General features: G+C 43.4%; 2 protein-coding genes across 5 annotated transcripts; both read right to left on the reverse strand.

The window, feature by feature from the left end:
* Positions 1–25,284: 25,284 nt before the first annotated feature.
* Positions 25,285–30,275, reverse strand: LOC127342752 (myosin-17). Of its 3 annotated transcripts, none has more exons than XM_051368763.2 (19): positions 29,916–30,275; positions 29,668–29,792; positions 29,331–29,572; positions 29,125–29,244; positions 28,788–29,009; positions 28,549–28,688; positions 28,330–28,447; positions 28,176–28,250; positions 27,801–27,857; positions 27,542–27,703; positions 27,312–27,455; positions 27,017–27,142; positions 26,796–26,933; positions 26,631–26,701; positions 26,369–26,468; positions 26,165–26,278; positions 26,008–26,088; positions 25,836–25,930; positions 25,285–25,655 (listed from the first exon to the last, which is right to left on the reverse strand). In XM_051368763.2, the coding sequence occupies exons 2-19, from the start codon at positions 29,777–29,779 to the stop codon at positions 25,544–25,546; spliced, it is 2,229 nt and encodes a 742-aa protein (XP_051224723.1). In that variant the 5' UTR covers positions 29,780–29,792; positions 29,916–30,275; the 3' UTR covers positions 25,285–25,543. The 3 variants fall into 3 exon arrangements, with proteins under 3 accessions (XP_051224723.1, XP_051224722.1, XP_051224721.1); XM_051368762.2 differs by having other exon boundaries at positions 27,017–27,220; positions 29,668–29,789; positions 29,916–30,274; XM_051368761.2 differs by having other exon boundaries at positions 27,017–27,220; positions 29,916–30,274.
* A 3,133-nt stretch (positions 30,276–33,408) lies between these two features.
* LOC127342751 (myosin-17) lies at positions 33,409–46,986 on the reverse strand. 2 transcript variants are annotated; one of them, XM_051368759.2, is made up of 39 exons: positions 46,583–46,986; positions 45,039–45,167; positions 44,646–44,789; positions 44,400–44,545; positions 44,151–44,307; positions 43,989–44,047; positions 43,714–43,873; positions 43,453–43,602; positions 43,234–43,370; positions 42,990–43,136; positions 42,799–42,900; positions 42,656–42,713; positions 42,366–42,467; positions 41,102–41,136; positions 40,827–40,953; positions 40,571–40,741; positions 39,894–40,025; positions 39,718–39,827; positions 39,567–39,627; positions 38,805–38,982; positions 38,441–38,646; positions 38,172–38,291; positions 38,010–38,108; positions 37,690–37,911; positions 36,848–36,987; positions 36,572–36,686; positions 36,427–36,480; positions 36,254–36,334; positions 35,907–36,077; positions 35,505–35,657; positions 35,203–35,409; positions 34,977–35,117; positions 34,826–34,896; positions 34,647–34,746; positions 34,520–34,576; positions 34,376–34,432; positions 34,209–34,289; positions 34,038–34,120; positions 33,409–33,948 (listed from the first exon to the last, which is right to left on the reverse strand). In XM_051368759.2, exons 1-39 carry the CDS (start codon positions 46,583–46,585, stop codon positions 33,825–33,827), a joined length of 4,590 nt encoding a protein of 1,529 aa, XP_051224719.1. In that variant the 5' UTR covers positions 46,586–46,986; the 3' UTR covers positions 33,409–33,824. The 2 variants fall into 2 exon arrangements, with proteins under 2 accessions (XP_051224719.1, XP_071684352.1); XM_071828251.1 differs by having other exon boundaries at positions 38,010–38,291.
* Between the last annotated feature and the right edge of the window lie 25,103 nt (positions 46,987–72,089).

Below are 72,089 nucleotides of genomic sequence, written 5' to 3' on the forward strand. Positions count from 1 at the left end.
TGTGATAGAAAGTGTACCCTATAGTTTCCTTAGGGTATCCTATGAAGACGCATTTCTCCGCTTTGGGTTCTAGCTTGTCCGGTTGTAATTTCTTTACATAGGCTTCGCAACCCCAAACTTTAAGGAACGACAGCTTAGGTTTCTTATTAAACCATAATTCATACGGTGTCGTTTCTACGGATTTTTATGGTGCTCTATTTAAAGTGAATGCGGCTGTCTCTAATGCATAACTCCAAAATGATAACGGCAAATTAGTAAGAGACATCATAGAACGAACCATATCTAAGAGAGTTCGATTACGACGTTCGGACACACCGTTTCGTTGTGGTGTTCCCGGCGGTGTCAATTGTGAAAGTATTCCACATTTCTTTAAATGCATGCCAAACTCATAACTCAGATATTCACCTCCGCGATCAGATCGTAGAAATTTAATCTTCTTGTTACGTTGATTTTCTACTTCACTTTGGAATTCCTTAAACTTCTCGAAAGTTTCGGATTTATGTTTCATGAAATAGATATACCCATATCTACTCAGATCATCTGTGAAGGTTAGAACATAACGATAACCACCGCGCGATGCTACACTCATTGGTCCGCACACATCGGTATGTATAATTTCCAATAAGTCAGCAGCTCGCTCCATCATACCAGAAAATGGAGTCTTAGTCATTTTTCCCATTAGACATGCTTCGCATCTATCAAGTGACTCAAAGTCAAGTGATTCAAGTAATCCATCGGTATGGAGTTTCTTCATGCGTTTCACTCCAATATGACCAAGACGACAGTGCCACATATAAGTAGAATTATCATTCAATTTAATTCGCTTAGCATCAATGTTATGTATATGCGTATCACTACTATCGAGATCTAACAGAAATAAGCCATTCTTTTCAGGTGCTCGACCATAAAAGATATTATTCATAAAAATAGAACAACCATTATTCTCAGACTTGAATGAATAACCGTCTTGCATTAAACAAGATCCAGATATAATGTTCATGCTCAACGCGGGTACAAAATAACAATTATTTAGGCTTAAAACTAATCCCGAAGGTAGATGTAGAGGAAGTGTGCCGACAGCGATCACATCGACTTTGGATCCGTTTCCAACACGCATCGTCACTTCATCTTTCAGTAGTCTTCGTTTATTCTTTAGTTCCTGTTTCGAGTTACAAATATGAGCAACCGAACCAGTATCAAATACCCAGGTACTAGAACAAAAACCAGTGAGATAAACATCTATAACATGTATATCAGATATACCTTCTTTCTTCTTCTTGACAAGGCCGCTCTTCAGATCAGCCAGATACTTGGAGAAATTACGCTTCCAGTGTCCCTTCTCCTTGCAGTAATAGCACTCAGCATCAGGCTTAGGGCCGTTCTTAGGTTTCATAGGAGGCGTGCCGGCTTTCTTGCCACCCTTCTTGAATTTTCCCTTAGACTTGCCCTGTTTCTTGAAACTGGTGGTCTTGTTGACCATCAACACTTGGTGCTCTTTCTTGATCTCAATCTCAGCAGCTTTTAGCATGCCAAAGAGTTCAGGTAACTCTTTGTTCATGTTCTGCATATTGTAGTTCATCACAAAGTTCTTGTAACTTGGTGGCAGTGATTGAAGGACACGATTAATACCCAGTCTGTTAGGAATCACTATTCCCAAGTCACTGAGTTTCTTCGCATGCCCGGTCATAACGAGCATGTGCTCACTAACGGAGCTGCCTTCTTCCATCATGCAGCTGAAGAAGTGTTTCGATGCTTCATAGCATTCAACGGCCGCATGAGTCTCAAATATAGCTTTCAGCTCATTGACCAACTCATGAGGATCGTGGTGCTCAAAACGTTTTTGAAGATCGGCTTCCAGACTGCACAGGATGGCACACTGTACTTGAGAGTACCGAGCTTTCCGAGTCTCGTAAACATTCTTTACTTCATCGGTTTCAGTTTCTGCAGGAGGGTCACCTAGCGGTGCATCAAGCACATATTGCAGATTTCCACCAGCGAGGAAGATCCTCACATGACGGAACCAGTCGGTGAAGTTGCTACCGTTGCTCTTAAGCTTTTCTTTCTCTAGGAACTGGTTAAAATTGATTGGGGACGCCATCTCTAAATCATATATTTGCAATAGTTTAGACTAAGTTTATGACAAATTGAGTTCAAATTTCAACATAATAAAAAATCTAGGTGAACTCCCACTCAAAAAAATATCCCTCGCATTGTCTTAGTGATCACACGAACCAAATCCACCACACCTAAGTCCGATCATCACGAGACAAGGTGTAATTTTAATGGCGAACACTCAAAGTGTTCATCATATCAATCATATGATTCATGCTCTACCTTTCGGTATCATGTGTTCCGAGACCATGTATGTACATGCTAGGCTCGTCAAGGCCACCTTAGTATCCGCATGTGCAAAATTGGCTTGCACCCATTGTATGCACTTGTTGATTCTATCACACCCGATCATCACGAGATGCTTCGAAACGACAAGTCTTGGCAACGGTGCTACTAAGGATGAACACTTTATTATCTTGATATTTTAGTGAGGGATCATCTTATAATGCTACCGTCGCGATCTAAGCAAAATAAGATGCATAAAAGGATTAACATCACATGCAGTTCATATGTGATATGATATGGCCCTTTTGTCTTTGCGCCTTTGATCTTCATCTCCAAAGCACGGACATGATCTCCATCATCTTCGGGCATGATCTCCATCATCGTCGGCATAGCGTCAAGGTCAATGGTGCCTTCTTCATGGTTGTTCACCTCATGTAGCAACTATTACAACTACTTTGAAATACTACTCAACATGAAATTTCAAGACAACCATAAGGCTCCTGCGGTTGCCACAATACAATAATGATCATCTCATACATATTCATCATCACATTATGGCCATATCACATCACCAAACCCTGCAAAAACAAGTTAGACGTCTCTAATTTGGTTTGCATATTTTACGTGGTTTAGGGTTTTTCGAGAGAGATCTAATCTACCTACGAACATGAACCACAACGGTGATACTAATGTTGTCAATAGAAGAGTAAATTGAATCTTCACTATAGTAGGAGAGACAGACACCCGCAAAGCCTCTTATGCAATACAAGTTGCATGTCGAACGAGGAACAAGTCTCATGAACGCGGTCATGTAAAGTTAGTCCGAGCCGCTTCATCCCACTATGCCACAAAGATGCAAAGTACTCAAACTAAAGACAACAAGAGCATCAACGCCCACAAAACCATTGCGTTCTACTCGTGCAACCATCTATGCATAGACACAGCTCTGATACCACTATAGGGATTCGTTGCATAGAAAACAAAAAAATTCCTACCGCGAACACGCAATCCAAGCCAAGATGCAATCTAGAAGACGGTAGCAATGAGGGGATGATCGAGACTCACCCTTGAAGATTTCCAAAACCTACAAGATGAGGCTCTGTTGCTGCGGTAGACGATCACTTGCCGCTTGCAAAAGCGCGTAGAAGATCTTGATCACGGTGCCACGATCGGGCAGCACCTCCGTACTCGGTCACACGTTCGGTGTTGATGAAGTCAACGTCCACCTCCCCGTTCCAGCTGGCAGCGGAAGTAGTAGCTTCTCCTTGAATCCGGCAGCACGACGGCGTGGTGGCGGTGGTGGTGGAGAACTCCGGCGGAGCTTCGCTAAGCGTGCGGGAGTGGTGGAGGAGAGAGGGGATAGCTAGGGTTTGGGAGAGGGGGGCGCCGGCCACTATGGGGTGCGGCCACCTTGTGGTCTTGGGGTGGTCGGCCCCCTCCCCTTGGCCCCTCATTATGTAGGTGGAACCCCCAAGTGTTTGACTACAAGTCTTCGAATAAGACCCGAACCCAAAACCTTCCATGTAGTAGGGAAACCTACCCAAGGTGGGAATCCCACTTGGGGTGGGATTCCCCCCTTCCATGTGGGGGGGTGGCCGGCCCCCTTGGTGGAGTCCAAGGTGGACTCCCCCCTCTAGGGTTGGCCGGCCATGGGGAGGTGGAGTCCCTCCGGGACTCCTCCTTCCTTAGTGATTCCTTCCGGACTTTTCTAGAACCTTCTAGAACCTTCCATAAAATCTTCCGGATCATTTTAAATCTTATAAAATGACTTCCTATATATGAATCTTATTCTCCGGACCATTCCGGAACTCCTCGTGATGTCTGGGATCCCATCCGAGACTTCGAACAAAACTTCGAACTCCATTCCATATTCAAGTTCTACCATTTCAACATCAAACCTTAAGTGTGTCACCCTACGGTTCGCGAACTATGCGGACATGGTTGAGTACTCTCTCCGACCAATAACCAATAGCGGGATCTGGAGATCCATAATGGCTCCCACATATTCAACGATGACTTTAGTGATCGAATGAACCATTCACATACGATACCAATTCCTTTTGTCACGCGATATTTTACTTGTCCGAGGTTTGATCATCGGTATCACTCTATACCTTGTTCAACCTCATCTCCTGACAAGTACTCTTTACTCGTACCGTGGTATGTGGTCTCTTATGAACTTATTCATATGCTTGCAAGACATTAGACGACATTCCACCAAGAGGGCCCAGAGTATATCTATCCGTCATCGGGATGGACAAATCCCACTGTTGATCCATATGCCTCAACTCATACTTTCCGGATACTTAATCCCACCTTTATAACCACCCATTTACGCAGTGGCGTTTGATGTAATCAAAGTACCTTTCCGGTATAAGTGATTTACATGATCTCATGGTCATAAGGACTAGGTAACTATGTATCGAAAGCTTATACCAAATAACTTAATGACGTGATCTTATGCTACGCTTAATTGGGTGTGTCCATTACATTATTCATATAATGATATAACCTTGTTATTAATAACATCCAATGTTCATGATTATGAAACTAATCATCCATTAATCAACAAGCTAGTTAAGAGGCATACTAGGGACTCTTTGTTGTTTACATATCACACATGTATCAATGTTTTGGTTAATACTATTATAGCATGGTATATAAACATTTATCATAAACATAAAGATATATAATAACCACTTTTATTATTGCCTCTTGGGCATATCTCCAACAACATCTAGAGAAGAAGCATCAACATCATAATTTGTTCTAATAATAGAATCAAAAGGTAACTTCATTCTCTTTCTAGGGAAGTGTTCCATACCTTTCTTAAGAGGGAATTGATATTTAATATTTCCTTCTTTCATATCAATAATAGCACCAACAGTTCGAAGAAAGGGTCTTCCAAAAATAATAGGACAAGATGCATTGCATTCAATATCCAAAACAACAAAATCAACGGGGATAAGGTTATTGTTAACCATAATGTGAACATTGTCAATCCTCCCCAAAGGTTTCTTTATAGAATTATCATATTTTCTTTATAGAATTAACATTCAAATAACAATATTTCAATGGTGGCAAGTTAAGCATATCATAGAGTTTCTTAGGCATAACAGAAATACTTGCACCAAGATCACATAAAGCATTACAATCAAAATCATTGACCATCATTTTAATGATGGGCTCCCAACCATCTTCCAACTTCCTAGGAATAGAAGTTGTAAGTTTTAATTTCTCTTCTCTAGCTTTAATGAGAGCATTTGTAATATGTTTTGTAAAGGCCAAGTTTATAGCACTAGCATTAGGACTTCTAGCAAGTTTTTGCAAGAACTTAATAACTTCAGAGATATGAAAATTATCAAAATCAAAATCATTATGATCTAAAGCAATGGGATCATTGTCCCCAATACTCCCAAAAAATTCAGCACTTTTATCACAAACAGTTTCAGCAGTTTCAGGCAATTTTGCATGCTTTGTATTAGAAGTAGAAACATTGCCAACACCAATTATTTTACCATTGATAGTAGGAGGTTTAGCAACATGTGAAGCATCAACATTACTAGTGGTGGTAATAGTCCAAACTTTAGCTACATTATTCTCTTTAGCAAGTTTTTCTTCTCTTTCCCACCTAGCATGCAATTCAGCCATCATTCTAATATTGTCGTTAATTCGAACTTGGATAGCGTTTGCTGTAGTAAGAATTTTGTTATCATTATCCTCAGGTTTAGCAGCCATTTTATTAATTAAAGAAGCTTGTGACTCAGACATGTATGAGATTCGGTTTTCAACATTTGAAAGTTTAGTTTGCAAACCAGAAATTTCCATATTCAAATTTTCAAGTTGATTCCCTATATTTTTCAACAAGGCAGATTGTTCATTCATAGTTTTAGTAAACAATTAATTTTGCTCATACTGTGATTGCATAAAGCTCTTAGTAGCTCTTTGAATTTCTAGCATCTTTTCCTCACTAGGCAAAACAGATCTACCATAAGAATTACCACTATTAGAAGGATATGGCATATAGTTGTTGTTACCAAAATTATTCCTATAAGCATTGTTGTTGAAATTATTACTTTAAATGACGTTCACATCAACATGGTCTTCTTGAGCAACCAATGAAGCTAAAGGAACATTATTAGGATCAACATTAGATCTACCATTGACAAGCATAGACATAATAACATCAATCTTATCACTCAAGGAGGAGGTTTCTTCAACATAATTTACCTTCTTACCTTGAGGAGTCCTTTCAGTGTGCCATTCAGAGTAATTGATCATCATATCATCAAGAAGCTTTGTTGCATCACCCAAAGTGATGGACATAAAAGTACCTCCAGCAGCTGAATCCAATAGGTTCCTCAAATAAAAATTTAATCCTGCATAAAAGGTTTGGATGATCATCCAAGTAGTTAGTCCATGGGTAGGGCAATTCTTTACCAAAGATTTCATTCTTTCCCATGCTTGGGAAACATGTCCATTATCCAATTGCTTAAAATTCATAATGCTACTTCTCAAAGATATAATTTTAGCAGGAGGATAATACCTTCCAATGAAAGCATCTTTACATTTAGTCCATGAATCAATACTATTCTTAGGCAAAGATAGCAACCAATCTTCAGCTCTTCCTCTTAAGGAGAAAGGAAACCATTTCAGTTTTATAATGTCCCCATCTACATCCTTATACTTTTGCATTTCACAAAGTTCAACAAAATTATTAAGATGGGCAACAGCATCATCAGTACTAACACCAGAAAATTGCTCTCTCATAACAAGATTTAGTAAAGCAGGTTTAATTTCATAAAATTCTGCTGTAGTGGCAGGTGGAGCAATTGGAGTGCATATGAAATCATTATTATTTGTGCTAGTGAAATCACACAACTTAGTGTTCTCAGGAGTATTCATTTTAACAGTACTAAAAATAAGTAAAGCAAACTGAATTAAATAAAGTAAATGCAAGTAACTAATTTTTTTGTGTTTTTGATATAAAGAAAGCAAACAAGACAGAAAATAAAATAAAGTAAAGCAAGACAATAAACAAAGTAAAGAGATTGGATGTGAGAGACTCCCCTTGCAGCGTGTCTTGATCTCCCCGGCAACGGCGCCAGAAAAAGTGCTGCTGCTGGCATGCAGTTGATGTGCAACGGTGCCAGAAAGTAGCTCCTTGTGACGGTAAAGCACACGTCCGTTGGGAACCCCAAGAGGAAGGTGTGATGCGTACAACAACAAGTTTTCCCTCAGTAAGAAACCAAGGTTTATCGATCCAGTAGGAGATGAAGGCCACGTGAAGGTTGTTGGTGGAGGAGTGTAGTGCGGCGCAACACCAGGGATTCCGGCGCCAACGTGGAACCTGCACAACACAATCAAAATACTTTGCTCCAACTTAACAGTGAGGTTGTCAATCTCACCGGCTTGCTGTAAACAAAGGGTTAAACGTATGGTGTGGAGAATGATGTTTGTTTGGAAAGAACAGCAGAGAACAATGATTGCAGTAGATTGTATTTCAAATGTAAAAGAATGGACCGGGGTCTACAGTTCACTAGTGGTGTCTCTCCAATAAGATAAATAACATGTTGGGTGAACAAATTACAGTTGGGAAATTGACAAATAGAGAGGGCATAGCAATGCACATACATATCATGATGACTAATATGAGATTTACTTAGGGCATTACGACAAAGAACATAGACCGCTATCCAGCATGCATCTATGCCTAAAAAGTCCACCTTCGGGTTAGCATCCGCACCCCATCCAGTATTAAGTTGCAAACAACAGACAATTGCATTAAGTACTGTGCGTAATGTAAACAATACAAATATCCTTAGACAAAGCATTGATGTTTTATCCCTAGTGGCAACAGCACATCCACAACCTTAGAACTTTCTATCACTGTCCCAGATTCAATGGAGGCATGAACCCACTATCGAGCATAAATACTCCCTCTTGGAGTCACAAGTATCAACTTGTCCAGAGCCTCTACTAGCAATGGAGAGCATGCAAGATCATAAACAACACATATATGATAGATCAATAATCAACTTGACATAGTATTCCATATTCATCGGATCCCAACAAACACAACATGTAGCATTACAATAAGATGATCTTGATCATGATAGGCAGCTCACAAGATCTAAACATGATAGCACAAGAGGAGAAGACAACCATCTAGCTACTGCTATGGACCCATAGTCCAAGGATGAACTACTCACGCATCAGTCCGGAGGCGGGCATGGTGATGTAGAGCCCTCCGGTGATGATTCCCCTCTCCGGCAGGGTGCCGGAGGTGATCTTCAGAATCCCCCGAGATGGGATTGACGGCGGCGGCGTCTCAGTAACTTTTCTCGTATCGTGGCTCTCGGTACTAGGGTTTTTGCGACGGAGAGATTATATAGGCGAAGGGGCAGAGTCGGGGGACGCTCGAGGGGCCCACCCCATAAGGCGGCGCGGGCAGGGGTGGGGCCGCGCCCCCCTATGGTGTGGCCGCCTCGTCGCCCCTCTTCGTCTCCTCTTCGGACTTCTGGAAGGCTCCGTGGAAAATAAGACCGTGGGCTTTTGTTTCGTCCAATTCCGAGAATATTTCCTGTGTAGGATTTCTAAAACCAAAAACAACAGAAAACAGGAACTGGCGCTTCGGCATCTTGTTAATAGGTTAGTGCCAGAAAATGCATCAAAATGATATAAAGTGTATATAAAACATGTGAGTATTATCATAAAACTAGCATGGAACATAAGAAATTATAGATACGTTTGAGACGAATCAATCCTCGCCACCGGCATCTTCTTCTTCAATCTCCTCGCCCTCGAGTCCCTCCTACAAACCGTCATTGTAGTCACCGTAAGCCGCAAGCGGTAGTGAGTCGATGTCGACGGAAGCCTCGTTGAGCATGTCAACATACGACTCAGACGCGACATCAACGGCGGGACTTTCGTCGACCACCTTGCGCCTAGCAGCCGACGCCGATGGTTCCATCATCATCGCTGTCGTCAAATCAGTCAGCAATGCAATATTGGTTGCGGCTGGCTTCTTCGCAGCCTTCTTTGGCGCCACCTTCATCTATGTCGGCGCCTTGTTTCCCGGCCGCTTCACCCGCTTGGCCGGAGCGGGAGGGGCAGCCGGGGCGGGAAGGGTAGGTGCAACGGGAGGCGGGGACGACGTGATGCCCTAGCTGCTTCCACTTTCCGAGAGCAGCAGCAGCGGGAGGCATGTTGACCGCGAGGCCCTCGGTGGCGGCTGCCGCGACAACGCTAGATCCACATGCGATCGGTGGAGCCGGTCCGCGCGGCGTGGTCTGGCCCGGGAGCAGCGGCGGGTTGATGGCGTCCATCTCGGTGCGAGCGCGCGAGTGCGGTGGCCGCAGAGGAGTGGAGGTGGCGGAATCGGGAGCGGTAGGTGGGGCGGAAGCGGGAAAAGGACGAGCTGAAACTTCCTTCGCGCTAACGCGGGGGACAAGATGGGGTTCGTGCTCGCACAACGTCCCCAACCCAGGTACTTGGGGTTTCCGCGACGTGAAACGGGATAGCACAGATTTTTTTTGGTATGGGGGTCCAATGCGGTGTCAGAACCGTCTTTGTTTTCCCTCCGAGCCAGAAAACAATGGTTATTATGCCGATGGGGGTCCGATGGGGGGTCTGCTAGAGATGCTCTAAGGCCCATGTTCGTTTGCGGGTGGTAGTGCACCCAACAGGGGGAGGGGGCATGTCAGGTGAAAATGGATAGATCCTGAAAATATACAAATGTTCATTCTCGACTATTAGATCTTGTACCAACGATTCATATCTGGTGGGAACCTCATCCCAGTCATTTCACAGAAAACCGCCCATAGTCGTCCTATATACATTGGGGATCAATGAGGCGCACTGCCCGATCAAAAGGAGAGGGCTCGCGTGGATGCAATTTAGGGCAACACGTGTCTAGGGAGAGATGGAATGACCTTTGCAGTAACTCCATGTGTGCGCATAAAACAAGGAAGTTATTGCGCCCATTTGTCGGTCGCCTCAATCCCCTCACGATCGTGCGAACAAATCAGTGACGTGGCGCACACCACGCATTCGTCATCGTGATGTAGGGTCCACCAACGTCTTCTCAAGCATCTCTACAGATGCACCCAAACATGCCATCATCGTCAGCAATGATGTCATGATCGTGCTCAAAAACTTGAGGAGTGAGGAAAAGAAGTTAAATACTTGAATTGATGAAAATCCTTGGGTACAAAGATGATGTTTGAGCCTATCCTCGAATGCAAGCACTCGCGTATAGAATTGGGGACTACTCCCATCGAGAGCGTTGATCGCACACCCGATAAGTAATTTGATAAGTTAGAATTAAAATTCTAAAGGAAGACTTCGAGTCTATTGATACCTCCTATCCGGATTACGGATTGTAGTATGGTAAGATTTTTCCCTAGAAGATCTAGGTTTAATCGAACATTGGGAAGCACTCCTAAATGATGTAAATGAAGGAAACGTCTACAAGACTTTGCTAGTATATCTTATCTTCGGTTTATCAGAACTATCTAGTTTATTTTTGAAAGGGTTGTGTTCAATGATGGAAATACGCCAGGGTTAAGGTTCCACCTGCAGCTATGCATACATATATAAATAAAACTGATATGTGTAACATATAAAATATAGATAAAAGATTTGTGGGTATCACATCCGTAAACACCCTTGCCACTAAAGCCAGAGGTGACAATAGCCTAATGGTCCAACCATTATCCTCACAGCCGCAAGCAACAATAGTTATTAAGCAAATACAGACCAAAGTCTTAAGCTAGATGATTGTGCTATGATCCTGAATGAATCACTAAACATGTACCGATACTTTCCCCTTTCTGTCACTAAGGTTTCGCACGTACACACCGTTCTCCACTCATCCCACCTCTTCCATTGATCCTCTCTAATGACATGGGTACGTGCAGATCATCAAAGACGAGGCAAAGAGATAAGGATACAAGATCGCAAAACTCATATTAAATCCTTACACATAAACGTAAGATTAGATGCACATAGTTGCTGCGAGGATTCACCCCAACCCGCAGCTCGTGAGGACTACTCACACATAATATCAAGATCAAGATCAAACATAGAAATCATTATGCAAAATACTTAGATTGAAATCACAGTATTCTTACAATGGTCGCCAATCTCAAGGAGATCTGTATTACAATGGTGATGGCTATGGCTATGGAGGAGTGATGTCTACGGGAGCTTCTATTCTTGTAGACAGTGTTGGGCCTCCAAGAGCAGAGGTTTGTAGAACAGCAGCAAGTTTCCCTTAAGTGGATCACCCAAGGTTTATCGAACTCAGGGAGGAAGAGGTCAAAGATATCCCTCTCATGCAACCCTGCAACCACAAAGCAAGAAGTCTCTTGTGTCCCCAACACACCTAATAGGTGCACTAGTTCGGCGAAGAGATAGTGAAATACAGGTGGTATGAATAAGTATGAGCAGTAGTAACGAGCTTGAGAAAAGTGCTTTCTTTGTCCAGGGATCGGCGTGTGGTTGATGGTGGTAATATTGCGGCAGTACATATGCAATAGAACAGTAAACAAGCAGCGATAGCAGTATTTAGGAACAAGGCCTAGGGATCATACTTTCACTAGTGGACACTCTCAACATTGATCACATAACAGAATAAATAAATAGATGCTAGACTCTACACCCTCTTGTTGGATGATGAACACCACTAACTGTGTAGGATTACACGAACCCTCAATGCCGGAGTTAACAAGCTCCACAATATTCAATGTTCATGTTTAAATAACCTTAGAGTGCATGACAGATCAACATAACCAAACCAAGTACTAACATAGCATGCACACTGTCACCTTCACGCTACGAAAGGAGGCATAGATCACATCAATACTATCATAGCAATAGTTAACTTCATAATCTACAAGAGATCACAATCATAGCCTACGCCAAGTACTAACACGATGCACACACTGTCACCATTACACCGTGCAGGAGGAATAAACTACTTTAATAACATCACTAGAGTAGCACACAGATAAATTGTGATACAAAACACATTGCAATCATAAAGAGATATAAATAAGCACTTCACTATGCCATTCATAACAGTGAATAAGTATTCTGTGAAATATAGCCTAAGAGACCCACACGGTGCACACACTGTCACCTTTACACACGTGGGACAAGGAGTCTCCGGAGATCACATAAGTAAAATCCACTTGACTAGCATAATGACATCTAGATTACAAGCATCATCATATGAATCTCAATCATGTAAGGCAGCTCATGAGATTATTGTATTGAAGTACATAGGGAGAGAGATGAACCACATAGCTACCGGTACAGCCCCGAGCCTCGATGGAGAACTACTCCCTCCTCATGGGAGACAGCAGCGGTGATGAAGATGGCGGTGGTGTCGATGGAGGAGCCTTCCGGGGGCACTTCCCCGTCCCGGCGGCGTGCCGGAACAGAGACTCATGTCCCCCAGATCTTGGCTTCGCGATGGCGGCGGCTCTGGATGGTTTCTCGTACCGTGGCTTTTCCGTATCGTGGTTTTAGGTCAGGGACCTTTTTATAGGCGAAGAGGCGGAGTCGGAGGGTCGAAGAGGCGGTGTCACCATAAGGCGGCGCGGCCAGGGCCTGGGCCGCGCCGGCCTACCTCCTGGGCCCCCTGTGGGTCCACTCTGGCGACTCTTGGGTGTTCTGGATGCTTCCGGGGATTCTAAGAGGCTGGGCGTTGATTTCGTCCGATTCCGAGAATATTTCCTTACTAGGATTTCTGAAACCAAAAACAATGAGAAACAGAGGCGGCCCTTCGGCATCTCGTCAATAGGTTAGTTCCGGAAAACGCATAAAAACGACATAAAGTATGCATATAACATGTAGATATCATCAATAATGTGGCATGGAACATAAGAAATTATCGATACGTCGGAGACGTATCAGCATCCCCAAGCTTAGTTTCTGCTCGTCCCGAGCAGGTAAACGATAACAAAGATAATTTCTGGAGTGACATGCCATCATAAACTTGATCATACTATTGTAAGCATATGTAATGAATGCAGCGATCCAAACAATGGTAAATGACATGAGTAAACAAATGAATCATATAGCAAAGACTTTTCATGAATAGTACTTCAAGACAAGCATTAATAAGTCTTGCATAAGACTTAAACTCATAAAGCAATAATTCAAAGTAAAGGTATTGAAGCAATACAAAGGAAGATTAAGTTTCAGCGGTTGCTTTCAACTTATAACATGTATATCTCATGGATATTGTCAATGTAAAGTAATATAACAAGTGCAATATGCAAGTATGTAGGAATCAATGCACAGTTCACACAAGTGTTTGCTTCTTGAGATGGAGAGAAATAGGTGAACTGACTCAACAATAAAAGTAAAAGAAAGGTCCTTCAAAGAGGAAAGCATCGATTGCTATATTTGTGCTAGAGCTTTGGTTTTGAAAACATAGAGAGCATAAAAGTAAAATTTTGAGAGGTGTTTGTTGTTATCAACGAATGGTAGTGGGCACTCTAACCCCCTTGCCAGACAAACCTTCAAAGAGCGGCTCCCATTTTATTTTTATTTTTGGGTGGCACTCCTTCCAACCTTTCATTCACAAACCATGGCTAACCGAATCCTCGGGTGCCTGCCAACAATCTCATACCATGAAGGAGTGCCTTTTTATTTTTAGTTTTATTATGATGACACTCCTCCCCACCTTTGCTTTCTCAAGCCATGGCTAACCGAATCCTTCGGGTGCCGTCCAACAATCACATACCGTGGAGGAGTGTCTATTTTTATTAATTAATTTGGGAATGGGAATCCCATTGCCAGCTCTTTTTGCAAAATTATTGGATAAGCGGATGAAGCCACTAGTCCATTGGTGAAAGTTGCCCAACAAGATTGAAAGATAAACAACACATACTTCCTCATGAGCTATAAAACATTGACACAAATCAGAGGTGATAAATTTTGAATTGTTTAAAGGTAGCACTCAAGCAATTTACTTTGGAATGGCGGAGAAATACCATGTAGTAGGTAGGTATGGTGGACACAAATGGCATAGTGGTTGGCTCAAGGATTTGGATGCATGAGAAGTATTCCCTCTCGATACAAGGTTTAGGCTAGCAAGGCTATTTGAAACAAACACAAGGATGAAGCGGTGCAGCAAAACTCACATAAAAGACATATTGTAAACATTATAAGACTCTACACCGTCTTCCCTGTTGTTCAAACTCAATACTAGAAATTATCTAGACCTTAGAGAGACCAATTATGTAAACCAAATTTTAGCAAGCTCTATGTATTTCTTCATTAATAGGTGCAAAGTATATGATGCAAGAGCTTAAACATGAGCACAGCAATTGCCAAGTATCACATTATCCAAGACATTTTAGCAATTACTACATGTAGCATTTCCCGATTCCAACAATATAACAATTAACGAAGCAGTTTCAACCTTCGCCATGAAAATTAAAAGCTAAGAACACATGTGTTCATATGAACCAGCGGAGCGTGTCTCTCTCCCACACAAGCATTTATTCAAACAAAAATAAAAACAAGAAACATACAGACGCTCCAAGTAAAGTACATAAGATGTGACCGAATAAAAATATAGTTTCAAGAGAAGGAACCTGATAATTTGTCGATGAAGAAGGGGATGCCTTGGGCATCCCCAAGATTAGATGCTTGATTCTTCTTGAAATATACAGGGATGAACCACCGGGGCATCCCCAAGCTTAGAGCTTTCACTCTCCTTGATCATGTTGTATCATCTCCCTCTCTTGATCCTTGAAAACTTCCTCCACACCGAACTCAAAACAACTCATTAGAGGGTTAGTGCACCATCAAAATATACATGTTCAGAGGTGACATAATCATTCTTAACACTTCTGGACATTGCACAAAGCTACTGAAAGTCAATGGAATCGAAATATCCATCGAACATATCAAAACAGGCAATGCGAAATAAAAGGCAGAATCTGTCAAAACATAACAGTTCGTAAAGACGAATTTTATTGAGGCACCAGACTTGCTCAAATGAAAATGCTCAAATTGAATGAAAGTTGCGTACATATCTGAGGATCACTCATGTAAATTGGCATAATTTTCTGAGTTACCTACAGAGAATTTTGCCCAGATTCGTGACAGCAAAGAAATCTGTTTCTGTGCAGTAATCCAAATCTAGTATGAACCTTACTATCAACGACTTTACTTGGCACAACAAAACACAAAACTAAGATAAGAGAGGTTGCTACAGTAGTAAACAACTTCCAAGACTCAAAATAAAACAAAGTTACTGTAGCAAAATAAACACATGGGTTATCTCCCAAGAAGTTCTTTCTTTATAGCCATTAAGATGGGCTCAGCAGTTTTAATGATGCACTCGCAAGAAATAGTATTTGAAGCAAAAGAGAGCATCAAGAGGCAAATTCAAAACACATTTAAGCCTAACATGCTTCCTATGAAAAGGAATCTTGTAAATAAACAAGTTCATGAAGAGCAAAGTGACAAGCATAGGAAGATAAAACAAGTGTAGCTTCAAAAATTTCAGCACATAGAGAGGTGTTTTAGTAACATGAAAATTTCTACAACCATATTTTCCTCTCTCATAATAACTTTCAGTAGCAACATGAGAAAACTCAACAATATAACTATCACATAAAGCATTCTTATCATGAGTCTCATGCATAAAATTATTACTCTCCACATAAGCATAATCAATTTTATTAGTTGTAGTGGGAGCAAATTCAACAAAGTAGCTATCATTATTATTCTCATCATCAAATATAGGAGACATATTGTAATCATAATCAAATTTATCCTCCATAACAGGTGGTAACAAAAGACTACTATCATTATAATCATCATATATGGGAGGCATATCATAATCAACATAAACTTTCTCCTCAATACCCGGAGGGCTAAAGAGATCATTTTCATCAAAACCGACCTCCCCAAGCTTAGAATTTTCCATAGCATTAGCAACAATAGTGTTCAAAGCATTCATATTAATAACATTCCCATTAGCATGCATATAAAGTTCCATGGGTTTTTTAATTTTCTCTTCAAACACATCATGTCCTAATGCAAGATAAAGTTCATAAAGATCTCTCATATTTTTGTTGTTTTCCATTATGCCAAACTAGTGTAAACAAGAAACAAAAAGATGCAATTGCAGGATCTAAAGGAAATAGCTTCGAGCACAAACACAATGGCGCCAGAAAAGTACTGTTACCTGGAACCGGAGTATGAGTGCCTTTTACCTTTCCTCCCCGGCAACGGCGCCAGAAAAGTACTTGCCGGCGCGTGGTTGACGAGGGAGGAAATGGTGTAGCTTTCCTTCGTTCCCCGGCAACGGCGCCAGAAAAATTGCTTGATGTCTACGGGAGCTTCTATTCTTGTAGACAATGTTGGGCCTCCAAGAGCAGAGGTTTGTAGAACAGCAGCAAGTTTCCCTTAAGTGGATCACCCAAGGTTTATCGAACTCAGGGAGGAAGAGGTCAAAGATATCCCTCTCATGCAACCCTGCAACCACAAAGCAAGAAGTCTCTTGTGTCCCCAACACACCTAATAGGTGCACTAGTTCGGCGAAGAGATAGTGAAATACAGGTGGTATGAATAAGTATGAGCAGTAGTAACAGCGCCAGAAAAGTGCTTTGCTGTCTAGGACTGGCGTGTGGTTGATGGTGGTAATATTGCGGCAGTACAGATGCAATAGAACAGTAAACAAGCAGCGATAGCAGTATTTAGGAACAAGGCCTAGGGATCATACTTTCACTAGTGGACACTCTCAACATTGATCACATAACAGAATAAATAAATAGATGCTAGACTCTACACCCTCTTGTTGGATGATGAACACCACTAACTGTGTAGGATTACACGAACCCTCAATGCCGGAGTTAACAAGCTCCACAATATTCAATGTTCATGTTTAAATAACCTTAGAGTGCATGACAGATCAACATAACCAAACCAAGTACTAACATAGCATGCACACTGTCACCTTCACGCTACGAAAGGAGGCATAGATCACATCAATACTATCATAGCAATAGTTAACTTCATAATCTACAAGAGATCACAATCATAGCCTACGCCAAGTACTAACACGATGCACACACTGTCACCATTACACCGTGCAGGAGGAATAAACTACTTTAATAACATCACTAGAGTAGCACACAGATAAATTGTGATACAAAACACATTGCAATCATAAAGAGATATAAATAAGCACTTCACTATGCCATTCATAACAGTGAATAAGTATTCTGTGAAATATAGCCTAAGAGACCCACACGGTGCACACACTGTCACCTTTACACACGTGGGACAAGGAGTCTCCGGAGATCACATAAGTAAAATCCACTTGACTAGCATAATGACATCTAGATTACAAGCATCATCATATGAATCTCAATCATGTAAGGCAGCTCATGAGATTATTGTATTGAAGTACATAGGGAGAGAGATGAACCACATAGCTACCGGTACAGCCCCGAGCCTCGATGGAGAACTACTCCCTCCTCATGGGAGACAGCAGCGGTGATGAAGATGGCGGTGGTGTCGATGGAGGAGCCTTCCGGGGGCACTTCCCCGTCCCGGTGGCGTGCCGGAACAGAGACTCTTGTCCCCCAGATCTTGGCTTCGCGATGGCGGCGGCTCTGGATGGTTTCTCGTACCATGGCTTTTCCGTATCGTGGTTTTAGGTCAGGGACCTTTTTATAGGCGAAGAGGCGGAGTCGGAGGGTCGAAGAGGCGGTGTCACCATAAGGCGGCGCGGCCAGGGCCTGGGCCGCGCCGGCCTACCTCCTGGGCCCCCTGTGGGTCCACTCTGGCGACTCTCGGGTGTTCTGGATGCTTCCGGGGATTCTAAGATGCTAGGCGTTGATTTCGTCCGATTCCGAGAATATTTCCTTACTAGGATTTCTGAAACCAAAAACAGCAGAAAACAGGAACTGGCCCTTCGGCATCTCGTCAATAGGTTAGTTCCGGAAAACGCATAAAAACGACATAAAGTATGCATATAACATGTAGATATCATCAATAATGTGGCATGGAACATAAGAAATTATCGATACGTCGGAGACGTATCAAGGAGATGGAGAAGGAATGGATGAACTATGGGATGGATCTTCTTCGGTGTGTTACAGATGGATCTGGTGGATGTCGGCTCAGTTTGGCGACGAATAGCTCTCTATTTGGCATCGGCCCCTTCACAATTTTTATAGAGTTTGACCTCGGGAACGTAGCGGCACATAGTACGGGAGGACGGTACGGGCTCAACTTTGTCATGCTTCTGACGCGATTTTCTTCAGTAATTGCAAGTCCATTTACCATTATGACGTGATATCCTCCACGACATCAAAAAATAGAAGAGATTGCACATCTTTGCATTGATTAGACATTAGTAGAAAGTTGAGAGGCAAACTTAGTCAATTTCTTGACTTAGCTAGGGGTTTAAACGCGACAAAATATGGCATATTTCACATCCATCATCTATTCTTTAATACAAGTACTTGAGGATAGCCTCGGGAGAGCTACTCCCATCTGGAACGTTGACCGCACACCCGATAGAAATGGAGTTCCACCTGACAGGTAAACATTTTTCATGATGAAATTAGGATGATATGTTTTATTGCAGGTTAACTTGAGTATAGCCTTGGGTGCTACTTCCACCGGGAGCGCTAATCGCGCATCCCGATTAAAACGAAGATTCAGTAATTCAAACTGATGTGCAATACAAAGTATTAAAAGTCTCGAGTACATGTTCAAGTGGCAAACACTTCAAACATTGCCTCATCCATTACTCCCATCGGGAGTGCACCAGTTTGAATAAGATTAATTCGTCTACTTTGGGTATTCCAAGAGCCAAACTAGGCACTCGATAAATTAATTCCTAGACCGTGTCTGCCACGATAACATGTCTGGAAGCCGTGCTTTTCAGCATGGAAGTAACACCATCATGATCCGTCCTGTGAGGCCTAGCATCTCCCAAGACCACGCTCTGTTAGAATTATCCATGTCTTCGTCGATATGATGAAAAATCATGATGGACGCGTCAGGTACCCTTAATCTTATGTTGGAATTCATAACTCTATAAGACCTCCGTGGCTCGAGCTGGTGTCTGGAGACGCGAGTTTGAAGTAGGTTTACTCGCATTTTCTCAGGAAATTAAGTGATTCCTGATCCGTCGGATGTACCAGGCTTGTTACCCAATATCCCTACGATCATCTGACATTCATTATTGACTGAAGAAATAACTTAATTACAGATTCAAGTCGTGGAGAAAGAAGTTGAAACACTAAGACTCGACCCGAGTCTACAACTCGAGTAGAGTCTCGAGGGCTACTGACATGGGTATACCATATCGGGTACTTAACGGTACCATCCCTGGTGCGAATCATAGAAGGAATAGGTGAAGCCCATGAAGAATAACACACGGTTAGGTCCATATCGGGTGAAGTGTCAGAAGCACTGTAACCAACCCGAAGGTGGACTCTGAGATCTAGACCACTATATAAGGGATAGGGGGAGCCATCGAGGGAGATCTAGACTCATAACCTGTAACACCCTTGTAACCCTAGTTTCGATAATACAATCTCGGCGTTTCGCCTTTGATCCTACTTTCGTCAGCTGCCTAGTTTGGTTGACCGGTCTTTGAACTCACCAGCGCTCTCCTTCCTTGAAACCGAAGTTCATCATTATGGGCATTGTTAAGGTTACCCCTTGTCACTGCAGCATTACTGCGAGGACCTTGCAGTGATGGCGTACAACCGCCAGTTCTTCGAGGGCTCCAGGGAAGGCTAACACGACTAGGAGGCAGGTCCCTCCGGCATGCGCTAAGAGAAGGACTTATATAGTGACAACGAGTTCAACTTTGAGGATATCAACTTTGACTCTAGGGACAACGGATTCTTTGGAGGCGTTGACTGGAAGGCTCTCCAGGTGGAGGACTTGGATTGACTAGGACATTGAGGATTATCTTTAAGTTACCGTACAAGACTTTATGTTCTATGTTGATGTGTTTTTAGAATGCTCTATCTTTATTGTGCAAATTTTCATTATGTAGTTTATCTATGCTCTATGTTTAGTTAATATGTGTAATGTACATTAAGCTTACTATGATTCTCTGGTCACATGCATGTGTATTGTTGTTAATTTATTTCGGTGATTATTGATGTTATTTTTAGGATACATGGCAATGTGACGAACATGCAAAGGTGAGTGCGCCTCTTGCTTGTCATCGATATCATTGCTTAGTGTCTACATGTTTGACGAGTTTGAAGATTACCTGGTACTATTATTTTCCATACTACTTTATATCCATTATTTGAAGTGTATTCCCCTTTGCTCACTATTCACTACTAGGAATTAGCTTATAGCTGCAATTCTTACCGCCGGCGAGTATGATTTAAAGATGCCGGCGGTAAGACCTTCTAGGGTCGCCTCACCTTACCGTCGGCGAGCTTGCACCGAAGGCGCCGGGGATACCTACATTATCGCTTGTGAATCGAGCACGTAGACGCCGGCGATGTGTTGGGCCGCGAGGCCACCGTTGGGCCTCGCTTTACCGCTGGCGAATGCGGCCCGTGGGTGCCGGTGGTAACGTCCTTACCGTTGGCGAATTCAGCACGTAGGCGCCGAGGGTAATGGGAGGCAGGGTGGGCCACCCAGGCAGATTTACCGCCGGTGCCCACCGATAGCTTTCGCCGGGGTAAAGTGTCCACCCGGGCTACCCCCACCCCCCACGCAGGAAATACGTCTAGAAAAATAAACAAAAATGATAAAAACTTCAAATTTCAAAATCCTTTGATATGCATGTACCTGACGCAACCAACTTATAGGGAAAAGTTTAACATTTGAATTTTCATATTTTTTTTGTAAAAAAAGTTGTTGCAAATTAAAAAGGCTTTAACTTTTCCGTACGAACTCGGAAAAAACGTATAATGTATCAAAAATGATTGTGGGAAAAAGTTACACCTGAATTCACCGGGGTTTACACGGTTAGCCAATTTTTATATTTTTAAAATTCCAAATAGAAATATGAAAGCAAGAAGATTTTAGATTTCGTAAAAAAATAAGAAAATTGTTTTTTATTTTAGAATTTTTTTGTTGTCAATTTTTAATTATTTTGAATGTTTCACATAATTTTGGAATTTTTTAAGTTTATTGAATTTCTAAGTTTATTGAATTTTTTAATTTTTTTGAATTAATAATTGAATTATGCATAAAGATTATTTGAAATTCATTGTTGCTTAATATTACTTAATCATTGTTGCTTATTTTTAAAATTAAGTGAAATTTTAAAAATAAAATCATGTGTTATCATAGTATATTATTATCAAGGAGTTGTGAGCGCAGTCTTGGAAGTGTGTAGGGAAAGAATGAAGAAGTTAAGCGTGTAAGGGTGGAGCAGTGTGAGGATGGGTAACTGACCGGAAAGTTTGATCATGAGTATGTACTTTGACATGAGAATAGGGATGTGATTAGATATTAGAGTGGAATCTGTCAAACAATTCAAATATATGAGAATAGAGAAATTCAAAAAAATCAAAAAAAATTCAAAGTTTTATTTTCAAAATACCTCGCGTTACCCCCGGCGGATAGGCTTGGCGTCGGCGGTAACAAAAAAAAGCGCCGGCGGTAACAAATACCGCTGGCGAATTGGAGAAGGCGTCGGCGATAAGTGCCAGTTACCGCCGGTGAATTAGAAGGCGCTGGGGATAAGGCCTTTCCACCGGCGAGGTGGTCGCCGGCGAATACGAAGGCAGCGGCGGTAGGGATTTCTGGTGCGCTGGCGGTAAGCGATTTTCTGTTAGTGATTCTTTTGTTTATGATGTATCGATTGTTCCATTCAATGTTAAGTTACTGTTCGATGAAGTAGCCGGACAGTGCGTTTTCAGGCCCCTAGGGGTACACATGACATTGTCGTGGAGAAAGAAGAGACATTGACCGGTATGGGAGGCGGATGTTGGAAGCAATTCATCACGTGAAACTGTATCATCAGAGGAGAAATTGTATGTTTTTTCTTGGATCGGACAAGTCGCGAAGATTACTATTGTCTATCTCAGTGGTGGGGATGAAGATCCATATGATGCTGCCATCATCTTCCCAAGATGTAACCTGAGCGACTATGAGCATATTCGCCTCTTAGAGATCTTACCGGCCCCCAATTCCTTCGTTGGGTACCATTTGTGACCTGTTTGATAAAAGCAATTATTGCTAAACACAACATGGTATGTTATTTTAAGTTACTTCTTCTATCCTTTCCTATTTTCTTCTCTTCATACATTGCAATTGTATTGGCCTCGTTTGAGTTCATTATTACTCTTATGGCATCGTAAAAATTACCTAAGATGGTGGTGCGAAAGCTTCCCATTCCCGGTGATGGTTTGGCATGACAGTGTGTTGGAGAACTCTCTTCTTTGATGGGTTTGATGAGAACCGTTACGTACACCAACGATGAGTATGGCCGTCTAATCTTTAGCAATGCGACGTGGAGAGCGTTCCATATAGAAGTAGACAATCTACAAGTTGGACAAGTCATGCTCATCGCTGCTAGGACCATCACACACCCGATTTTGAGCATTCTCTTTGTCATTAGCAGTATCTAGTGCGGAAATTGTGGTGCTTCCTTGTTTGTTTATGAACCTAGAGTATATTTGCTTATTATTCTTTTGTTCGAACCAAATTCGCATGTTCTTTAGTAATGCATGGATTTGATTAACCAATATGAAATCTTGTTGACTATGGTAATAATCTATTTCTGTTGTGCTTCTTGTATTTCTCTTTGCTGTAAACTTGAATAAAGCAAGAATTTTGTTTTAATTCGAAAAAACAGTAGTGGTGTGGCTTACTGACGCACACGCCACTAGACCATTTAGTACCTATGGCGTGTCAAATACATGTGGAGTGCCAGGGACACACCACATGTACCAAATACCGTTGACGCGAGATTAGTGTCATGCCAAATCCACGTCACTAAGGTTGGTTTTTCCACGCCACTGCTAGTAAAATTGGATCACCGATCACATGGAAAAAACTAAGAGGATCAGTTGAATAGAAAAAAATAGGGCATGGGCACCGGGCAAAGGGGACGATTGAGCAACTCAAGCGAACTGCCCTACCTGACTTTTGATGTGTTTCTATTATGGAGAAGCAGGCTTCGTAGATGGATCAAAAATGGGGGCTCAACCCGGCTACCAGATATGTCTTTTTGATTCCATCTAGAATGGATTTTAAGGTATATGTGTATGACCCCCCACTCTACGCCTTGCGGCATTACTTTCTCTTCCAAAGCGCGCACATTCGAGTTCAGTATGGATGCACTGAGCGCTTAAGACCACTTGATTAATGATATGGTCAATCATACTCCAGGGTCTAGAAAGGCGGCGGAGGTTGCTGCCCCACGGTCATGACACCACTTTCTAAACAAAAGGGTGATCCATCAATACATCCTTATGAGCTTGATGAAGGACAAGGGTCTCTTGAATTGGTAGGCGTCTCCCTCACTCGCAGCCGATGGAGGAGCCTCAAACTATTTAATTGATTTATTTCTTTCATTAGTGAGGATAGCATCATTTGATAAAAGCGGTGGGCTGTTTGAATCCAGCTTCATTCATCATGGCCATCTTTCATTTTGCAAACCGACGGTATGTTCAAGAGAGTCAGCCAAAGCAAAACCAATTTTTACTAGAGAAACGACCTAAACAAATCCTTCTCAAGGCAAGGCGAAAGCGGTGCTTGAATACCTCTAAGTATTGAGCTCTCAGCTCATTGATTCATGACACTCTCCTTCCACGGGAAAAACCTCTCATTTGAAAGCCCACTATACTGCTTCTCTCTCACTTCCTAAGAAAGATTTTTGTGAGGATTATACCTTTGCAAAGATAACACGCAGAAACTTTTGTCTCTAGCGTAATCATGATTTTAGTAATAATTTTTGTTATTATCAACCGCCACGACCACGATCTAGCTGGATTAATGTTGTGTGCACCTGGATTAGTCAAAAGCAAAACCGGTGATGGCATTCGCCATCCCAATTGCGTTGACGGTTTTCATGCCAGGGAGGCGGGCTGAACGGACTGGCCAGCTGGTCCTACGGTTAGCTAGCTGTGATGGCTACACAATACACTGCACCGATTGCGCGATATTGCAATGCAAAAAACCCTGCCTCTTATCATGGCACCCGTTGCCAAGGTTGGAATGGTTTTTGCATGACCGGAGGCTCGTCCCGGCTGATCGGTTCTGCACACGCCCCCAGCTCCACTCCTGATTCCTGTATCATCATACATACTTGTCGCATGATCAAAACCGATCCATGTTTCAGCCAGGCCTACCTGCACTGTTACGAGACTCATCCCGCGCGCACGTGCATCACGCAGCGCTAAACTGCTACTCCTTCCTATCTACCTCCGGGTGGTTGCGCGCTGGATTAATTAGCAAGAGCTGCTGGATTAATTAGCAAGAGCTGCACTACGACTAGAACTCAGCCCGAGCACGCTCTCTGCGTCACTCTGCTACAGTAGGTGCTAGCTAGACAATCAAACAGTTCTTTCTCAAGATTCCACTTGTGAGCAGGTGTCCTGCTCTTGATCTGCATCACTGTTGCATCGTTGTCAGCCACAGTGCCACCGATGTTGCTCAGCTCAGGTATTACCAGCGGCCCGTCGATCAAGCTCCTCTCGCGATCAGCCATCTATGCGCTGGCGGGTTCCAGATCGCATGGACAGGGTCAGTCAGAAACTCAGAATAACAAAGAAGCAAACGATTGGCTCAGACACAGGCGTCAGCTTCAAGTGACAGATTCTCAAACGGCGACTTGGAAAACGATCGAATATGACAGAAAAGTATACAATTTCAACACCTTCATCATAGCAAATGTGGCGATATACACATATGCGTCAGGGCACGTATGCTTGGCTTGCAAGCATCAACCTCCTCATTCCTCAGCGACCAAAACCCAAAATCTCCTTCCTTTCTCTTTCTTTCATGACTATACATAGTTACACACAGCTCACTTCTTGTTTACAACTTTGCACACGCAAAACCATTGAATCACTCCACGCTCAAAAATCAGCCAAAAGGAAACTAAAAAAAAACAACCATGTATGGATGTATTTTATGTACCCAAAACTCAAAACTGTGGCGCTATATACAACATCACTACAACACCAAAAGGGCGTGTTGATCATCGGCCGTGTTTTCTTCTTTCACTTCAGAGCTCAAACGGGGAGCCATTTTTCTCCTGGATCAGTGGCGGCAGATCCATATCCGCCGTGTCAACGTGCACCATCAGCCTCGAGATGTCGTCCACGGAGAAAGGTATGCTGCGGCAAAAAATACAGCCACTTTCAGTACCAATTTTTTTTCGATAAAGGATGCTTTATTACTTTTGGGAAGCAATTATCTAGCCTCTGCATAACCAGGATGCACACAACCGTTTAAGTGTCTTGATTCAAAACGGAGTCAGTTAATGGAAAATGGGGGGAGGAGGATCATGCGGGAACCTGAAGTCATCGTCTAGCAGGAAAGAGTTGATGTCATCTTGCACCGATGGGCTGCTTGATCCACCGATCATCTTGGCTCGCATGCTCGAAACGACCTGCAGTTTCGACCATTCAGTCCAGTAAGTGATGAAAGATGCAACCTGCTAATCGTAAGTATATTGGAGTGGCCTACCTCTGACGGGATGCCCATGGTTCCGTACTTGTCGTCGCAGTACATCGTGCTGATCCGGTATAGTTGCTGCATGCTAAGTGCCTATTGGCAAGACAGAAACACATAAGAACGATGTTTAATTTAAAAAGGCTATATATAGATGCAGGTTCAGACTTACTGCGCAGAAGTCTTCAGTGATCTCCTTGAGAGACTTGCTGTGCTTCTCTTCGAGTATCAAAAGCGTGACCGCCTGCCGAATATGCTTCAGCTCGTCCCAGGAAGAACCTGCATACTGTTTTCAGATCAAGATTGGTTAGGTTGGTTAATACCTGCTTCCAAAGATATCTCTGTGTTGCAACAATAGTGGAGAAAATGTTGTCACCTCTTCCGTTAGCCAATGGCACCAATGCTCTAGCTCATCGAGTCCGGCTTTAACATACTCCCCATTACTGAACGAGCAGCATTCACGCCGTAGCAGGAGACTGCAATTGAGCCAAAAAAAAAAAAAAACTATCATGTGAGCCTTTTCTTTTTTTCGACAAAGGGCACTTTATTACTCGAAAGTTTGTATCGCGGCTCATCTGTTCATGCTACTAGTTTTGATATATATGAGTGAAGAACAGTAGCAGTTATGCATGTATTACCTGTTAAATAGTTGCACATTGATGAATGAAAACACTTGGGTGTACAACTTGCAGATCAGGAACGGAGGCACCTGCAAATGCAATGGAAAAAGCGTGAAATGAGGCGTGTTTCGAATAACGACAGTAAACAGTACTGTAGTATAGTTTGTGCATTTTGGAACATACGTAATTTGATTTCAAAAAGTTGAGAGAATTCGTCAGTATCTTGATGATGCTCTGCCAGTGTGCCATGGAGGCTTGCTGTGCCATGTCTGATCCTTGAGAGCCTGATCCCCTAGGGCTTACGACGAATGTTCTTGGTGCCTAGAGAAGGATTATATTTCCATTGTAAATTTCGGTTATTCCATTGAACGTTTGCGACAACTTACGAGATGCACAATACTTACCTGAATACACAGGCCAAGCAGAGGGGACAGTTCCTTCTTCAGGTTCTGCCTGATCACTCCATAGACCTTCTCCAACAATGCCGTGAGCTGCTGTTTGAAAGCAAGAGCCGGATACTTGGCTTCAACCTGGGAAATGTCAGTTAGTGCACCGACCAGCCGTCCATCCGAAACTGAACGCTCAGGATGACCAGGAGCTTGGTTTTCCTGGAATTTTCCAGCTTGGTATTGAGTACATAATTCCAACTTCAATGATTTGCGTCACTTAAGGATAAAATGAGAATTTCTACAGCATTACCTTGGGTGAGTTGAGGGACGATGTTCTTCGCCTCTGACGCGCCAAAGCAGCCGAACCATTGTTTTTCAGTGTCCTTTGGAGAAGCATCAGCAATGTGCATGAATTGGATAGCCAATATGCTAATGTTTCATTGCTGTCCCGTGCCTTGCACGAAAGAAACGACATCAAATTATGCGTACATTTATTACAAACCATAGGAAGTGTGAGCTGTGCATACTGTTGTGACATACCTCAATTGCAGCACTGAACTTCTGAATGATGCGGTCAAAAACTGTGGTTCTGTCTTCTTCAAACGATTTCCAGTGGACCAGACAACGGTAGATGAGGTACGCAGCGATAGGCCTTCCGGTCGAGAATCCCAGATCTTCAGATATACACTTGATTAGAAGCTCCTGGATTTTCAGAAACGTTAGAAATGTTGCAAAGGCGCGTCATGTCAATTGTGATAATGCTCCAAGCTTATCCAAAAGTTCAGACCATGAATCCTACCTGCTGCTGCTTCTCAGCTTCAGAATCATTTGAGGTAGGCAGTTCAGCATTGTTATCCTAATTAGAGATCCCACCGAATCAAATTAGCAATGCATTTCACAAAAGGGAAAATTTGCTAAAGGACAAAGTTATTTTCTGGCGTTTGCCAAAACACACTGCTCGATTATGTCTTTGCTAGGTACCATTACAATTCTGTGGCACATTTGCCAGAACACACCTGGCCGAATGGTGTGTTCAGGCAAATGTGCCATAAAATTGTAATGGTACCTGACAAAGACAGAATCGAGCGGTGTGTTTTGGCAAACGCCAGAAAATAACGGTGTCCTGTAGCAAATTTTCAAATGCCGATAAAACAAATTCTAGTATTATACATACAGGAATGTCACAGTCCCTGTCCACTATCATGGGCTTCATGGCACCGTTTGTTGTTTTCCCATTCTCTGGAGTTGCCTGTCAACATGCACACAGAAATGTTTTGGTACACTGATCATAAATAATATTAATAATAATAATTTGTGACTATAGGTACCTGAGGTTCATGTGCTTTATGGTTTTCACTAGCTGGTGAATTGATAGCAGGGGCCGACGCAACAGCCTGTCGGAGCATTCTGTTTTCTGCATCGAGATCGGAAGCTCTCTCCTCCATCCTGGTAAACACGAATGAAAAAATCCGAATTATCTACCATTTCCACACAGCAAGCTAGAGTGGATTGTGCGACAGGGTAAACATGCACACACACAAAAAGACCTTTTGAGGGAATCTTGCAGCGTTTTGTTCTTAATCTCCTGAACTCCAAGCAACCTAGCCAGTTTTTCATTCCTCAGTTCAGCCTTTGACAGCGCCTTCTTGGCGTCAAAGGTCGCCTGCATTTCTGCTCCCAGCAAAGCCTGCAGCACGGAAAGCAAGAAGCAGTTGGTATCTGTATTTATTTGGAGTAAGCCATAGCACATTGTAAAATCTCTGGATGGAGCATTGGCGCGACAGACCTTCAGGCGCCCAACTTCAGCATTCCACGAGTTAACTTTCTCAGTGTCTTCTATCCACACGACTGTCTCCTTGATCACCGGCGGCGCTTCCGCTATCGCCTTGATTGCCGCCTCCCGCTCGGCGATCACCCTCACCTCCGCGTCCTCGACCGCCTGCTGCAGCACATCCACCATCTCGTGGAGTCTGGAGATCTCATCAAGCCTCTGCCTCTCAACATTGTCCTGCACATTTCAACAAATTCAGATGACCAGCCACTCAAATGCATGACAAACCAACACACCAAGAATTGTGGCGATGTGAGCAGTAGAAGATGGGTAGTGGTAGCCAGGAGAGGACCAGTCTGAGCTTGCCAAGATGCCTCCTCGCAATGCTTTGCCTCCAAGCACACTGGCAGATCACCGAGGCTCTCTTCATCGTCAGGTAGCTCCACAGCTCCTTGTGTGCGCGCCATTGCGCCTTTACACGACAAAACGTTCATTGTAAGAGCCACACACGACACATAGTACTACAGTTGACTGCATCATTGTATTGATGTTAATTACCTGGATGCATACGGCTGCCCTGGTCTGCCTCCGGAGGGAGAACTCGCGGCGAGCCGCCATCGCCCGGCATGCCGCCTGCACGGTGACGGCGGCGGTGACCTGCCTCTGCAGCCGCGACTTCTGCTGTGACAGATAGGACCGGTGCATGTGCCTCTGGACCAAGAAGGCGAAGAGGAGGAGGAACGCGGGGCGCCCGGCGGCGTCCCACCTCGCCAGCCAGCCGTACCTCTGAACAAAATCCTCTGCAAAAGACGACCAAAGAAAAGAGCATGTCGACGGATCATGAGCTAGCTCGATCGATGCGGCAATTGAGAACGAGCTAAGATCGATGACGCACTGAAAAAAAGTTGCAGCCAGGCGATCAGACGCCGCGCCGGGCTGTCCTGACCGAGCGCCGGCCGGGTGATCGCGCCTAGCTTCCTCCTCCGATCTCCATCCATGATCTCCATGAAGCTTCTTCTTCTTCAATTTGCAGATAGATCATGCGCGTGAGATCTCGGGGATCAACATACTGATGGAGAACTTACACGATAGAGTGGGTAGGTGAGCGTAAGATCACATGATCGATTAAGCTAGCTAGCTTACCAGCGTGTGAGACCAGATGCTCGATCGATCTCACGAGCAGACATCACATCGTCTTGCAGCAGCTGGCAGCTGCATCATTCCTGTCAAAGCCTCTCCTGGCGAGCTACTTTCCCTTCCCCTGCCCTGACTTGCTCTTTACCATGGAACAAGGACATGCCACCTCAAACCATTACAAGGGAAAAAGGGAGATAGGAAATCCGGGGGTCGTTCCCAGCTGGGAAACTTCAGCGGTGCGCGCCGACAGCGAAATCAATAGGAGGGGACTGAATATTTTCGAGTAGAATATGCAAGCAGGAACTTGTGCATTTCTTGTCTAATAAAACGAAAGAACCAGAAGGAGAACTTGGCAAAGGTCTGTGTAGGCCAGTGCCCTGATAGTGCTACTAATAAATATAAATACAGAGGATCAAATAATGCATCTCAACTACTAAACCGTTTTATTATAGGCACGTCAAGTAGAAGCTGCGCTCACATCTCATCCAACAGCTGGAATGCTTCAGACTATCCCATTTCATTTTTCTTTTCACAAAAAAAGTTTAGTCTGACTAATCCGCAGTTTGAGGTGTCTGTAGGCAGCCAAAACGAACGCTAGGTGGTACATTCTGTAAAGTTAGAATGGAATCGGGGAGTGGGGTCACAGCCAGAGAGGTAATGGAGGTGCAGTACGGCGTGGAAGGGAAGGTGATTAGCTCACCGGTCTTTTACGGTTATAATGTGATCCAAATTCATACCAAAGGGAGGCTAACTTCTGACTAGCGAAGTGAGACCCATCGCCGGAGGCTTGAGCCCGCGGTACGGATCGATGCTACCGCCTATATATATACCTCTTGTAAGTCGCAAGTTAGGGTTTATCAGATTATAAGACAACCACCGGCGTTTGTAAACACTTCCCGATATAGTGAACTATTTGTTGGCTGCCGTCCGTGGTTTTTTCTCTCCGTGTTGGAGGGGGTTTCCACGTTAAATCCTATGTCTCTGCTGTGTTTTCTTTACCATTTTTCATTATTTGCTTGTCGCATTTATAACATTTACTACAAAAATAACTTCCAGTGAGAGGATGCGCATCCAAATGATACCATAGTCTGCTAATTAAGTGCTTTTAATGATCCAAGAGACTAGTTATTTTTATTAGTTAAGAAAAAGCATTGTTCAATTAACTGTTTAAAGAGGTGTGTTTCGGTGCCCCCCCCCCCCCCCCCCCACCCGAAGTCTCTATGAAATCATTAACAGTTTGATAACTTTCTAATATGTTTTTTGAGTACCATTATTACTTCATTAAACTTGGAGCTTCTTTATGTTTCCTTTTGTTATCTTGGACACACCATCATTAAATAATGGGAAATACTTTTATACTTACGCGCATGGATGTGGATGTTTCCGTCACCGTCCGTTGTGCTTTGAGATTCGGATAAAAAGAGGAGAGAGAAGGGAATCTTTTCATCTACCATGGTGAGCACGAATCTCAAGAAATAAATGGACGGTGACGAAAACACCCACACCCATGCGTGTAAGTATTTATGTTCTTATAATGAAATGGAGTTGGTTTCAAGCAATGAGAACATTCCGTGCTCGAGTGTGAAAGTTAAGATTAATGAAATTATTATTTGGGGTATGATTTGTTTATGTTGAGAGATATTTTTGCATATTTGCTTAATTGATTTGTTAGTTTCTTTAATTAGTAATGGTAGAGGAAACATTTACTTTTCTGCAATTGATAAATATTTTGTATTTTTGTTGCATATTCTAGATGCATTGAGACACATATTGCAAGTTTTCTTCTTTTATTGATCAATCAACCTCCCCGTTGCTATACTTTCTCGTACTAAGCATGATATGTTTTCTTGTACATCCAATATAAAGCCAAAGTTTTTCCACCTATATTCAACATATCTATATATTCATCGTATTTCGTTGTTATTTCAACTAATCTTTCATCGTTGCGCCAAACTTCAAAATTTCATTCATGCTTTGTGTTGTTCATAGCTCAAGGGGGACTAGATAGTGCTAGGTCACTCCTCAAATTTGACATGTGCAGACACCTTTTAGGAAAAATGAAAGAAAAAGAGTTGAATAAATATGCGAAAAAGATGCAGGATAAACATGTGAATTTAAGGGTTGTAATGAAGAAAAAAAAATTGATATGGTGAATAAAGTTAAATGTGCCAATGATAAGGGCAATGGAGCCCCAAACTATGTAACCATTGATGTGAGCAATGAATGCTAATATGTTTTTAATATTTTGTTTTAAAACAATACAATTAAGTGCACGGTAATCATTTCTTCCCTGAGCGAAGGGCCTTTCTTAATAGAGTCAAAAAAAGATATGTGAAGTCTCTAACATTTTCATATTCTTTCTAAGACCAATAGGTATAAAAGAGATGTGAAGTCTCTAACATTTTTATATTCTTTCTAAGAGTCAAAAATGATATGTGAAGCCGATGAGGATGAAGCAAGCGAAAAGAGTGATGAGGAGTAGTTAGGTTGCGCTAGCATCGCCTAGTTCCCACTTCCTTTTTTTGTGTTTTCGTGCTAAAGGGGGATAATGGAGTATAGATCCATTAGCTAGGTTGAACGGGTTCCTATATGGGTAGTTTCTCATGTTCACGGGCCTCAAAGTTTATTCATCTCTTATTAGCTTATGTATCTTTTATTTCATTGTCCTAGATCATACCTCCGGCGAGAGGCGCCAATGAGGTGCTAGCCTCTCCTCCGACACAGAAGGACAATAGGGAAAGTAGACCGGTTAGCGATGTCTCTTACGTGTTCACCCCAACCTTTATATAGGATGGGAGTGGGTGAGGCGCCACTCACTTCTGACCCAAGTTCCGAAACCCTATCCCTAAGCCGGTATGGGTCCCACCCACCTCTTGTCCCTAACCGGCTAAGGTCCAACCTTTGCCAGTCGGATCCAATCCCCCTAGCTCCAACCACTTACTAACCGTGTAGGCTTCCGCTAGACATAGTTTTGAGTCACACTCAAAATTGATAAGGCGGCAGTTTTGAGCCACACTCAAAATTGGTAAGGGGCAGTGGCTTCTATCAAAGCATGTTGGCTCCCACATACACTTAGGTCATAAGACATGCCTTTCCATGTGTCCAAATCATTTTGCCTCACAATATTGGTGATAAGCTGGCTACCGTAGGATTCCATAGTGGTTTGAGTGCGCCATCGTGGCATTTCTGTACAAATATGTTAGTGTAGAACGACCATCCTAGGTTTGATCCTACAAATCTGGCGGACATTGTCACCATAGCAACTTCATCAAGGTGTGTGGAGCGGCATCAGAGGTAATTCTTATATCTGAATCTAATTAAGTCAAAGTATCTCAAGAAAAATAAAGTGTGCCGATATCTACAGGATTAACATATGATCTGCTATGTGAACTTGAAGAATATTATGATCTGTACATGCCCAGATAACGATGAAACTCCAATGTATGATTGTGAATCGAAGAGCAGATGATACAAGATTCTAAGCAGAGTACACAAAAAATACAGTGACAATTTTTTCAGCTATGATCTTCTTTTCCATGCCAATTCACAATACAGAGAGGATTGAAATGGACAATACAAATAACCGACTCGTAGCTGTGGAAAACCTTTCCAGAGGCTAAAAGGACCACGAGCTTTTCCAAAAGCAGCTCACGATCCTGACCAGGGGCATCCGACCCCTGGCAATTTCAATATAAAATTGAGCTCCCAAAAAAAGGGAGACCAAATTGAAGAAAGAACCAATCAATCAAACGGATGACCTAACCAGAAATATCAAATTGATCTACAATTACCCTGACCAGACTAGATTTGATTTGTAGGAAAAAAAAATGGCATGCATATATGTACATGATCTTTTCACACGTCGAGTGGGGAAAGGAATGTGGAAGAGATTCATAAGCGGGAAGGACCACCCGTTTAATCCTTTCTTTGGTGTAGGAAGGTAAAGCCAGAGTTCTCCCGTATCAATGGTGGCATATCAACATCCGTTACCTCGATTTCTGTCATTGACTTTGAGATGTCATCCACCGAAAATGGAATGCTGTGGTTTGAAGTATCATGGACAATGTTAGATCAAAGACATGAAATAACTGTGATAAACTAATTGCTGAACCTGGACCAGAAAATAACCTTGAATCATCATCCAACAAGAAAGAACTGCTCACTGCATTGTTCGAGTCTTCTGTCATCATTATTCTCATACTTGAGATGACCTACAATCATTTTGTTTCACCATTAAAAACAGAACTATAGTGGTGAAGGAACACAGACCAGCAATTAAACTAACTATAACAAGCTTACCTCTGACGAAACTGTGTGGGTGCCATACTTGTCATCCCAATACATTGTACTAATTCGATATAGCTGCTGTATGCTGAGGACCTGAAAGTTCCCAAAACATGTGACAATTCATAACCAACATATGTTTTAATGACTGGCAAAGCTAAACTGAGTCAAAATTCACTTACAGGGCACAAATCGTTGGTGATTTCTTTCAATGTTTTCTTTGGCTTTTGATGAATTACCTAATAGGACAAGTATAACCCATTAGCTTATACAACTTCCACTCAGAGCGTCGCAAATAGAACTTCTAATCAGTATAGAACACATACAAGGAATCCAACAGCCTGCCTAATATGCTTCAATTCTTCCCAGGAAGAACCTGCATACTATAGACCACATAAAATTAGCACACAAATTAAATATCACAATGGAAAAAAAAAAATCACTAACCCCTACCTCTTCGGTGGCATAAATGCACCACTGCTCTAACTCAGCCAATCCAGCTTTGACATATTCTCCGTTGCTAAATGAACAGCACTCACGCCGGAGAAGCAGACTACAAGATATGGAATATCTTATAATACTAGTAGGAGGAAGTAAAATGTACCGCCGATAGAGCAAGAGGCGTATCTTACCTATTGAACAACTGAACATTAATAAACGAAAATATCTGTGTGAACACCTTGCTGATTAAGAACGAAGGGACCTGTGCATATCAATAAGTACATGTTAATGCATATTCTCCCTCAAAATTAGTATTTCCATTTACAGTTTTAGGTTACATACATAATTGGCTTTCAGAATATTCAGGTAGTTTGTTAATATTTTCACAATACTCTGCCAATGTGCGATCAGAGTTTGTTGGGCCAAGGCATTGGCTTGGGAACGAGATCCTTTTATCAGACTTGCACGAGATGTTCTTGGTGCCTGCAAGCAAGTGAAGGTAAAAATAAAGCCTGAAGTCTTCTCTTATTCTGTGAAATAAAATGAATTCTAGAGTCAACAATCATACCTGGATGCAAAGACCAAGCAATGGAGATATTTCTTTCTTCAGATTATCTCTAATCATTCCATATATCTTCTCAAGGAAGGCCGTAAGCTGCTGCTTGAAAAGCAGAGCAGGATACTTGGCTTCAACTTGACGGAGATCACCTAGTCCTCCAATCAAACGACTACCAAGAAAAGGCCGCGCAGCACTTTGTGGTGAAGCTCGAATTCCCTTGTGTTTCCAGCAGTGATGAAATTAAGAATTTGTCAGATTATAAAATAGAATGCGAGAAGCAAAGAATTGGATAGGAGAAAGATGTTTTTTACCGAAAAAACCCTCCCAAAAGATGCAGCAGTTGACCTTCGCCTCTGAGGAGTGAGTCCAGCTGCTCCAGTTGTTTTCAGTGTCCGTTGTAGTAGCAGCAGTAATGTGGATGAATTGGAGAGCCAATATGCTAACTTGTCGTTATTGTCCTGGACCTTTGGAAAGGAAGAATTCAAACTTGACTATATAGTGCTATAGCAATACAATACAAAATAACATGGAAAATGAGAATATAAATCTGTGTTCTTGCGGCATTTTAAAATTTCAATATATGTTACTACTGCTTTTACTTAATATGTGTTACTCAAGGACCATCGTGAAGGCCTAAGATATCAAATCATGATTAAATCAAACTAAACAAAGTTTGAATGTATTTCTGACAAAAAGTGATGAGTATGACCTACCTCTATAGCAGTGCCAATTGTTTGAATAATACGGTCAAAAACACCAGTTCTTTCAACTTCAAATGATCTCCAGTGCAGAAGGCACCTGTATATAACGCAAGCTGCAATAGCCCTACCACTGGAGAATCCCAGATCTTGTGATACACACTTGATTAGTAGGTCCTGGTTTTCCTGGAGCACAAAATTTCGATATAGAAAGTTAATTACAAAAATCATATATGGTGAAAAGGAGATCTCGTTAGAATGACACAAATGATACAATTTCCGGATCAAACAAAAAAAAGGTGCATAACTTTCTTTCGAGGGGAAAGATGGAACAAACAAAGTATAGTCAACAAATAGCACACCTGTTGCTTCTCGTTAAGTGATTTTTGAGGCTTCTCTTCAGCTTCCAGCTCTTTGAGACTCAGTGGGATGGGGGTTACATCCTGCACAAAGATGTCATACAGAGGAGTTATTTATCATGTCAATTACGCATTTATTTGTAAGTCATGTGTATGGCCATGTTCTTTCCACTTACTGGTGATGATTTCACCTCCACATTTGGAGCATTCCCATTCTCCGGAGTTCTCAGCTAATATAGTCAGTCAATTTGAAATATTAGGTCATTATGATGAATATATAATATATTTGTACAGAATACAAGTACGACGGACATGACATACTTGGAAAGGAGACTTAGGATATGCAGCTAATGCTTTTGCAGTAGGAGAAATTGCAACAGCCTGCTGACGAAGCACCTTGTTCTCAGACTCCATGTTAGTTGCTTTCTCTTCCAACCTGTTTACATATGCATGATAATAATATTAAATATTCATTTATGCAGAATAAAACATACTGTGTTAAAATGCTAATAAAGTATAAATGGAGGCATCCTCCTTAACAAGCAAAACATTAAATCAAAATTACAACAATAACTGGTAGTTTTATTTGGATTGCACCTCTGGGCAGTATCTTGAAGTTGCTCGATCTTTTTCTCAGCGGCTTCGAATTTCTTCATTAGTTCTTCATTTCTCCGTTCAGCTTCAGCATGTTCTTTCTTTGCAGTCTCCGTCGCTTGCCTTTCAGTTTGGAGCAAAGCCTGTGAAATCAAAATCCAGCATAAGTTTGACTTTATGATAAAACAAACAAAAGTTTCTGAATTTCAACCCTGTGTCGTCCTTCAGTTTAATCACTATAGAATCTTAGCACTTGACAGGCAGCAGAACTCTCGCTTTTTTTCTCCAGGGTAAATAGAGACAGGTGACAACATTTGTTCGGATGAACATATGGTAAGCACAAGGTGGGACAATCTTATAGAGTAAAGCAGAGTGTCAGGTTCAAATGAAGGTAGAGTTTAATATTTCTGTCAACGAAATGTCGTACATAACCATTAAAAAAAACTTACGTATGACCTTCTTCCAAAACATTACACACAGGGTTATGTTATGTTGCGCACTGACTCTGCATAATTGTTATTAACCAGGTACTCCCTCTATAAAAAATGTGTGAGGTTTTGGACATGTCTTCGGTCAAACTTTTAAAGCTTTGACTATGAGTACCATTTTAATTATTAGGATCAGAAATCTGAAAATCATATGTATACATTTGTCACAGAAAGTACTTCTAGAATATCAGTATTCTTTTGGTTTTATAAATATATTCAACAGAAATTAGTGGTCAGTCACATCTTCAAGACCATGTCGATGTCCAAAACGTCATCTATTTGTGATATGGAGGGAGTGCCAGATAAATAAAAATAACTACATGAGAAGTGTACAAAATGATTCAGCTGTCACCATACCTTCAGTTCATCAACTTCAGCTGTTAGAGAGTTAATTTTTTCAGTGTCTTCGATCAATACAGGAGTCTCTTTGATTACTGGAGGTGCTTCTTCAATTGCCTTTCTGGCTGCCTCCCTTTCCTTAACTACCATGGCCTTTGCTTCGTCAACTTGCAGCTGTATATCACGCACTGTTTCTTGCAGCTTAGCAATTTCCTGAGCTTTTGCTTCGTCAAGGTCAGTCTGCAAAAATGAACATCAAGCATAAACGTCCATATTACTAAAATCCAAAGAGGTCACCAGTACAAGTACTAGGACTCAAATGAACAAATCACAGGTACCCTTAATCGCTTCTCTAGTCCCAAGCGCCATGTTAACTCTTCAACACGCTTCTCAAGCTTATCCTTGGCCTCTTTAAGGGCCCCTGTTTCTCTCGCAGCCTGCAGAAGGTTCATGAATAACACAGAAATGGCACATGGGTCATGGAAAGGGTAGGGTATTACCATCTTGAGATTTCTGAGCTCTCTTCTTGCAATCCTTTGTCTCCAGGCACACTGGTATGTAAGAGCTGCTCCCTGCAGATTCCTATAATGTGAATAGTCTCTGTGGCAACGCCATCGAGCCTGCATTCAAAATGTGATATCACAAGATGAGTTTATATAATGAGTCATGGTAGAGAATAGTGAAGTTTCAGAGATTTGATGGAGCTCAGGGTATAGAATGCTTAGTAAAAAGATGAATATATTGAGAATTTGATTAAAGCAGGACATACTTGGATATGGATAGCTGCTTTAGTTTCCTTTCTGAATCTGAATTCTTTGCGAGCAGACATGGCCCTTAAGCCTGTCTGCAGCGTGACTGCAGCTGATTGCAGTAGTAAATAAGATTCGCGTGCTTTGTGACGACGCACATTCTTTTGTATTTTCACTGCTGCTGCTTCTCGCCTCATGCACTCGTACAAATTACGAACCAACGTCCCTGGGTTACAACACAGGAAAGGATGAGCACATGAAATCTGTAGAATACTACAACAACTGCATTAGAAGATATGACATCACGATCAGTCTGCCTGCATGGACCATCGGCCAGCAGATCGACACTTTAAGCTGTGCGCGCACACACAGAGAAGCCAATACCTCTAACGAAAGATTGTAGACGTGTTGCTGATCTTTTAACCAAAACAAACTGTTTCCGTGCAATATATGTACGCATTAATCTCTGTATAATTCTTGCTGCTTTTCCTAACACTTCTGTCCTTCGTGCATCCAGATCAGCCATCTGTCCAGCTCTCAGAAACACCTTTGTTTTCCCTATCTGGAAATCAACCAAATAGACTACATAAGAATTAAGAGCGACACAATTCTACTTCCATTTTTTTTACACTAAATGATTAAGTTTGCTGAATTTGCAAGTATGCAAGCAACAGTATTAAACTGAAAAGAAGAAATGGCTAGTAATGTTGAGAGATGGGTGGTTCATCCAACATTCCAACACCCATGTGCTGCAATCCACATCTGGAAGATGGAAGCAGCTCCTGAGGCACCCTCTTTTTTTTTATAGATGTCAAGACGTCACAGATAGGACAGTAGATAAGAATCACAGAATAAACATCTCACATATTGTTTTGGGAGTTCGGTTTCAGGGTTGTATGTAAAGACGTAAGAACGCCCAGTAATATAAAGAGATACTATTTCAGTTCTCTGAAATCATTGTGTCGTGATAAATGTTCTTAGGTTCCTATCCTAATCTAAATGGTATTAAGCACCGCTTAGTCAAATGAAACGAGTGATTGGTCATAATACTGGTAACATATTTTTGACACCTTTACCGTAGGGGAATCCCTATGGTGCAAATTTACATATTAAAGGGAACGAATTAATACTGGTAACATGTCCTACCTGGTAGTTCTCCAGCCCCATTTTTTCCAGAATCTTTTGGCATGCAATCTTATCATCATTGCTGATCATAGGAATATATAAATAAGTGACTAATTTGAAAGATAAAATAAATTATCAGAGGACTATTTTGGTTTCTGTGTAGGTTGCTTACCTTCCTTCTAGAAGTTCAGGGCCAAGAACACCAAAGCGATTAACAAATTCATAGAATGTTTTTCTTGTAGGGTATCCAGCACAGCTTATCCTGATAGCTTCAAGAACACCCTGCAAAGTCAGTATTAGTCCAACTGATGGTATGATAAGAATGATGAACGAGTATATTACACTTACTCCACATCGTAGTTGCTGTATCACATTTGTGTTCTCAAAAATGGCTGGCTTGAGGAGATTATTGGGCTTCACGCATCTAATATAATGGGGTTCAGTAGAGCTCAAGGTCTCCATGAGAGATTGAAGTTGCAGCTGAGGATCGTACAGAAAGAATACCAACAGAAAGTAAGTCAAGGGCACTACAAGGACTAAGGAGAATCACAAGATTTACTTTCTCTATTTGAAGTACTGAACCAAGATAAATCATAATTATTTGTAATTGTAACATGCTTACAGGAAACAGTTAGTAAAGACTTAAGCACTCATTATAGTCGCAAAGACAATACCAACTTTCTCATTGGCCCTACTAAATACATCTAAGAATATCATAATTTGGCGCACCTAAATACATGTAAACAAACATTTATGCAACTAACTTGGGACAGGACGAACTATGTAAGGGGACATGGCCAAGCCTAAAACAAGAGAGACCATAACATGGTTAGCATCTTTTAATAATGATTTGATGACAAAGTGATAGTGGCATCCATAGACTCTTCTAACGCTAAGAGAATGTATTGGCAACTGGTGCTTGATAAACTATACACTAAATAGCTTCTAAAGGAGTGAGTTTCCTTTTAATGCTGTAAAGTTTTATACGGATGTGGTGAGCAAAATAAAATCAAGTACAGCTTCACCTTAAAACGTGAACCAATAGATGAAAATTTTGAAGACTTCGATGACTCTTCAGGGAGTGAAGGGAATAAACCAGCTACGAAAGGGCATGAAGAAGCATTCAACAAATCCTGATGTTCAGCCACTACATAATCTTTGTTCTTGTCTAAGAAATGGTCAGCCTGGTATGTCACCTGTGGATGATACAAAAAAAAAATTGTCCAATTAGTATGGTACTGTACTTCTCTTTATGACCACAATTTGATGAAGAAAGCTTACATCACCGGCATAATGGACGACTGTAAAGTCCGTACGTGAAAGCTTTGGTTTGACAAATCGCTTATTATTCTTAAATGTTGTATATAGTTTCTGCGCAAATGTCTCATGTGTTGATCTTGGAAACATACTGTACACAGAAATATGGTAAACTTTGTAAGACACAAGATGTCAGATATCAGTTCAAATAATATACAATCATACTAGATATCATAGCAATTGAAGTTATATATGTTGCTTGCAAGTGGGCTGGAATGGTAACAAGTTCCAAAACATACCATGCTTCATCCAGAAGTGCAATCAATCCGCCTTTCTGAAAATAGCAGAACACACGTTAGTGCTACTGTATAAACAAAAATATAAACAGAATATTTGCAATGAGCCAAAAAGCAATATGTTTGCTCTAGTTTCCGTTACTCGAATTCTGAAAACTTGTTTAGACATCCCTTGGCTCGTAATAGAACTTTTTTTCGACAAGGGGATACAAGCGTCACAAGTTGCTAGTTTGTACAGGTCAATTAGCTACCTTATTACTTCTTGGATATGTATACTAGTTGAGCATCACAAAAAGGGGTCAATTCATCATATATCTTTAAATCTTAAGCATGAACCCTAATCAATCCATTTGACACCCCTTAAATCTTTTCAAGGTCTAAGTTTCACCCCTTAACTCTAAAACGAGATAAAACAAACTCAACTCTTAACACCATTCACTTTACTCCCCTCAACCCCAACAGAGTGGTTTTATCTGACACAGGAAAGACGTGTCTGTTTTCAGTACATCACCCTTCAAGTAGTTATGCCACATGCGAAAGCTTTTGTACTAACAGCTTTGCAGCAGGCATGCTGTTGGGGAAAAGGTGCCCTGAGCTGGCACAGTCCATGTCAGTCAAAGCAAGCCTAAAACCATCTAGGAACCAACCGAGGGGTGAAAGGTGAACAGTATTAAGAGTTTAAGCTGTGCTTTGTCTCGTTTTAGAATTAAGGGGTGAAAGATATACTTCCGAGAGTTGAGGAGCATAAAGCAGAATTTTCGTTTACATATGATGATATGAAACTTTATCGAACTGGCCAACTTACAGATGTTGGAGCCTAAAGGGTTTCCAACTTACAGAACAAAAGTTCCTCTTCTAGCCAAAATTATGCTATCGTAAGTTCGCAAGAAATATGTTTGTTATAAGATAACAAAGCAGAAGCAAAGCGTCAAGCAGACTATCTGCTGATCATGTCACCATAAGAACAATTAATTAGGTGATTCTCTTGTGGACTTTTCATTATTTACAGTGATGAACTGATGACGGCAAGAAAAGAGCCAATATAACCCCAGAGGAACAAACCGTCATATCCCAGACTACCACAGAATAAAAGGGGCTTCGGGGGAATTTCATCAATATTTATCTTTCGCCCACCAACTTCACAAGGAAAACTTAATAACCTAGATAGCTCAACTTTTAGTCTCTATTTGCTTTCATAAGTTACATAATAAATACCTCGCATTTTGTGTGTCATGACATAGTATTAAAAAAATGAAGAATTATGTACCTTCTCAATCAAGTCTAAGACATCTTGATTGTCAACAAACTCTATGTAACTCCAGTTTATCTCCTCCCTGGTATATTCCTCTTGCTCCATTTTGAATACATGCTGCAATACAACATCACAAGTTAAAACCAAGGTCAGAAATATGTACTTTTATGTTCTAGTTTGTAACTTTTGCGCCTTGTCGGCGCTCTTCTTCTACTACAGAATGACATGCAATTTGGTGTGTGTTCGAGAAAATAAAGAAATATCTAAGAATAAAAGCCACAGTCGAAACCAAATCCATGAAATACCTGGTTAAAATGTTGCTGCAGCTTTTCGTTTGTATAATTGATGCATAACTGTTCAAAACTGTTCAGAGGAATGCAGCCACTTGTTTTAGCAAATTCTGTGAAATGAATAATCCTACAATTCAATGAAGTTGGAAAACACTAACCTGTTAATTTTGAAACTCTCAAACCCATAGATATCAAGAACTCCAATCAACTGTTTAGAGTTTGGGTCCTGTCCGATGGAGACATTAATTTTTTCCACGATCCTGTCCATAGGTCACAGTAACAATGCAAAATGTCAAGATTTGAAAGTAGATAAAAATCTAATTGGAGTTTTCTGCCAAAGTATCATTACCAATCAAACAATCGGGAGTATACTGTTTTCGCTAATGCATCTCTGCTTGCAAGTGCAGACTCGGGATCAAGTGTTCTAGTAATAATTTCTTCAGGGGTAACTATTACTCGTGTAATCAGTGCCTTCTCCAAATTATTGCAATCACACCTGCAATAAACTTTTGCAGTCATTGATCTGTGGTCACATAGAAAATGTAGAAAATAACAGGTACAGAATGTCCTTTGAAGGGAGAAAATGTACTCACTCCAATAACTCTGCCGCAGTGTTAAGGTGAAACCTGGAGTTATCATCCTTAATCACAGATGAATCGACTTCTGTTCCCTTGGCAAAATTTATATTTCCAATATGAAGTACAGCTGCTACAACCCTGAATATAGCTTCCTATAAAATAAGTCAATAATGGTTTATGTCATTATTACTGAAACAGGTGTTCTCAATAGCTTCAGTATAATACGACACGGACCTGTTCTTCCTCATTGATTCCAACTATGTCCATGGCCCTCCTTGTTGCCAAATACTCTTCTGCATCATTAATTCCTTCAACCTCAATACAGCTTGACTGGTTGAGGTAATGAAAAGATCTAGCATCAGCCAACTTATATCTCTGAGTGTCCTGCAAGTTACAGGAATACATTGTAAGAAGTGGACCTTTTAGACTACATTGAATTATATATCCAAAAGGCAAATAGACAGGTAGTAATAGTTAGTCAGTGTGAAAACCTACCTCAGGTGGTGCAGCACAGAGAAAATAAAAACAATGATAATTTCTTTCCGGAGCATTTATTTGGCATACACGGGATCTTTCCAGCAAGTAAGTTCTGATAGCAGCTCCCGAGATTCGTCCAGTCTTGTCGAACTGAATCTCCACAAACTTGCCAAAGCGACTTCACCAAAAATTAGAAACCAATGAGAATGCCAAACAACCAGCTCGTGATATCCCAAAAAAAAAGGAAGAAACAATTCCACAGAAGAAAAAATACCAATCGAGCAAATAGTTACCTTGAGTTATTGTTCCTCACAGTTTTTGCATTACCAAAAGCTTCAAGAACTGGGTTTGACTGAAATATTGTTGGGTATAAGACAATCGCCAATGCATATGTTCTCCATTTGAAAGCCAAAATTAGTAATAAGCAAATAAAAAGAAAGGTTGAACGCTCTTGCCTCTAGAACTTGTTGCTCTACAGTTCGCCCTTCTACTCCAGATCGTCCACCTAAATGCGCTAGGTATCTCATAAGCATCTTCGTTGTTTCAGTCTTGCCAGCACCACTTTCACCACTGACCAATATAGAATTGTTTTTCCCTTCATTTATCATTTCCCTGGTTTCCCATATTAATAGATTGCATCAGGTAGGTATTGATATTGGGCCATGTATGAAAATGTATATGAATATTATAGAAAAATAATTCACCTATAAGCAACGTCTGCAATGGCAAAGACGTGAGGACTCAGTTCCCCAAAATCTGCACCCTTGTATTGTTCCATCATGTGGGTATCATAAAGATGTGGCAATCTTTGGAATGGGTTTATCGCAATCAAAATGCTACCAGTGTAAGTCTGAGAATGAAGCAGAATGGTTATCAGGTGTGGTGCAAGTTATACGATTTATACAATTGTACTCAGAGTAAGATTTTTGACACAAAAGATAACAACTCACGTATATTTCGTTCAGTTCATAACGCGTAGCAAGATTCTGTAGAACACCAGGCTCGTGTAAGTATGATAATCTTGTCATATCATCCACTCCTCCTGGTGGAGCTTCCATATCCTTGGGGAAAACTTTTGATCTGTCCGTAGTAACCTATACAAAAGCACTGATGAAATACACGGTCCATATTCTGCCACATAATAAATAAACCTAATGCTCTAGCCAAATCATATGTAAGTAGTGACAAGGGCCGTAAGGTGCCTTTTTCTTAGATATAAACTGAGCAATGTAACACAGTCAGAGGAGGTTAAGAAGGATATGCTAACTACTAAGAAAAAAATGTCTAATTAATTCATAACAAGATAAAGATATGTGGAATGCATAAGAAATCAGAAACAGTACCTTTTTCCCATTTGATGTCTGCACATGAACTTCGTTGTTTCTTATGCTGATAACCTCGCCATCTATCCATGCTAGAGTTGGGTCCTCTACCCAAACATGAGAACCAACAATGATGTTAGCCGGAGTTCCCTGCAAGTAGCAATAATCAAAGAGTTGTCAAGGCATAACAGAACTATGAGTAACCTGATATTTAATGGCTGATCTACTCTGACTACCACAATCATGCTAGTGAACCGTGACATCTTGGTGAACTGTCATACACCTTTAGTGAGAGTATGGATAAGAAAATCATATTTTGAGTTGGTGCTGACTGTGCCAAGCATGAAACACTGAGGCCTGATGAATATGTTGTACTCCTGACTATGTTTCTGCATCCCCCCCCCCCCCCCGGATGCGCTGCGGGCTAAAAAATTGTGTATTGGTCCATCCTCTCTGCCTCCACCTCTCCAAGGAAGATCTCGTCAGTGATCATGCTCACGGCTTGCTATATTCGGAAGAAATGCAATTAGGTGATCTTTGACGGCGAGCATCATGGCCAAGGCCTGATTATATCGGTGAAAGCAAGGTCAATGGGTCTTTCGGTGCTACTTCCGGCAGCGCTTAGCTCTTAAGGGTGTGGTGTTGTAAATTCGGGCGTGGCCCTTCTTAGGGTTTGTAAATAACTCTCTTCTATCAATGCATCGAAACACAATTTTTTTTTTTGTATTTTCTTGAAAAACATGGCGTCAGGCATAGTTGTTTTTTCTCTACAACTCTAGATTTTGACACGGACTCGAACTCAGGACCTCTTGGATCTAATAGTCTAATACAATATTCAGTGTGATGCACGAAACATTTTTACCAAAAAGCTTAGCTTCTACAGAAAGGTGGGAAATGCATTCATACTAAAACGGAGAGGTGAACAATGGGGAATAGAGCTTATGGGAGACTGGGATCACGACTCACGAGAAGCTAGGCAAAGAAATAGCAGATGACAACACATAGAAAAATGTCATTATAAGGTAATATATTAAAACCTGTTTCCATTTCTGTGTCGCATTACCGCTGAAGAAACTTAGCTGCAAATGAGAGCTTAGGCTAATAATTTCTGTCATCCTGTGTCGTTCGCGGGAAATGACCATTTTGCTACAAAGTTAACTAAGAATAACGCCCCAGATTGATTACAGTACAAATAATTCACCACCAAAGCATACTACCTATCGCAGACTAGTACGAGAAGAAGCTCCTTTGAAAGTGGCTCACTGAACAAGTTAAGAAAGACTAAAATAGGTCCAAGGCAAGCTCAATACTTCTACCTAGTGTACTGTGAACTATGGCACGTCACGTAACCTAAGTAAAAATGGGCTAGTAAATAAATTTATTAATTCCGATGTCCGAATCGTCGAGAACTCCTCCATATCACCCACAAGCCTTGAGGACCAATCGAAAACCTCGAACCCTAGCAACGATTATCCGATCCGCAGCCACTTGGAGCGAAGCGCACGGCAACTAAGCTAGTAATTAGGAAGGGAAAAGCTTAAACAAGTATACGATCCGGACAGTACCATGGGCAGATCAGGCTAGGACCGGAGTGGACCAGGAACCCTCAGCTCCAGGTGATGGATCCCGCCGCCGGAGAGGTCGGCGGCCGTCCCGCCAGCCAACTGGACTGGCTCCGCTCGGCCTCCTCCCCGCTTCGTTACCTACCCCTTTGCTTAGCTGGTTGCTGCGAGTTTTCGCCTTCCTCCACCCCCTTTCCCTTCTCTTGTACGCGATTCGCGCAGTTTGCTTCGCGATTGCTTGGACCACCTGTGGCTTCGCCCTCGGCGATGACGGCGCGGCGGCTTCGTGCGTCGCGACGGCGAGTTGGGGAGGGAGAGGGGGTGAGGGCCGAAATGGTAAATACGCGCTGTTTTAGTTTTCTTCCGTTTGAACAATCGAGGAATTCTGCTCTTGGTCCTGAAATGCGCTGTTTCCGGAGTCCGGACGGCTAGGCTGTTAAATGTTTGCATTTTTTTTTCTTGAAGGGCCTGTAGTTTAGCCAATTTCCTTGAAGGGACTCGTAGCAATTGCATTTTCATCCTCCATGCTTAACATCACGAAAAACGTGTACATTAAAGCATTGTCTTATGCTGCAAAGTTACAAACTCCCCCACTCACTTTCATTGAACCATGAGTTAACCAGTAAAATATATGTGAGTTATATGCCGGAAAGAGTATATCATTGTATCTGTATTTAAATGAGGTTTCCAATTATATATTTTGTGGCATATGATTCATATTGTGCGATCACTTTCATGATCAAATCAGGACTCAAACTGCATGTAAGTGTCTAATGTCACGGCATCTTAAATAGCCAAGGTCGGTTACGTTTCCTTTTGTCTTGCATGCCGCATAGATAGCAAAATAGCAATTTGTTGCAAGGGTGACCTTTTTACATATTATTCTCTAATAATAAATGAGACCTTCTAGCAATGGAACCGATAAATGAGACCGGAGTAGGGGAAGGCAACCTACTAAATTCTTCCAGATACATCCGGCTCAATGATAAAACGCTAGATCGAACTTGAACATGGAAAGTTAGTACCATTAGGCACAAAATTCATTTTCCTAGTTCGATGTCCCGTATGTTTTAGGATTTGTGCACATACTCCAACGATAAAACACTCAAGTATAATTTGGTTGCACACGGTTGATGTTTCTCTAGTCACTAGGACTCGCCATGAGTAGAAAATAATTATTGTACCGTAGATATAAGAGATAAATTTGTCATTAGCATAAACTATGCAGTTGTCGATGGTACAATTAAATTGCCAAATGATGCACACACACTTGATATAAATAGGTTTAACAAAACTAGAGTGACGAAAAACTAAGTTGCACATGAGTACTAGGTAGCACAATAAAAAAATGTGACAATTTTTCTCTCGGTTCAAACCTTCCCCACTCTTTTTCTTTTCAGTTTATACTTTCTCCGTTCACAATTATTTCGCGTTTAGGTTTAGTTAAAGTCAAACTTTATAAACTTTGATCAAATATTTACGAAAAAATATTGACATCTACAATATAAAATCTACTGCATTAGAATCATTATAAAGTATATCTTGGTAGTCTTCTTACAAGAAATTGGCTAGATTTTACAGAGGATGACAAAAAGAGCACAGTGAACAAATAGTATAGCTCTCACTGAAAGGGACGTTTAGCTGTGGTCCTGTCTTTACGACACTGACCTCCAAAGGTTGCAAAGCCCAAAAACAAAGAAGCGGCTCGGGTGACTAAAGTTGCAATTTTGTGATCAGCTAGTACCAAAAAGCAACGAGTGCTTAATATTTTGCTCCCTATTTGCCCGTGGAGACGGCACGCTTTCGGTCACCTGTCCAGCTCAGCAGCCGTCGCGGCTGCCTGCTGCGTTGGTTTCTCCCCATGACGAGATTGCCCCTCCGCGTATTCGTGTGGCACAGGTTGCGCCTGCGGCAGGATGCGGCCAAGTCGGCGCCGGTCTGGCCGGTGGAGTCGGAAGCTGCTTTCCAGGTCGTCCTGCCACTTCTAGGCTGGCAGCGGGCCATACCAAACTACTACCGGCCTACGGGATAGCCGGCTAGGGGCACAAGCGACATCCTCTCGCTGCCGGCATCGTGAATCCCTACGAAAATCGTGACGACATGCCAGTGCCAGATGCAACTGTCTACGTGAACGTCTATGGAGGTCTTGGACGATTACCCTGTCGTGCACCTATAATTATGAAAAGTTTCGTGTACACGTAACGTAAGATAATCGAGGTGGCAGCTTGCACATGTGCTAAATCACGGGGTGATTAGTAAAAATCGATCTTAGAAAGACTTAAAGACCAATTGTTTGACCTGTTCTTGGGACGGGTGGAAAGGGAAACGGCAACGAATCCAAACCACCACTCAACTTTCACTATAACCGTTTCAGTCTCTGGATCAACTATGGACTCCAGATTTCTTCCTCACTCTTCCAACAATGAGTCAATGAACTTTGTTTATAAGTAAACGTAGTCAGTATCACTTGCAAAAGTTTGTTTATAGGGAAAAAAAAAGTACTCCCTACGTTCTAATTCTTAGGATGTATAATGTTTTTTTTTTTGTGAGAAAATAAGGTGCATGCAAAGCTAGGTGCGGGAGTACCGCTATTCTCCCCAAACTGCTCATTTCTCTCGTTCTCGGCTCCTCAAAACTCGTCAATAGTAAAACCTCATGATCCTCAGCACTGGCAGCTCCATGACCGCCACCGACAGCTCCACATCCAGCACAAGCATGTGTGCCCATTGCGCGAACATCGCGCCCACCGGCAACACCTCTTCCGCGACCACCTCCACGACCACTACGAGCACCAGGAGCTCCACGTCCAACATCCGCCGTCGTTGCTCGAGTTGCCTCCATCTACTCCTATAATCTTGATCTCCACCGTGAGATTTGGGACTGGTCCGTGTGGGAAATCAATCTCACCAATGAATGATAAACTGATTCTTCTCTGGTTGGGCAACAAATTTATTAATCGCATTACTCATGGGGATAGTCATTGGTTGGTTGCATATATGTGAGGTTTTTTATGTGTGCTACTTGAAGAAAATCTTAACTAGGGCGCAAACAGAGCTTGGTTCCGGTGGTTAGGTCCCTTGTGGTGGAATCAGCCCATCCATGTTCAAGATCTAGACTTGGCATGGGTGTTTTTATTTACCTGGATTTATTCCAGGATTTAACCAGCGCTATGCTTTCAGTGGTAGGTGACGTGCCCGTCAACAGCGAGACGCCAGTGGTGACTTCGTCAACCTCAAGATATGTCGGCTCAGTCCCTCGGAGGTGCTCAGAGGGGTATGGTGTACGTACGTGCGTTCATAGGAATGTTTATACGTGCGTGTTTATGAGCGTCTGCATTGTACTGTGTTCTTAAAAAAATCTTAACTAGGGCGTGTTTGGCACCAATGCCAAGCAGGCTCGTTGGGTGCAAAGATACTTTGGTTAGATACGCAAGGTGTTAAACTAGGTGTGCAAAGTACTCAAAGAAGTGTGAAGCCAGGCCCCATGGAAAAGCAAGTCAGATGTTTTTTCTTAGAGCTAGGCCTCAGCGGGCGAGAATAATTTGTGTGTCACCACCGATGAAGAGGGATGGAGCTGAAATATCTCGGCACGGTTTGGTACCAGAGCTAACCTAGGTTTTTGGCGTCACAAACCTAGATGGATGGGCTTGGAACGTAGATCTTTGGCGTTAGGAGCAACAGGGCCATAGATTTGGGATTACCTTCGATCCGATTTTGAATTCTAGTAAAAGCTCTTCTTTCTTATAGACCTAGGTTTATCAAACAAGTAAGTGATTAATCTCAGAAATGTGATTCTTGCAAGTTCTTGTTAGCTTGTAACGTTTTTATTTCTCGAACCAACACAATTATTATCTGTTGTCATTTTATCGTTGCAGAGAAATAGGCAAGGGCAAAGGTTTAGATATCATAAGATATAAATGAGTTCAATTAGTGACAAAATCTACTTATGGTAACATTGGTGTAAGCCAGTGATGCATCCTTGTAACACTACAATTTACTACCGTAAAAATATGGATTCTATTGTCCAAACATTGGCCCTACTCCGTCTTGCGAGAATGTCTTGATTATTAAGGTAAATTAGACTAACACATTAGCATTTTGTGACATCAAAGTTATCCGCAAAGAGTTACTTCTAGCTAATGTACTCCCCTTATTGTCACGGGTTTCTCGTGTAGCCTTCCACTCTCCTCTGCTCGTGCCTCCACCTTGATTATTTTTGGGGTCTTGGATACCTGAAAATATAGAGGGTCAATTACACCAATAATTCCATTTCAAAGTTTACGTGTGATGTTTTGTCCTTTAACCCAAGAGGAATACTCACACATCACAATAAGATTAATAATATTAAAATTTATAGAAGACAATACTTTAACATGAATGCTTGATAGCGTACAATGTCGCCAATGGAGAAGGAATTGAGAATATATACAAGAGTTTATGGCAATAAAGATGACTACGAGGTGGCTATGGAGATGATTGGCGAGTTGGTCGAGGCCAGGGACGGAGCTGCCTTATGTGCATTGGGGTCAGCTAACCCCAATGAAAGGTACTAAGATTTATCTATAGAGTATGACACCATTGCAATAGAGAGAATATAAAGTTGACCCCAATGAAATTTTCTTCTAGCTTCGCCCCTGGTTGTGGCGGCGGCAGAGCTTTAGCATGTTGGAGGTGATGCAACTCCTCGTTGGAGGCTGCCCCCTCTCCTTTATAAAGTGCAAAGGATGAGACAAGATTTTTGGAGCGTCTGATGTCGATTTGGCATGGGCCCCTTCACGGAAGTCATCAGGGATGACATCATGGACGCAATGGCACATGGTACATGTGTCGGTATGAGCAGGTGTACCCATACCATGACTCGTTAAAGTATCTACCAATTTAATTTTGTGTCATGTTGACTTACGGCTTCTCCCCATGTTGTGATACTTCCCATATTTGCTCGGGTTTCGTCATTAATATGTCCATTTTTGCAAGTATTTTTTGCATATCTTTGCAACTATTGATGATTAGTGGCAGTGATAGGGCAAAGGAGGCCGATCTTTCGATGAGAGTATGATAGCGTCGATTTGTTGGTGGAGTTCGTGCTTGACGATCCGACTACACGTGCTAAGCTCGGGCGCCAATGCAATCGCTAGGACAATCTCCGAGAGTTATTGATCTTGCGGATGCACGATCAGCCTGACCAGCGAGGGTCTTAATTCCTACCTGAAATCGAGAACAAGTAAGAACTAATATTGCAATCAGAATATTGCGGATGAAAGAATAAGGTGGGATTCCGAATAGTCGGTCTTGTTCTGGGCGTTGGCCTCAAAGGAAGTACACGAGAGTTGGAGCAATGGCTAACTTTTAGTCTAATCAAAATCCGAGTCTAAACGTGATGGCTATGGGGGTATTTAAAGGAGGAAAATGTAAGGTTTCGGCCAGCCATACGTATGGTGGCCGAACCAAACCCTAGAAGGCCTTTCCCCCTTCAATATAGACTCTAAAAAGTGGCTGACTTAATTGTTGCGAAAATGACATAGGCATGGCCCAAAACTAAAGGTGATGCATCACCATATTATGATATGGACGAAATTATGAAGTGGAGAACTCTATATTTCGTCCATGTCTTCATCTCTTCTTATGGTGGCTTCAAAGTTCTGAAATCTTCACTTGCGGCGTCCTCTTAATTCCTCAAATGTTTGCTGCCATCTCCTCCAGGTGTGATCATGCTCCAATGCTTGTTCTCCTCATCCATGCTAGGTCCATCATTCCTAAGTGACATAGGAATCCCGATTGGGCCTGCCGAAGAAGGTACCTGGGAATTACTGAAGGCCCACGACCCGAAGATTACAAAGCCCGGAAGCCCAATAAAGCGTCGGTATGGAAGATAGAGATATATTAGGAATAGAAACTTGTACCTGTACAGGACGAACTCAAATACTCTCCCGCTGTTTTTAACTTGTATGTCACGAAACCCTCGGCTCCGCCTCCTATATAAGGGGGAGTCGAGGGAGGAAAAAAGGATCGATTCATTGTCAACACAACCCTAGTTTTTAGTAGTCGAGCACCTTTTCGGCTGAAACCTTCGAGATCTACTTGCCCTCTAATTTTTGTGAAACCCTAGTCTACAACTTGTAGGCATTGGCAAGTTAATACCTTGTCAATTGGCACCGTCTGTGGGAATTGGAGGCGACAAGGTGCTAATCTCGATGGCACGTTCAACATCATCGACTTCATCGGTGGTAAGCAACGCGATGGATGGAGGTAAACAAATCAAAACTGGTCCCATTGATTTTGTACCTCACCCTCCCGCCCGTGTGGATGCATATGCCTATCTGGAGGAGCCAATCGAGATGACGTTCGGAAGTTTCCACTTATGCGTCAGGAGAGAAGGATCACATCGCCTAGCGGCACCAATTTTTTCGGGACAGTTAGGGATTGGTGCCGATTTCTCGGGATCATCGGCATAAATCGAGTCAAGCGACGAGGAAACTTCGTCGGCAAGCTACGTCGATGAGAGTATGATAGTGTCGATTTGTTGGTGGATTTCGTGCTTGACGATCCGACTACATGTGCTAAGCTCGGGCGCCAATGCAATCGCTAGGACAATCTCCGGGAGTTACTGATCTTGCGGATGCACGATCAGCCTGACCATCGAGGGTCTTAATTCCTACCTGAAATTGAGAACAAGTAAGAACTAATATTGCAATCAGAATATTGCGGATGAAAGATGAAATCTTTATTGAATAAAGTGGAATTCCGAATATTCGGTCTTGTTCTAGGTGTTGGCCTCAAAAGAAGTACACGAGAGTTGCAGCAATGGCTAACTTTTAGTCTAATCAAAATCCAAGTCTAAACGTGACGGCTATGGGGGTATTTAAAGGAGAAAAAGGTGGGGTTTCGGCCAGCCATACGTATGGTGGCCGAACCAAACCCTAGAAGACCTTTCCCCCTTCAATACGGACTCTAAGAAGTGGTTGACTTAATTCCTGCGAAAATGACATAGGCCTGGCCCAAAATTAAAGTTGAAGCAGCACCATATTATGCTATGGACGAAATTATGAAGTGGAGAACTCTATATTTCGTCCATGTCGTCATCTCTTCTTATGGTGGCTTCAAAGTTCTGAAATCTCCACTTGTGGCGTCCTCTTCAATCCTTAAATGTTTGTTGCCATCTCCTTCATTGTGATCATGCTCCAATGTTTGTCCTCCTCATCCATGCTAGGTCCATCATTCCTAAGAGTAACAAACATATCTGATTTAGGCAGCATCATATTCTCATGTATGTGAGGAATAGTTCCAACAAAACGAAAGTACCTGATAATTATGTTGTTTGGCACGAGCTCGAGTAATTGGTCCTTGTATTTGTGTGGCTGTATAGGTACAGCAGTTGTATCAATAAATGGGATGTCCTCATCATGCCCCCTTCTTGAATTGAATTCGTCCTCGACGAAAGCTCCTCTTCTTCCCCAAAGTAAGACTTCAAATCTGCAATGTTAAATGTAGGACTAACCGGACCCAATTCTGCGGGAAGCTCAAGTTTATATGCATTATCATTTATTTTCTCTAACACCTTAAAAGGACCAGCAGCGCATGGCATTAGTTTAGACTTGCGCAATTCAGGAAAATGATCTTTGCGCAAATGCAACCAAACAAGATCACCAACATCAAACACAACATGTTTTCTTCCTCTATCCCCAGCAATTTTATATTTAGCATTCATGCATTCTATGTTGTCTTTAGTAGTCTCATGCAATTTTAGTATTAATTCAGCACGGCCCGTAGCATCTAAATTATTTTGCACCGAAGATGGTAAAGGCAATAAATCAATAGGTGCACGTGGTACAAAACCATACGCAGTCTCAAAAGGGCACATCTTAGTGGTAGAATGCAGCAAACGATTGTAAGCAAATTCAATATGAGGTAAACATTATTCCCACACTTTTAAGTTCTTCTTCAAAACAGCCCGCAACATAGTAGACAATGTTCTATTTACTACTTCAGTTTGTCCATCAGTTTAGGGATGACATGTAGTACTAAAAATAAATTTAGTCCCCAACTTAGCCCATAAACATCTCCAAAAGTGGCTAAAAAACTTAGTATCATGATCAGAAACAATAGTATTTGGCACACCATGTAAATGAACAATTTCGCGAAAGAACAAATCAGCAATATGTGTAGCATCATCAGTCTTGTGACATGGAATAAAGTGTTCCATCTTAGAAAACCAATCCACAACAACAAAGATAATATCCCTCCCCTTCTGTGTACGAGGCAAACCCAAAACGAAATCCATAGAAATATCCTCCCAAGGTACACTAGGAACAGGAAGAAGCATATATAAACCATGTGGATTAAGTCGAGACTTAGCTTTTTGACATGTAGTGCAGTGTGCCACAAATCTCTCAATATCTCGACGCATACGTGGCCAAAAGAAGTGTGCAGCAAGTACATCATCTGTCTTCTTCACACCAAAGTGACCCATCAATCCTCCTCCATACGCCTCCTGCAACAACAAAAGACGAACGAAACTATCTCGGATGCATAGCTTGTTAGCACGGAACACAAATCCATCATTGAGGACGAATTTGTTTCATGTTCTACCATCTCTACAATTCAGCAACACATCTTTAAAATCAGCATCATGCAAGCATTGTTCCTTGATGGTTTCTAATCCAAAAATCTTGAAGTCAAGTTGAGATAGCATAGTATAACGGCGCGACAAAGCATCAGCAATAACATTATCTTTACCATTTTTGTGTTTGATAATATAAGGAAAAGACTCAATAAATTCAACCCACTTTGCATGGCAGAGATTCAACTTAGCTTGACTACGAATATGCTTCAAAGATTCATGATCAGAATGTATAACAAATTCTTTAGGCCATAAATAATGTTGCTAAGTTTCTAATGACCGAACCAGCGCATATAATTCTTTATCATAAGTAGAATAGTTCAGACTAGGCTCACTCAATTTCTCACTAAAATATGCAATAGGTTTGCCCTCTTGTAGTAACACACCTCCCAAACCAATTCCACTAGCATCACATTCTAGCTCAAAAGTCTTATTGAAATCAGGAAGTTGGAGTAATGGAGCATATGTTAACTTATCTTTCAGAATCATGAAGGCTTCTTGTTGTGCATCGCCCCACACAATGGGCACATCCTTCTTTGTAAGCTCATTCAGCGGCGCAGCAATGGATCCAAAATCTTTCACAAAGTACCTATAGAAACGAGCGAGACCAAGAAAACTCCTCACTTGTGTGACCGTCTTTGGCTGTGGCCAACTCTCAATTGCCTCAATCTTGGCTGGATTAACTTCAATACCATGCGCAGTAACAACATAGCCAAGAAACGCAACTTGATTGGTGCAAAAGGTGCACTTCTCAAGATTACCATACAAACGTGCATCACGGAAAGCATTGAAAACAACACGTAAATTATCCAAATGATCCTCCAAAGATTTTCTATAAATTAGAATATCATCAAAGTATTCCACCACAAAACGTCCAATAAAAGCACGTAAAACTCCGTTCATCAGTCTCATGAAAGTACTAGGTGCATTAGTTAAACCAAAAGGCATTACTAACCACTCATATAAACCGAACTTAGTGTTAAACGATGTTTTCCATTCATCTCCTAATTGCATACGAATCTGGTGGTAACCACTACGCAAATTAATTTTAGAGAACATAATAGAACCACTCAATTCATCAAGCATATCATCTAAACGAGGTATTGGATGACGGTATCGAATGGCAATATTATTAATAGCTCTACAATCAGTACACATGTGTGAAGAACCATCTTTCTTAGGTACGAAGATAATAAGAACAGCACATGGGCTAAGAGACTCACGAATGTAATCTTTATCTTGGAGAACCTGAATTTGTCGCTGAATCTCTTTGGTCTCTTCAGGATTGGTACGATATGGTGCACGGCTGGGCAGGTAAGCTTCTGAAATCAAGTCAATTTGGTGTTCTATCCCACAAATAGGTGGCAATCCAGGTGGAACATCTTGAGGAAACACATCAATGAATTCCTGCAAAAGGTTAGCAACCGCAGGTGGCAAAGAAGGAGGCATATCCTCCAATGAAAACAGAACTTCTTTGCAAATAATAGCATAGAAATTGAGTAGTGTTCACATCAAGTTCAGCAATATTAGATTTGCTAGGAAGCAAACAAGGATTTTTCAAACGAATTTCAGTAGCATGGTTCGAATCAGATTTATTATTACTCTTATGTGGCACAAAATATGCAGCAACAATCTGATTTTCACTCTGATGTTTCTCCTCGTTTTTTACTCTACTAGCTCTAGCAAGATCATCTTCTAATATTTGTTCAGGAGTCATAGGTTTGTGACCAATTTTTTTCCATCATGCATAAGAGAATACTGATTAGTTTTACCATTATGAACAGATTCTCTATCAAATTGCTAAGGTCTACCAAGTAACAAAGAACAAGCTTGCATAGGTACAACATCACAATCAACAAAATCAGAATATATACCAATAGTAAAATGCACACGTGTAGTTCTTGTTACCTTGAGCTTCCGGGAGCTCTCAAACCATTGAATGTAATATGGATGTATGCGTTGTCTCGTAGGTAGAGAAAGCTTCTCCACCATGTCAACGCTAGCCAGATTATTACAGCTCCCTCCACCAATGATGATCCTTATAGCTCGCTCTTTTACAACGCCTCTTGTTTGAAATAGATTGTGGCGTTGATCATGCTTAGATTAGCTCAATTGCACACTAACACACACTATGCAACTAAGCTCCTGTACTGATCAGCAGTGTCAGCTTCCATTACCTCCATCTCTCTCTCAGAATCAGAATTGGCGTCATCACGTGCAGCAATAAGGGCCAATGTATCTTCATTAAAGTCACTTGCAGAATCATATCTCCATCTTCACGCACCAACATCACACGTTTGGTTCTGCATTCTCTCTCTATGTGACCAAATCCCAAGCATTTGTGACATTGAATGTCGCGCGTCTTCCCCGTGGAGGCCATGGAAGATGAACTCCAAGGACGACCAACAGATGGTGGTGGAGTAGCAGGAGGTGGCGCTCGTGATGCAGGCGTGGTGTACTTGGAGCTAGTAGGTGCTGATGCAGCACCACGAGATGGTGGCGCTGGTTGTCGCAGAGACCACGACGATGTACGACCTGCAGAAAGATTAGCTCTTCTCCATGGTGGTTGACGATCCTGCACTTCACGTTCAGCTTTGCAAGCAAGATGAAACAAGCGAGTAATAGTGTTGTACTCCTTATAATCTAAAATATGATGAATCTCTTTATTCAAACCACCAAAGAAACGTGCAAGCATAGCCTCATTATCCTCTACAATACCATAGCGAATCATGCCAGTTTGCAATTCTTGGTAATAGTTTTCTACAAAAAAAATCCTGTTCTTATCGAGACAATTTCTTAAGCAAATCACGCTAATAATGTGGAGGAACAAAACGAGTACGCATAGCAAGTTTTAAACCAACCCAAGTAGTAGGAATATTAGCATGATGTACTCTACAATGTTCAGACCACAAAATAGATGCAAAATATGTGAACTCACAAGTAGCAGCACTAATACGCAGTTGATCAGGATAGCATAAACATGCAAAGCTTTGCTCTACTTCCAATTCCCAAGTAAGGTATGCATCAGGATTATATCTAGCCTTAAATGGCGGAATATTCAGTTTCAATTTAGCAACATGATCATCATCACGTACCGGTCGTGGAGGTGGGCGAGCGTTGCAGTTCAATTGTCGTGGACGACCAGGTGCAGGTTGTTCGACCTCCTCGCCGTCCAGCACGTTCTCATTGTCGTCATGGTGAACGAGCAGATGCCATGGGATGGCTTAAGTTGGGGCCGAATGGGCGCTAGAGGATTCGGGGGAGGGTTTTTGATTAGATGGGATGAACTTCCGGATGGTTTCCTCAAGAACTCAGCCAAAGGCAAAGGTAGAAGAAGAAACACACAAGGAAGAACTCTGCTCTAGATCTCTCTCTTCATTGATCTCAACAGGATACAGGTTTGTGCATACATGATGTGTCGTCTCACAATGTAACCTAACTTCACATGCCCGCGATAGGGAGTGCCCCCTCTCCTTATATAGGGGAGAGGGTGGCTTACAGGGGAAGAAACCCTAATGGCATCTTTGACTAGACAAACTACTTTACAAAGTTACTTTATTCATAGATGACGCTGGGGTCTTCTTTAATCAGGGAGGCTGACGTCCTCCGGCTTCTTTCAGCGTCATCTTCCTCTTTGGCGCCAGGGCTTCGTTTAAAGCTACTTTGCTTAGCTCATCTTTGTCCTCTAGCTCTGAAGAGAATCTTTGACCAGTCTTGCCGACGTGCTACAGGGCACTTCTTACCGGTAGCCCGGTGTCTTCTTTACCCGGTTCCGGTATACCCCTCTTAGGGATACCGGCTTAGCTTTACTTAGCCAAACACTTAACTTTGTGCTCCGGTATAAACATTAAACCGGTATCTTGATGGCTCAAACCATCCGGTTTGGCATGCCTTTGGCATACCGGGGGTCATCCCCCCAACATTAGTCCCCGAAGCTGGTATAGTCTGGTGGATTCTATCCAACAGACCATGCCAGGTTGCCATATCTTAAGGTACCGGTTTAATCTTTCCGGTGGTCAGTTTTGATCCCGGCATCTTCGCCAGACTCACGTCTTCTCTGTTTGCAAGGTATTTTCCGGTATCTTATTCTCCGGTATCTTAGACATTAAACCTCTCCTCGGCGAAGTCGAGAATTTCTCGGGTACTGTGCCTGTCAGTGACATGCGCACTGTATCTGTCTCGCCAGTGTCAGGGGTCACTTCCCTTCGGCTTCTGCGCCAGCAGTTATGGCGCCACACTGGATCTCTGCCACTGTTCCGGATCCGTGCGGCTTCCCTGTGGCACTCTATTTTCCGCGCGTGTATCCTCGCGCCACGTGGCGGCCCACGAAGCGAACCGTCGCGGCCCAGCGGTTTCCAGCCCACTATCTCTTCTTCCTATATAAGGGGAAACCGCTCCTTCTTCCTCCTTTCTTCGCATTCTCAACTCCCTCGCGCGCACAGTGCTCCTAGCCCTCTTGCGCCTTCGCCGCTTCCGTTCGTCGCCAGAGCTCTGCCGCCCGGTGAACTTCCGCCGCTGCTCCGCCGAACCTCGCCAAGCTTTGCTGCGCGGAGATTCCTCGCTGCGCACCTGTTGGGGCTGCACCATTCGTGCTCCGACGACCTCTTCACCGCTTCCTCGTCGCCGACCTTCCTCAGCAACTACGAGCTCGCCGCCCCACCGGCGACCTTCTTCCTCAGCATCTCCGCCGCCTCAGGTTAGGCTCGACTTGCGCTTACCCCTCTCTTCTTTGCTTTTCAGATCTTGGGCCGGTAGGATATTTACCTCCTATTTTCTTTTGCTTTTTCTCTTACTCGTAGATCTTCGCGCAAGGGTAGATCTTGGGGAGTCTGTTTTTCCGGGTAGATTCGCATGTCTAGCGAAGAGTCTCTTTCCGTGTCATCCTCTAGTAGTCATCAGAGCGAAGCTTCCGACGGGCTAACCGCTGATCTTGCCCGGATGGAAACCGACACCGGCAATGATCAAGAGGCCGGCAGCACTAGCCAAGCCCCCGGAGTAGATCTTTCCGGTATCACACGCGGAGCCTGGAAAGGCTCCGACGTCACACAACATGAGATCGACTAGCTCTACCGGTCTAGAAGGATACCGGAAGGAGTATCTTGCCGGCTTCCCCGTGACGAGATCGAACCGGTACTCGAACCCGGTGAGTTCGTCGTGTTTCTTGCTCAATTCGAGCGTGGCTTCGGCCTTCCCGCTTCTGACTTCTTTCGCCAAATTCTGGATTTTTACCAACTCCAGCCTCACCACCTTCCCGGCAATGCCGTTTTTTACCTTTCTTGTTTAGCCACCTTCATGGAGGCCTACATCGGCATCCGTCCCACTCGCGAGACTTTTGCTCGCTTCTTCTCTCTTCGGATTAACTCCGTTCAGGGCAAGGATATTCCTAAGCCCAAACCCCCCGTACAATGCGGGTCTTGTATCATCGGCTCCCGCCAAGGGAGCCCCTTCTTTAAATTCTCTGGTCTCGAGTCATGCCGGTTATGGCAAGAGACCTTCTTCTATGTGAAGAACAATAGCGCCGCAGATCTCATCAACCTGCCGGCCTTTAATCCGGTGCCGCCCACCAAGGTCAACTGGAGCTACTTTCCTGGGACGAATCACATTGAAACGAACCGGGTAGTACGCTTCATGGAGAAGCTAAGGAAAGAGACCAACATCTGCTCTGACGACATCATCCGCGCCTTCATCTCACGCCGGGTGCTTCCTCTTAAGCGCCGGGCTCATAAAATGAGCGAGATGTATGGTCCCGGCGATCCTACCAAGATCACCGGTCTCCCTCTAAGCAAGGAGGACATAGTCCTCAAGGCTAAGCAGATCTGCCAGACTGCCATGCCGGATGACTGGGAGTGGGGCTTCCTGCCTCTTAGCTCCACTAACCCTCCAACCAAAGAAGTAAGAGAATGTGCAACCCGGGTTGTTGTTCCGGTAACTTTTACGTTGTGGCTAATTGATTCTCAATTTGTTTTCAGGCCAAAGACCGCTTCCCTCGCATCGAAGCGGATCGGCGAGGCCCTTGCCGGAAGCACCCTCTTGACCAGGTGGACCCAGATCCTTACATCCACTGGACTGACCTCAAGATGGGCCGGACCCACACCTCGCGCCCCGGTAACTTCTCGTCTGAAGCTCCCGGTTCCAGCGACGATCTCACTGTGCTTGAGGTAACTTTCTTTTCCGGTCTCTCATTCTTTACTGTTATTCCTCCTCTGTAGATGCTCCCTCAGCTAGCACCCAACCGCAGGTCCATGAGCACGCAGCTCCTTTGCAGGCTAAGGCCGGCCCCGAGTTCCTGGATAAGCTCGTTCCCCAGGGCCAGAAGAACAAGGCTCCGGCACCTGATGCCGGCTCAAGCCAAGCTCCTCCCGCCAAACGCTTCCGGACGGAAGTCTTTGCGGGGAAGGTAGCAGGCAAGAGGCGCTACAAGGGAAAGACGATGCCAGTCTCTTCTGGGTAAGCTTTTGTTCCTCTGTTTGCTTTGTTTTTCAAACTCTTCCTTTTGGTTGCTTTTTCCGATCTTTTTCTCTTGTTCAGCCCTGCGCTTACGCTCTCCAAGAGCGCCAGCGACATGAAGCCGGAAGGCACTGAGGGAACCGCAAGGACCTCAAGTCCTCCTCCTCAGTCAAGCCTGGTACCAACTGGTACCGGCAACCCTTCTGCCTCCCCTCTGGGAGGCACCTCAAGTGCGGGGCGCGCGGCCCCTACACCTCCTGAACACCGCGCGGAGGAGGACCTCATCTCCCCTCCAGAAAAACAAGATACCGGCGCCAGCAACATCAGCGCCGATGCAGAAGCTGCCGGGAGGGCGGAACCTCTGGTTCCTCCCGTCCCTAAGAGAAAGAAGAAGAAGACCAAGGAGTCTTCCCCCTCCAAGCCGATGCCAGACGCTTCCGCGCCGGCAAGCTCCACACCGGGCCAGGACGCTCCTGACGCCCGCTCGCCGCGCAGGACTTCGTCCGCGCCTCCGCCGGAAGCTCCTACTGTTGAGCCAACTGGAGCCACACCAACGCCGCCGCCAGAAACCCTCAAGATCACCAATTTCCTCAAGCCGGAGGCTTTCAAGGGGAAGGCCATGGCTTCCGGCACTTCATCCGCCGGCCCACGGTCCTTGGTGCTGCACGCCGGCCCCGCCGCCGTCGCGGCTGGAGAAAAGCCTTCCGGCATCCTGGGCCGGATCACCGAACTGAAGCGCGAAGGCCGCGAGCTTGGGCATCTGCTTCCCTACGCTGAGAAGTGGAACGCTGCGGATGTATCCGCAGCTACACGCGGCCTGGGGAAGGACCGGCTTCCGGCGCCCGACCCCGCTGGCCCCCGGTGCACTGAAGAGCATTACATCCGGCTGCGCCGCATGGTGAAAGAGCTGGACAACGCGTGGTATGACGCCACCAATAACATGGTGGTAAGTTTCACCAAACTCTTTTCGATTTTTCAATTCATGCCGGTTTCTCTTTTTCCGGATCTTGTCTATCTTCCCAGTCCCCGAGTTTCGTGTTGAGAGCGTAGCTCTTAGCGCGAAACTTAGGTAAAAACTCGAAAAACCGGCATAGCCAGTCCCCGAGTTTCGGGTTAAGAACATAGCTCTTAGCGCGAAACTTAGGTAGAAACTCAAAAAACCGGCATAGCCAGTCCCCGAGCTTCGGGTTAAGAGCGCAGGTCTTAGCGGGAAGCTTAGTTAACACTCTTTCTTGAACAGAGCACGGCCGACGCCCGGAAGCACCTCTTTGAGGAGCTTCTCTGGGAGCACCGGGACCTTGCTGAAGCGCACAACAAGTGCCAAGGTAAGCTTCTGTGCCTCCGGCATTTTTTACCGGAAGGTTTTCTTTCTTAGTACTTATAACTTTCTGCTTAACAGCTATCCCGGAAGCTTCCATCGAAGCCCTCAAGACTCAGCTCACCGCACTCCAAGGTACCGCTTCTTCTTTTCCGGTTAACTTGCTTCCTCTTCATTTTACCAGTTGCAATTTCGTTAACACTTTCTTTCCGGGCTCTAGGTGAAAAAGATCAGCTCATCCGGGAGCACCGTGAGGCTCTGGACGCCCAGGAGACCTACTCCAAGGAGCTGAAGGATCAGCTAATCCAGCTCGGGCTCGAGCACAATAAGGCGATGAAGGCCGCCCAAGCCGCCGCTGAGGCCAAGTTGAACGAAGCTCTGGAGGATGCCAACAACTCCACCGTGGTGCTGCAGGCAGAGCTAGAAGAGGGAGCCAAGGCGCGGAAGGCAGCCGAGGATCATGCCGCGCGCTTGGAAGGAGAGCAGAAGGAGTATGACCTTTTGGTCATGCAGACCGACGGGCTCGCCCTCCGTAAGTTTCTCTTTTTTCTTTTCCGGATTCTACTTATAAGCTTATCTCTTCCGGTAGCATGCGCTTATCTTTTTCCTTTGTCTTGTAGGGCTCTTTCCGGATTCCCAGGCATACGCGCAGAAGAAGGTAGGAGAGCGCTGGATCGCACAAGCGTACAAGAATCTGGATGCGCCCTGGGACCCTTATGACCACTTGGTCGCGCTGTCTGCCCGGGTCTCCCACATGCGCGCGGTGGATCGGAACCTTGCCGATCTGCCCGAGGTGGCGATCCACCTCTTCAAGGTACTGTGGCCTGATCAGGAGGTGCCGGCCAACCTAACGCTTACCTCTGAGTGCTTGAAGGGTGCCAGCCGGTGAATCCGCGAGTGGCAATGCTCAGCGGCTCGTGCCGGAGCGGATGCGGCGCTATGCGTTGCCTGCTCCTGGTACCCGGACTTGGACCTGGACGCTCTCATTGGCATGCGCGAGAATGCTCCGACTGATATGGATGCGGTCCTCACCGCGAAGCGGCAGGATCGAGCCTACCGGATCGCAGAGTACGCCTCGGTCCGCACCTTCATCCCCCCTCCTCCCGACGTCAAAGACTATCTCAGCGACGAGGAAGAAGGATAAGATGAGGAAGATGAAGGTGTGATACGCGTACAGCACGCGTCCGTTGGGAACCCCAAGAGGAAGGTGTGATGCGTACAGCGGCAAGTTTTCCCTCAGTATGAAACCAAGGTTTATCGAACCAGTAGGAGCCAAGAAGCACGTTGAAGGTTGATGGCGGCGAGATGTAGTGCGGCGCAACACCAGGGATTCCGGCGCCAACGTGGAACCTGCACAACACAAACCAAGTACTTTGCCCCAACGAAACAGCGAGGTTGTCAATCTCACCGGCTTGCTGTAACAAAGGATTAGATGTATAGTGTGGAAGATGATTGTTTGCAGAAAACAGTAGAACGAGTATTGCAGTAGATTGTATTTCAGTTTAGAGAATTGGACCGGGGTCCACAGTTCACTAGAGGTGTCTCTCCCATAAGATAAACAGCATGTTGGGTGAACAAATTACAGTTGGGCAATTGACAAATAAAGAGGGCATGACCATGCACATACATATTATGATGAGTATAGTGAGATTTAATTGGGCATTACGACAAAGTACATAGACCGCTATCCAGCATGCATCTATGCCTAAAAAGTCCACCTTCAAAGTTATCATCCGAACCCCTTCCAAAGTATTAAGTTGCTAACAACAGAGACAATTGCATTAAGTATTGCGCGTAATGTAATCAATAACTACATCCTCGGACATAGCATCAATGTTTTATCCCTAGTGGCAACAAGACATCCATAATCTTAGAGGTTTCTCTCACTCCCTGCATTCACGGAGACATGAACCCACTATCGAGCATAAATACTCCCTCTTGGAGTTACTAGCATCAACTTGGCCAGAGCATCTACTAATAACGGAGAGCATGCAAGATCATAAACAACACATAGATATAAATTGATAATCAACATAACATGGTATTCTCTATTCATCGGATCCCAACAAACACAGCATATAGAATTACAGATAGATGATCTTGATCATGTTCGGTAGCTCACAAGACCCGACAATTAAGCACAATGAGGAGAAGACAACCATCTAGCTACTGCTATGGACCCATAGTCCAGGGGTAGACTACTCACACATCACTCCGGAGGCGACCATGGTGGCGTAGAGTCCTCCGGGAGATGAATCCCCTCTCCGGCAGGGTGCCGGAGGCGATCTCCTGAATCCCCCGAGATGGGATTGGCGGCGGCGGCGTCTCACGGAAGGTTTTCCGTATCGTGGCTCTCGGTACTGGGGGTTTCGCGACGAAGGCTATTTGTAGGCGGAAGGGTAGGTCAGGGGGCGTCGCGAGGGGCCCAGGAGACAGGTCGGCGCGACCAAGGGTGGGGCCGCGCCGCCTACCCTCCTGGCCACCTCGTGGCCCCACTTCGTTGACTCTTCGGTCTTCTGGAAGCTTCGTGGCAAAATAGGACCCTGGGCGTTGATTTCGTCCAATTACGAGAATATTTCCTTACTAGGATTTCTGAAACCAAAAACAGCAGAAAGCAGCAACTGGCACTTTGGCATCTTGTTAATAGGTTAGTTCCAGAAAATGCACGAATATGACATAAAGTGTGCATGAAACATGTAGATATCATCAATAATGTGGCATGGAACATAAGAAATTATCGATACGTCGGAGACGTATCAGCATCCCCAAGCTTAGTTTCTGCTCGTCCCTGCAGTAAACGATAAACAAAGATAATTTCTGGAGTGACATGCCATCATAACCTTGATCATACTATTGTAAGCATATGTAGTGAATGCAGCGATCAAAACAATGTAAATGACATGAGTAAACAACTGAATCATATAGCAAAGACTTTTCATGAATAGTACTTAAAGACAAGCATCAATAAGTCTTGCATAAGAGTTAACTCATAAAGCAATAATTAAAGTAAAGGCATTGAAGCAACACAAAGGAAGATGAAGTTTCAGCGGTTGCTTTAAACTTATAACATGTATATCTCATGGATATTGTCAATGTAAAGTAATATAACAAGTGCAATATGCAAATATGTAGGAATCAATGCACAGTTCACACAAGTGTTTGCTTCTTGAGGTGGAGAGAGATAGGTGAACTGACTCAACAATAAAAGTAAAAGAATGGTCCTTCAAAGAGGAAAGCATCGATTGCTATATTTGTGCTAGAGCTTTGATTTTGAAAACAAGAAACAATTTTGTCAACGGTAGTAATAAAGCATATGTGTTATGTAAATTATATCTTACAAGTTGCAAGCCTCATGCATAGTATACTAATAGTGCCCGCACCTTGTCCTAATTAGCTTGGATTACCGGGATTATCGCAATGCACATGTTTTAACCAAGTGTCACAAAGGGGTACCTCTATGTCACTGTACAAAGGTCTAAGGAGAAAGCTCGCATCGGATTTCTCGCTATTGATTATTCTCAACTTAGACATCCATACCGGGACAACATAGACAACAGATAATGGACTCCTCTTTTATGCATAAGCATGTAGCAACAATTAATTTTCTCATATGAGGTTGAGGATATATGTCCAAAACTGAAACTTCCACCATGGATCATGGCTTTAGTTAGCGGCCCAATGTTCTTCTCTAACAACATGCATGCTCTAACCATAAAGGTAGTAAATCTCCCTTACTTCAGACAAGACGAACATGCATAGAAACTCACATGATATTCAACAAAGAGTAGTTGATGGCGTCCCCAGGAACATGGTTATCGCACAACAAGCAACTTAATAAGAGATAAAGTGCATAAGTACATATTCAATACCACAATAGTTTTTAGGCTATTTGTCCCATGAGATATATATTGTAAAGGTGGAGGATAGAAATTTAAAGGTAGCACTCAAGCAATTTACTTTGGAATGGCGGAGAAATACCATGTAGTAGGTAGGTATGGTGGACACAAATGGCATAGTGGTTGGCTCAAGTATTTGGATGCATGAGAAGTATTCCCTCTCGATACAAGGTTTAGGATAGCAAGGCTATTTGAAACAAACACAAGGATGAAGCGGTGCAGCAAAACTCACATAAAAGACATATTGTAAACATTATAAGACTCTACACCGTCTTCCTTGTTGTTCAAACTCAATACTAGAAATTATCTAGACTTTTAGAGAGACCAAATATGCAAATCAAATTTTAGCATGCTCTATGTATTTCTTCATTAATAAGTGCAAAGCATATGATGCGAGAGCTTAAACATGAGCACAACAATTGCCAAGTATCACATTATCCAAGACATTTTAGCAATTACTACATGTATCATTTTCCAATTCCAACCATATAACAATTTTAACGAAGAAGAAACTTCGCCATGAATATTATGAGTAGAGCTTAAGGACATACTTGTCCATATGCAACAGCGGAGCGTGTCTCTCTCCCACAATGAATGCTAGGATCCATTTTATTCAAACAAAACAAAAACAAAAACAAACCGACGCTCCAAGCAAAGCACATAAGATGTGACGGAATAAAAATATAGTTTCAGGGGAGGAACCTGATAATGTTGTCGATGAAGAAGGGGATGCCTTGGGCATCCCCAAGCTTAGACGCTTGAGTCTTCTTGATATATGCAGGGGTGAACCACCGGGGCATCCCCAATCTTAGAGCTTTCACTCTCCTTGATCATGTTGTATCATCTCCCTCTCTTGATCCTTGAAAACTTCCTCCACACCAAACTCAAAACAACTCATTAGAGAGTTAGTGCACAATCAAAATATACATGTTCAGAGGTGACATAATCATTCTTAACACTTCTGGACATTGCAAAAAGCTACTGAAAGTCAATGGAATCGAAATATCCATCGAACATATCAAAACAGGCAATGCGAAATAAAAGGCAGAATCTGTCAAAACAGAACAGTTTGTAATGACGAATTTTATTGAGGCACCAGACTTGCTCAAATGAAAATGCTCAAATTGAATGAAAGTTGCGTACATATCTGAGGATCACTCACGTAAATTGGCATAATTTTCTGAGTTACCTACAGAGAATTTTGCCCAGATTCGTGACAGCAAAGAAATCTGTTTCTGCGCAGTAATCCAAATCTAGTATGAACCTTACTATCAACGACTTTACTTGGCACAACAAAACACTAAACTTTCATGGTATATTTCACAGGTTCCTGCCAATGCTTTTTATGGCCCAGGATTTCTTTTCGACCCACTGTTTCTTAGGACCCGCCCATGACTGCGATCCGGTTCTTTGCCTCTGACTGCCGCTGGCCTCAGAGTTCTCTTGTACAGCAGCAACTTGCTGCGGACCGTATCTTCGATCCGGGAAATCTTCCCTTCTTTTGTTGTTCCGGTTATCCCGGTGTTGCTCTTGGCGCTGCTGAGGCGGGTTTGACTGTTCCGGCTCAGCTTGTACTGCCGGTTGCAATGGGTCTCCCAATGCGTAGTTGTCTGCCACACGTATCATTTCCGCCAGAGTTGCCGGCATGTTCCGCTGCAGCTTTTGCCACAACGGCGAACCTCTGCGGCATCCATTGCAAAACCAAGCAATGGCCTGTGCCTCTATCACCCCTTCACATGAGTTTCTCGTGGAGTTCCACCGGGCCAGGTAGTCCCGGTCTGTTTCCTGCGGGCGCTGCACGCACAAAGCGAGCTGCTGAGGCCTGTTGGGCCTCCGGTATGTGCTGCTGAAGTTACTCACAAAGGCTTCCTCAAAGTCCAACCAACCGTTTATGCTTCCTGCTGGCAAGTTGTTCAGCCAGAGTCGTGTCGGTCCCACCAGGAATGATGGTACAATTCTCACAGCCCAACGCCGGTTTCCTCCTCCAGCTACGGTTCCTCCGCCACCAGCGACGTATACCGCGGTCACGTAATCCGCGAGACAATCTTCCGGCTTAGTGGTTCCTCTTTCATGATCCTTGGACCAAAACACTTTGGGCCCGGAGGACCTTCTGCCTCGATCAGTTCTGACAGATATACTCTATCAGACGGTGCCTCGCATCCCGTTCTGGCAGGTATCTTTCTCCTAGGCGTTCTCCCAATGGGTTCCGGTATGTTGTGGGTCTTGTTGAATCAACCTCATCGCAATGTTCTGGTACCGCGGCCCTTGCCTGTCGGTACCTCGGGGGAAGCATTTCCTCCTCCTCATACGCTGCCCTTGCAGCTCGATAATTTTGCCCGGTTTCATTTCTACCGGCATGATTGTTTCCGGCGTAGCCTCCTTTGGCGTAGCCTCTGTCTGCCCCTTGGCTTTTTCTACCGGCATCGTGTTGCCCGGCTTGTTGTTTTCCGGCAAGAACCGGATCATACACAGTCATCTGCTGCACATTCATCTCCTTTTCTCTTCTTCTGTCCGGATGGGGGGACGATGCCTGCCCATGGGACTTGCTTCCGGCATTCTTCCTTGAACGCACGGACTTCGAAGCCGCAGCTTTGTTCAGCTTAGCAAGCTGCTCAGCATTTTGCTGCTCGATGCTATCAAGCAGCTCTCTGACACGCTCTTGCTGTTTTGCCAAAGCCTCTCCGGAAAGCGATTCACACAGCTCTACTGCAGCCTTAGCAGCTTTTATGGTTTTATCCGGGCTACTATACTTAGGTTTCTCTACGATGCTTACAGATGCAGAGGTACTTTTGCCGGCAAGAATTTCCTTACGCAAATCCTGATCTAGATTGCGAGCCTTAAGCCGGTTTTCCGGTATCCTAGGAGCATGAGTGCTAACTGAAGCAAAGCCATGGGCAGTGTTATACTCACGTATGGTTAGGTTGAACTCGCGCTGCGCCCGGACGATGTCGGCGCCATTCGCGAGCAGCTTCTGGCGTTGCACCTCTAGCTCCGCCTGAGCCGCTGTCGGGTCGATGTTCTGTGCGATAGGCGTTGCCAGCACGTTCATTGCCGCTTGGAGTGGCGTCTCCGGTGGTGCGGACGATGCTCCCACAGCGCCTGCGTCGCGCTCCAGCGGTGGCTTGGCCGCGCGGGTTGATGCCGCACGCCCTGCAGCTTCGTCCACTGCTTCCTTGCCTGCGTCGACCGCGCCAGCCATCATCACCTCCACGCTGCCGGCAGCGCGGCCAGCACAGAGCCACCTTGGCGGATCCGGCGCCACCAGCACCGGCGAGAGGCTGCCGAACTCGATGACGCGGCCGTTCTTGGGGAAGATGCCGCCGTTGGCGAAGCAGCCCGCGTTGTCATTGATGAAGTCCATGGAGTAGAGGCGCTGGACGAGCGCAGACACCGTCCGCTCGCCGGCGACCTCAAGGATGCCCGCCCGAATGTGAACTCCAGCAAGCGCCACTTCATGCCCCACGGTGGGCGCCAACTGTCGTCGTGGTGAACGAGCAGATGCCATGGGATGGCTTAAGTTGGGGCCGAATGGGCGCTAGAGGATTCGGGGGAGGGTTTTTGATTAGATGGGATGAACTTCCGGATGGTTTCCTCAAGAACTCAGCCAAAGGCAAAGGTAGAAGAAGAAACACACAAGGAAGAACTCTGCTCTAGATCTCTCTCTTCATTGATCTCAACAGGATACAGGTTTGTGCATACATGATGTGTCGTCTCACAGTGTAACCTAACTTCACATGCCCGCGATAGGGAGTGCCCCCTCTCCTTATATAGGGGAGAGGGTGGCTTACAGGGGAAGAAACCCTAATGGCATCTTTGACTAGACAATCTACTTTACAAAGTTACTTTATTCATAGATGACGCCGGGGTCTTCTTTAATCAGGGAGGCTGACGTCCTCCGGCTTCTTTCAGTATCATCTTCCTCTTTGGCGCCAGGGCTTCATTTAAAGCTACTTTGCTTAGCTCATCTTTGTCCTCTAGCTCTGAAGAGAATCTTTGACCATCCGGTTTGTCATGCCTTTGGCATACCGGGGGTCATACCCCCAACACTCATCTACCCGCTCCTCGTCCCCTTCATAGTCTTCATATCCTTCATCAGAAGGCGCGTCAGATGCGGCTGATGCAGTAGGAGCAGTACCCGCAGGCACCTCCGCACGAGGAACGCGGCGTGCGCGTCGTCGCACGTTATCGCGAGGTGGCGGCAACCGATTCAAGATCTCCTGGAACTTGGCGTCGAGCTTGGAGTTGCAAGCTGCATCGAGGCCATCCAGCTTGTCCAGCGCGTCGGTGAGTTTGGCGTCCACGTCACCAATGCGCTGTCAACACCCGGATTTTTAAGTCCAGATGCCTATTATGCCATACATCGCAATCCCAGGAATATTGTTGTTGCGAGACATAACAGTCGAATATCATAAGTCATCATTCATTACAAACCATACTTGTCTTACAAATTCAGATCACATGATCCATATTACACAAATAGTTGATCTAATGATCAACGAACACAGTTCATAGCGGAAGCGTAATAAAAGGGACTATCTAGTCCACATGCCAACGCTTGACGTCAGAAGATTCCTAGTTGTCGTAGGCGTCCTGCTGGTCATCACCTTGGTAGTTCTGCTCCTCTTCATAGTCTGTCCATTTGAATAGTCAGGGACACAGCCGTGAGTACTTTAAGTACTCGCAAACTAATACTAGTGTAAGTGCTATCAATTCTAGTAAGGGGGTGCTAAGTTCTAGTTTATTTTGCATAAAGCCAATTTTAGTTCACAAGTATTTGATAAAAGAGTCTTCATGTGCTAACTAACTCAGGTGGGAACATTAGTGTCATTCCCACAACTCAGTGGTGATTCAAGTCAAGTCACCATTCATTTCATCAACATTTTCAAGAATTATCTGACACCGGTAACAGTATGGCCTTTCCAACCGTCCGTAACCATGGACACGGCTATTCGAATAGGTTTACACTCTGCAGAGGTTGCACACTTGTGCCACAACATTTTATTACATCCATCAGGGATAGCCCTGAATCATCGTAACTCAGTACGCGGATCATCAACCATAACCTTTCACTTACATACCCTAGTATAGGTACCTCTCCCCATGAGCTTGGCCTCCCAGTGAAGACCAACTGTCAACCTGGGAACTGCACAGGGCTTGGCCGTACATTCACCTCATTTCACATCATTTCACATTCTACGGAGGCAGCCTCGGCATAACCCCTATGATGCTTGTT

Source organism: Lolium perenne, chromosome 3, assembly GCF_019359855.2.
Source record: "Lolium perenne isolate Kyuss_39 chromosome 3, Kyuss_2.0, whole genome shotgun sequence".
Lineage (NCBI taxonomy): Eukaryota > Viridiplantae > Streptophyta > Magnoliopsida > Poales > Poaceae > Lolium > Lolium perenne.

Excerpts from the sequence above, each read along its gene's own strand:
- LOC127342752 (XM_051368762.2), bottom strand. The coding sequence starts at position 29,779 with ATGGAGATCATGGATGGAGATCGGAGGAGGAAGCTAGGCGCGATCACC. Across the intron at positions 29,245-29,330 it reads GGGCAGCCGTATGCATCCAG|GCGCAATGGCGCGCACACAA; the intron begins GTAATTAACATC and ends TGTCGTGTAAAG. Across the intron at positions 26,469-26,630 it reads AATGTGCAACTATTTAACAG|TCTCCTGCTACGGCGTGAAT; the intron begins GTAATACATGCA and ends GCTCAATTGCAG.
- LOC127342751 (XM_071828251.1), bottom strand. Across the intron at positions 36,335-36,426 it reads TGGAGGTGAAATCATCACCA|GATGTAACCCCCATCCCACT; the intron begins GTAAGTGGAAAG and ends ATCTTTGTGCAG. Across the intron at positions 35,118-35,202 it reads TGCTTGGTCTTTGCATCCAG|GCACCAAGAACATCTCGTGC; the intron begins GTATGATTGTTG and ends ACTTGCTTGCAG.